The following is a 66,558-nucleotide window of genomic DNA, read 5'->3' as shown; positions in this document are numbered from 1 at the left end:
TATATCAAATAATTGTAATTGAAAAAATGTTTTCTTACTGCTTACTTGTTGTATTTTTGATAAAAACAAGACAACAACATTTTTTATTTTTTTTAAGTTCAACATTTTAAATGTTAATCCAATATCTTGATGACACTGATATACTTCCATAAACTTAACTTAACATGTGGGTGTTCAGGGCAAGACGGTGGTTCAGGCAGAAATCGACGCGGCTGCCGAGCTCATCGACTTTTTCAGGTTCAACGCCAAACACGCCGTGGAGCTTCAGAACCAGCAGCCGCTGGACGCTGAGGGCAGCACCAACACTGCCATCTATCGAGGACTGGAGGTACTGCGAGTGCTGGACTCTGGTCAATGTGGTTGCGTAACACCGTCTCCTCGCTGCAGGGCTTTGTCGCCGCCGTGTCGCCATTCAACTTCACCGCCATCGGTGGGAACCTGGCCGGGACCCCGGCTGTCATGGTCTGTACCCGCCGGCTGTCCTCAGCCCGGTCGTCGCCGTGGTAACAGTTGTCGTGGCGTGCAGGGCAACGTGGTTCTGTGGAAGCCGAGCGACACCGCGATGTCGGCGAGCTACGCCGTCTACAGGGTCCTGCGGGATTGCGGTCTGCCCCCCAACATCATCCAGTTCCTGCCGGCCGACGGACCCATGTTCGGAGACGCCGTCACGTCCTCGGAGCACCTGGCGGGCGTCAACTTCACCGGGAGCGTCCCGTAAGGAAGCAGGACTTTCTTCTGGGCTTTAGGCAGCCGTGGCTTCACTTTGTCGTCTGCAGGACCTTCAAGCGTCTCTGGAAACAAGTGGCCCAGAACCTGGACACCTACAGGACCTTCCCGCGCCTGGCAGGAGGTGAGTGGGTCAGCTGACCCTTGTAGACCTGAGTGACCATCCGGGTCCGATCCTCTCCAGAATGCGGCGGGAAGAACTTCCACTTCGTCCACAAGTCGGCCGACGTGGAGAGCGTGGTGTCCGGGACCATCCGCTCCGCCTTCGAGTACGGGGGCCAGAAGTGTTCCGCCTGCTCCCGGGTGTACGTCCCCGCCAGTCTGTGGCCCCGGATCCGCGAGGGTCTGGTGTCCATCGTGAAGGAGATGCGTGTGGGAGACGTGAGTGGCACTCGACAGGTCACAGGGGTCAAAGTTCATCATCCGAGTCTTGGGGAAGTCATTGAGGTCTCGTGGTTTTCTTTTGTCTCTTCAGCCGGTGAAGGACTTCGGAACGTTTTTCTCGGCAGTGATCGATGACAAGGTAAAGACACCAGTCGACCTACAGAAGTTTATCAGTGACACCCGTTGAAATTAACATTTACATTTTTTTAATTGAGATAATGTTGTTTTTAAGCGTAGAATTACTTCTTTTTTTTTTAGTAATTTCCCTCAATAATTTCTATATTAAAAAAAGTTGAATTTGGTTTTGTTGGGGGAATAAATTGATAAAAAAATGGATTACTTTTTAAAAAAAATAAATCGATTTTTTTTACACTAAGGTTGATATTTTAATTCCAAATATTTTTAGTTGCAAATAGCAGAAATGTTATCGTTGTTTGGAATCCGCACCTGTGCTTCTACGACATCACGTGATCATCTGAGCATCGCGTGATTGGCTGAAAGTTTGATCTTGTCGCTAAGTACTCTGTTGGTATTGTATGTATTTTTGAATTATACAAATTAGAATATTGAACCTTTTATCCTGTTTACTTGGATGACTGTAAAAATGAACAACTATAAAGATGTGTCATTACATATGTACATAAATTAACACAAATGTATCATATCGAACGTCCGCTAGCACGATGCTAACCTCAATGTCGAATTGCATTGCGATGCTAACGGTTAGCATTCGGCGAAGTTATGTGTAAAAATTATAAAATAATAAGAATACGTTATTAATAAATATTACATTTGATAATAGTCTAAATTAAAACTAATGAACAAAAAATGAAACATTTCAACATTAAATTATTGAAAAAAATTGTAAAGTATAAATTGAAAACATTTCCATTAAAAATACATTTTAAAAATCTGAAACGTTAAATTCATTAAAAACGCTGATGGAGATAAAATACTCCGTTGCAGTCTTTCGCCCGCAACCAGTCGTGGCTCCAGCGCGCCAAGTCGTCCGCCAACCTGACGGTGCTGACCGGCGGCGGCTGCTCCGACAAGGTCGGCTACTTCGTGGAGCCGACCATCGTGGAGACCAAAGATCCGAGAGACGCCATCATGAACGAGGTGAGATGCGACGAGACGTTCCCACGCCAGCGCGGCGCTGACCGACCCGTTGCAGGAGATCTTCGGGCCGATTCTGTCCATCTACGTGTATCCGGACGACGACTACAAGCAGGTCCTGCAGCTGATCGACAGCACGTCGCCGTACGCTCTGACGGGCGCCGTGTTCGCTCAGGACAAGTGAGTCGCTGGAATATGGAAGTAAATCAATGTCATCAGATGTTGAATGAATTCAACGTTTCAAATGTTGAAACATTTTTTTGAAAGAGCTTGAATGTCTTAGCAGTCGAGTAATGTATAGAAGTATCTCAGTGTCAAAGTATTTTTAAGCATTTCATTAAAAATAATAATGTTATCCACGTATTTCTATGTTGAAAGATTGAATTTAAATCTATTTATATTTGAAATATTTTTTATATTGAATTGTAATGGCCAGGAATAAAAAATAAATTGAATTTAGAAAATGTATTTTTGCATTATTTTAAGTAGAAAATCAAACTCGATGTGTATTCATTCATTCATTTTGAAAATATTTTTCTATTTCTAAAGTCTTATTTTTTTATATATATTTTTAATTTCAATTATCAATTAAGAAATGCAACCTTTAAATATCGAAATAATTAAGTTAAATTATTAAAACGAAATTTTTAAAAAAGCGTAAAATATCAAATCAAAGTTCAGAATATGGAATGTTTGAATTTAACAATTTAAATATTCACTTTTTTATTGAAACGACAGTAAGATCACCTTCTTTCCATTTTTTAAATAAGGGAATAAAACAATGTCAATTTTCAGAGGTTCAATTTGATTTGATTTTAATTATAAAAATCTGATTTCTGACACAGAGTTTGATTAAATAAATTCAATTCTAGATTTAAAAATGTGTATCCATGTAAATATTGAATAAAACATATATTCTTGAATTAATTGCATTAGAATATCAAACTATATGTGTAAAAAAAAAAATTTGATTAAAATAAATAAATTGTATAAGAAATGTTGAATAATAAAATGTAAAATGTAACATTCATGGCACTGATCCACTTCCATACTCTCTGGTGGTTCAGGACCGTGGTGAAGGAGGCTCACGAGGTCCTTAGAAACGCCGCCGGGAATTTCTACATCAACGACAAGTCGACGGGTTCCATCGTCGCCCAGCAGCCCTTCGGGGGCGCCAGAGCTTCAGGTAACTCTTGACGGGTCTGAGTCGTCTGCCCTGCACCCCGACTAGCTGCCCTTCTCCCCTCAGGCACCAACGACAAACCCGGAGGTCCTCACTACGTCCTCAGATGGACGTCCCCTCAGGTCGTCAAGGAGACCAGCGTCCCTCTGCGGGGCTGGAAGTACCCGTACATGGGCTGAGCCGCTCGGATCTCCCGTCCAATCAGACTCTCCGTCCAATCGGTGTCCAATCAGGTGTCGCACACTGTCGTCCTGACAACCGTTTGATCCTGGATGATTGACATGTGATTCTAGTTTTGAAGAAACTAATGATGTAGAGACTTTTATTCAGAAACACACGTGTGTGACGACAACACGGCGTCGCTTTTATCAAGGTTTTATACAGAGACACGTGTTTGTGTACTGATGTTTTACCAAGAAAATAAAGTAGAAATGTCTAATACTTTGAACACTGTGTGTGTGTGTGTGTGTGTGTGTGTGTGTGTGTATGTTTGTAAGAGTGTGTTTGTGCATCTAAGTGTTTGCTTTTATGTTTGTGTAAGTGTTTGTGTATATCTGTATGTGTATATATAGTATTTGTGTTTTTTAGGTGCTTTTTGTATATGTGTTTGAGAATGTATGTGTAGGTGTGTGTAAGAGTGCGTCTGCGCATGTTGGAGTGTGTGTGTGTGCATCTGTACGTTTGTGTGTATATGTGTGCATGTAAGTGGTTATTTTCATATATGTGTGTCTTCTTGTAAGAGTTTGTGTATATATATATGTGTGCATGTATAAATGTGTGTATATTTGTGTGTGTCTGTTTGTATGCGTCTGTGTGGGTGTGTTTGTGTGGTAATGTGTCTGTGTGTGTGTAAGGGTTTGTGTATATATGTGTGCGGTTAAATGTGTCTATATTGGTGTGTCTGTGTGCGTGTTTGTATGTACAGTATGTGTGTGTGATAATGTGGGTGTATGTGTTTGTGTGTAACTTTGTGTATATGTGGGTGTGCAGGACTCAGCACTGCAAACTAAAACACTCATTTAGTTGTTTGATGTCACACCTGGAGGGGGCGGAGCCTCTGAGGCAGGTGGAGATTCGGAGACTTAAGACGAGCAACTCAAACAAGAGGCTCTCACACACACACACACACACACACACACACACTTCTGCATCATCGTCCAGTTGTCGACCCGAGTGTGTCCTCCCAGAGAAGATGACACACTGAGCTGGTCGGTCACATGATGTCCTTCCCGCCGTCCTTCATCGCCGCGAGTCACTTTTACTTTCAAGCCGGTGGTCTCGGGCGCTTCTCTGCGGCTCCACCTGGTGGCCGTCAGTGGAACAGAAGTCATCCTCAGTCCAGAACCTTGTTCTGGCACCAGGAGTGTCTAGGCGTGTCCGCGGAGCCTCTGCTCTACCAGTGTGAGTTCGAACCCGCGTTCATCCAGAGGCGTAACCAGCGCGAGCGCCAGCGGGTTCGCTGCGTCAACCAGGGCTACGCGAAGCTCCGGGACCACCTCCCGGGTCACAGCGCCTCCTGCAGGCTGAGCAAGGTGCAGACGCTTCGAGCAGCCATCAGCTACATCAGGTACCTTCAGGGTCTGGTGCAGGAGGGGCCGAAGCCAGAGTCCTCCGAGTGTCTGAGCAGAGAAGGTCCAAGTGAGGGACGAGTGGACTCCGATGTCGGTCTGGACCAGTCACAGAGAGGTGCTGCCCCCTGCAGGCCTGATGGTCTACAGTGATGTTATGGTGTTCTTCCTCAGGTATGTGAAGGTCATGAGAGGTCATGGACAACACTTGTGTCCTAATATTCTCAGAGTGTGTGAGAGCGTGTTTGTGTTACTATATATGTGTTTATGTGTTAGTTTATATGCATGTGTTTGTGTGTATATGTGTTTGTGTGTGTTTATGTGTTAGTATATACGTGTGTGTTGGTTTGTGTATATGTGTTAGTTTATATGCGTGTGTGTGTATATGTGTTAGTGTCTTTTTGTGTTTGTTTACGTTTTAGTATATATGCATGTGTTTTTGTGTGTATATGTGTTAGTATATATGCGTGTGTTTGTGTTTGTTTACTTTTTAGTATATATGCATGTGTTTGTGTGTGTTTATGTGTATGCGTGTGTTTTTGTGTGTACATGTGTTAGAGTGCGTGTGTTTGTGTTTGTTTACTTTTTAGTATATATGCGTGTGTTTGTGTGTGTATATGTGTATGCGTGTGTTTTTGTGTGTATATGTGTTAGCATATATGTGTGTGTGTGTGTGTGTGTATATGTGTGTGTTTGTGTGTGTATAGGTTTTAGTATATATGTGTGTGTTTGTGTGTTAGTATATATGTTTGTTTGTGTGTGTATATGTGTACATGAATGTGTTGATTTGTGTGTTATGTATGCATGAATATACATACATATTGTTTGTGTATGTTGGGTATATATGTGTGTGTTAGTGTGTGAGTTTGTGTTAGGTGTAAATGTGTGTGTTTGAGTATGTGTTAGGATGTATGTGTTGGTTTATGTTAGTGTGTGAGTATGTGTATTTGTATATGTGTGTGTTAGTGTTTAGAAGATACGTGTTTCTGTGTGTGGTTGTGATCGATCAAATGTCATCAATTACACCTAAACTATCCTGTTGTTTTTGAACTACATCAGACAGAGATGTTTGCACTGAAGTTAAGAAGCTGAAGCTTATATCTTATATTTATGCTCATAGTTCAAACATGTCAAACTAATGATTTGTAAAGGCAGAAAATAGTCATATATAATAAACAAACGGTACCTTCACATATTTCTTCACAATATTGTGGCTCCCGTTACTTGTTTTATTCTGAAATCTAATCGGAAAACGAGAACGTGTTTCCGGTCTGGCACGTTACACCGGAAGAGCCTCTAGTCTAGGTTGAGGTTCGGACCTGAAATCTGTCCGGATCAGTTGACCAGCTTCTGTCTGGCGAACTAACACGACACTAGTAGAACCCAGACGAAGAGTCCAGGTCCACGACAGAACCGGACCATGATGGAGTCGTAGAGCAGGTGAGTCGGTTCACTTTCCTCGCCCGTGACCCGGTCCCGTGTGATGGTGCGGGCGCAGGACCCGGGATGGGTTCGGGCGACATGGTGCACACGCATCGAGCACCGGATTGGGATCTGGCGGTTCTGTTTGGGTTCATTGCAGTCAAAACGGATGAAAGATGGAGATTTGTTGTTAAGAGGGGGAGGGGGTGGAAGAGGGGGGTCGTAATGGTACCTCGGGGTGATGGTCGTAATGGTACCGAGACCAGCTCCTGGAGTTCTGATGGGATTTATCTGACTTTGTTTTTGTGGTCCCCCGACGACCCCCCTCTTGTTTCCCTGTGGGGCGACAGTGCCCACGTGACCCAGTGTGGGTGACCCAAATGGACGTCAGAACCTTTGACCCCGTGTGTTGTTTTTAAGGCAGTGACGTCACTGACCAGCGGCTCCAGCTATTGTCCACTTCCTTCCTGCAGGTGTGTCCGTGCAGAGAAGTGTGTGTCCGTGCAGAGAAGTGTGTGTCCGCGCAGAGAAGTGTGTGTCCGTGCAGAGACTTGTGTGTCCGCGCAGAGAAGTGTGTGTCCGCGCAGAGAAGTGTGTGTCCGCGCAGAGAAGTGTGTGTCCGCGCAGAGAAGTGTGTGTCCGTGCAGAGAAGTGTGTGTCCGTGCAGAGAAGTGTGTGTCCGCGCAGAGAAGTGTGTGTCCGCGCAGAGAAGTGTGTGTCCGTGCAGAGAAGTGTGTGTCCGTGCAGAGAAGTGTGTGTCCGTGCAGAGAAGTGTGTGTCCGTGCAGAGACTTGTGTGTCCGTGCAGAGAAGTGTGTGTCCGCGCAGAGAAGTGTGTGTCCGTGCAGAGACTTGTGTGTCCGTGCAGAGACTTGTGTGTCCGTGCAGAGAAGTGTGTGTCCGCGCAGAGAAGGATGTTCTTGTGTCAACTTCTTTAATACCTCTGCCAATGAGCGAGGAGGTTGTGTTGTTGTGTTGTGTTGTTGGCACTGGTTTTGATTGTTTGTCAACAGAAAATCTGAGAAGTCGTAAACAAACTTCACGCTCAGGAGTGACATGTTGTGTAGTTGTTATGTTGGCTGAGGACCAGCAGATACACTGAAGTAGGTCATGTGACGTATGTTTGAAAGTATTTTAGTGGCATCAGAATATTGAAGGATTGAATTTAAAACTTTTCTTTTATTGATTTTTCTTTTTTAAATAAAACTATTCAAACACTTTGGAAGCGAATGAATAGTTTTTACACATTCAGTTTTATATTCTAGTTCCATTAATTACAAAATACATTTTCTAAATTCAATTTTTATTTAAATTCATAGCTTTTTAAACTAAAAATAAATGTTAATAATATAATAGTCACACTATCATTGGCTCAACGTGGCACTATTATGCTAACAATATAAATTGTATTAAAAGAAATGTTGAGATTAGAAAATGTATTTTTGAATCATTTTTTTAAAAATGTAATTGTGTTAAAAATAACAATTCAACCTTTAAATATACAAATCATTGAATTAAATTAAAGTGGTCATGAGTCCTGTTCAATGATTGGACGAATTCTTTTTTAAAGTCATGTGACATGAGCTCCTTGGTTAAGGTATGTTCTGTGTTAGTGCTTTAATAGTTTTGTACACAAACACACACAAACAGATGATTGACAGTTGTTGATGATAGGGTCAGTGACCCTCAGTGCAGGAAGTCTCTGAACCTTTATTCGCCCATAAAAGAATTCTCTAACTATAGTAGCAGGGATGTGACATCATCACTAGGCGACGCCTTTACACCCTCTACCTGATTCGTTTCCCCTCCAGGTCGCCTGCTCTCGGGATCATGTCGGCGGCGCAGACGCAGCAGGAGGGGGGCGAGGCCTGCTGGGGGGCTCTGGAGGGTCTGGGCCTCAGTCAGAAGGAGCTGGTCCTGGCGGAGGCGCTGCAGATGGAGTACGACGCCCTCTCCAGGCTGAAGCAGGACAGCGCCGGACCCGCCGGGCGGCCACCACGCACAGAACCCAACCCTCCGCCCCGACCCGACCCCTCTCAGAACCGGCCCAGTGGGTCCCAGCAGGACCCCCCACTGGAGCCCATCTACATCCTGAACACGTCTGACCTCGGCAAGTCGGGGGATCCCCCTGAGTCTGCGGTCCTCCCCCCCGAACTCACCCCTCCCGCCATCCCCCCCAGGAACCCTCTGACCAAGACCCCTCTCCTTCCCCCGCGTGGCCCCGCCCTGCCGCGGGACGTCAACCTCTTCTCGCCCGAGGAAGACCCCCCGAAGGTCAGCACGGACGTCATCACCAACTCGCTGAAAAACACGGAGCGGAAGCCGGTGGCTCGGAGTCAGACCCTGCCCCCCCAGATCCCGCCCCGGACCTACCTGTCCGTCAACAACAGAAACCAGCGCCGAGCCTCCATCGACCCGGTGAGACCAGAACCGCCCAACTCAGGTGAGCCGTGTCTGACTGGACCGTCTGCTTGTGGTCACAGGTGGCGCACAGAGTCCAAGGATTCAGTTACCAGCTTTTCCAAGTGTCTGAGGAACGAGACGAAGAAGTGGCCGCATTCTGTCACATGCTGGACATGTAAGACGCACACATGCACACGCACACAAATACACGCACACATGCACGACGGACGGACTGACACACACCTGACACACACAGACACACACCTGACGCACACCTGACGCACACCTGACACACACCTGACACACACCTGGCACACACCTGACACACACCTGGCGCACACCTGACGCACACCTGACGCACACCTGACGCACACCTGACGCACACCTGACGCACAAAGACACACACCTGACACACACCTGACACACAAAGACACACACCTGGCACACACTTGGCACACACAGACGCACACCTGACGCACACCTGACGCACACCTGGCACACACAGACACACACCTGACACACACCTGACGCACACCTGACGCACACCTGACGCACACCTGACGCACACCTGACACACACAAAGACACACACCTGACACACACCTGACGCACAATGACACACACCTGACACACCTGACACACAAAGACACACAAAGACACACACCTGGCACACACTGACGCACACCTGACGCACACCTGACGCACACCTGACGCACACCTGACGCACACCTGACGCACACCTGACGCACACCTGGCGCACACCTGACGCACACCTGATACACACAAAGACACACACCTGACACACACCTGACACACACCTGACACACACCTGACGCACAAAGACACACACCTGACACACACCTGACACACACAGACGCACACCTGACACACACCTGACACACACCTGACACACACCTGACACACACCTGACACACACCTGACACACAGACACACACAGACATGCAGAAACACTCTGGTCATCAGTGGACGTTTGTCTTCAGTCTTCGCTCGGCGTTCCCTCACAACGATGCGTCCAGCAACTCCGGTCTGGTCTGGGCGTCCGGTGTGGACGAGGGTCAGCAGGGGGCGCACTCCCCCGTGAGGGTGTCGGTGGTCAGCGAGCACTTCAGAGAGCCGTTGACCTTCACGTGTGATGGCTCGTCCACGGTGGACCTGCTCATCTACCAGACGCTGTGCTACGCTCAGGACGACCTGGACCACGTGGACGTCCACCAGTACTTGCTGAAGGTGTGCGGACAACACAAGTTCCTGCACAAGTAAGACCCAATAGTCCTCTTGAGTCCTGACCGGTCGTCCCTTGTTTTGTCTTCTGTGTTGTCCATGTGTCTCTCGTGTTTCTCTTTAGTGTCTTTCCACTGTCTCTCTAGTGTCTAGTGACTATCAAGTGTCTCACCAGTGTCTCTCTATTGTCTCTCTAGTATCTCTCCAGTGTCTCTCTAGTGTCTCTCCAGTGTCTCACCATTATCTATTCAGTGTCTCTCCATGTCTCTCTAGTGTCTCTCCAGTGCCTTTCTAGTGTCTCTCCAGTGTCTCTCCAGTGTCTCTCTAGTGTCTCTCTAGTGTCTCTCCAGTGTCCCTCTAGTGTCCCTCTAGTGTCCCTCTAGTGTCCCTCTAGTGTCTCTCCAGTGCCTTTCTAGTGTCTCTCCAGTGTCTCTCCAGTGTCTCTCTAGTGTCTCTCTAGTGTCTCTCTAGTGTCTCTCTAGTGTCTCTCCAGTGTCCCTCCAGTGTCTCTCCAGTGTCTCTCCAGTGTCCCTCTAGTGTATCTCTAGTGTCTCTCTAGTGTCTCTCCAGTGTCCCTCTAGTGTATCTCTAGTGTCTCTCTAGTGTCTCTCCAGTTTCCCTCTAGTGTCTCTCCAGTGTCCCTCTAGTGACTCTCACATGTCTCTTGCATGTCTCTTACCCCTCGCTCCCATGTGTCTCTGCCTTGTCTCTAGTGTGTTTCTCACATGTGTCTAGCCTGTCTCTCATGTGTCTCCCTTGTCTCAGCTCTCAGACTCTGGGGTCACTGGAGTTGGTCCAGCAGTGTTTAAAGTTTGACTGCGACGTTCAACTATTTTTGACCAAGAGATCATCAGTCATCAGGGAGCTCTCGCGCACGGTCAGAACACACACACACACACACACACACACACACTCACACACACTTTGAGACAAACGTAAATGTGTGTGTTCACAGGAGGACGATGATACAACAGCGTCCACAATGAACCACAACATCCTGCTTCAGGAGCGACCAATCAGACAGACTGTGACCAGGTGAGGAGACACTGTTCTAATGACAGGAACAACTTTGACCTTTGTTTTTCTGCAGGGAGGCTTTGACTCTGTTGCTGGACACGTTCTACACTGAGGCAGAATCTTTTCTATTGTCTGAGGTAAGACGCACACAAACACACACACGCACACAAACACACACACACACACAGTCACACACGCACACAGTCACACACGCACACAGTCAAACGCACACACAGTCTCGTACACACACACAGTCTCAGACACACACAGTCTCAGACACACACAGTCTCAGACACACACAGTCTCAGACACACACACACACAAACAGTCTCACACACTCACTGACTCACTCATGTTCTTGAAGGCGGAGCTTCCTCTGCATGTGGAGCGTCTGGTTCAGTCGGTCAAGGCTCTCTGCAGTTCACTTGCTGCCGTGGAAACTCCTGAGGTGACCTCTGCCCTCAGCCAGCTGCCCGCCTGCCCCTGTCGCGTCCAGCCCAGAGTTCTCAAGGTGAGTGTGTGTTTGTGTGTGTGAGTGTGTGTGTGTGTGCGTCCACTGACCTGTGTGTGTGTTGCAGGATGCGTCGTTGCTGCTTCTGCGTGAGAACCGAGGTGAGTCAGCGCCGTCTCCTCCGTCAGCTCCGGGTGATTGACAGGTGTCAATCGTGTCGCAGAGAAAGTGGTGGAGAAGCTGACGGCGGCCATCTTGGACCTGGTGGAGTTGTACTGCAACACTTTCAACGCCAACTTCCACACGAGCGTGCAGAGCGCGGGCGGCAGCACGCCGGTCCAGGAGGCGGGGCTTGTCACCAGCCTGCTGTCCTTCAACGTGTACGCCGCCCACCGGGTCCCGGTCACCTGGGCCGCCAGGTATCTCAACCCCCCCTCCCCCCTCTATAACACCAGCTCGCTTTGATCTCAATGACATCACTTCCTCTCCTGCCAGCTACGAGGGCTACTTCCTGTCGTGCTCGCTGACTCACGGAGGGGCGGAGCTTTGTGCGCCTCAGCACACCAGCAAGCAGCTGGTCAGCAAGTACCTGTTTCACCTGGTGGTGTGGGACCAGAGGTGAGACCCTCGCCTCCAGACCCCCATGATAACCCCCCTTCATTGAAGCACCCCCTCACCTGTCCACCCCGAGGTAGACTCCTCCCCTCTCCTCGTGGCCGACTCCATCAGCAACCGTGGTCTCGCTGTGCCCCTGCAGGGTGACGTTCCCCGTCCAGATCGACCAGCTCCCCCGAGAGACTCAACTGACGGTGACACTGTACGCCAACTCGCTGCTGCCCCCTGCTGGACCGGAAGATAAAAGCAAGCCGAAACGCAGCATAGAAGCTCTGGGCTGGGTGACCCTCCCTCTCTTCAACTTCAGACAGTGAGACTCGCACACAAATAAACACACACATGGAAAAAGACAGATACACACATACACACACGTGTAAACAGACACATGGAAACACAATAATACACCGACTGAAACACATGAGAAGTTTCAGTCTGGCTTCCGTAAACATCACTCTACAGAGACGGCTTTACTGAAGGTGTCCAGTGACATCATGATGTCGGCTGACTCGGGTAAATCCACTGTTCTGGTTCTCTTGGATCTGTCCTCAGCCTTTGACACAGTTGATCACCAGATCCTGCTGAAAAGACTGAGGGATGAAGTGGGACTGTCTGGGTCTGTGTTAGAATGGTTCTCGTCATACCTTTCTGGGCGCAGTTTTAGTGTATCTGCCAATCAAATGAGGTCTGAATCGGCAGATCTGTTGTGTGGAGTCCCTCAAGGTTCTGTTCTGGGTCCTTAATTGTTTTTGCTGTACTTGATTCCCCTCGGTAAAATCATTCAGAGATTTCCAGCTTAGTCAATTGTTTGCTAGAAATCAAAAAATGAGTGAAAACACTTTACAGCTAAATGTGGACAAAACTGAAACTCGGGTGATTGCTCTTGATGATAAGGTTCCAGGGTTGAGTCAGTACTTGGGTGTCTTAGGTCAGTCTGTCAAACTGACCCTGAGAAACCTGGGTGTTGTATTTGATAAAGACATGTCTCTTGTTCAACACTGCAGAAAACTGACCAGAAATTGTTTCCTTCAACTGAGAAAAATCTCTAAACTTAGGAAAATGTTGTCGGAACATGATCTGGAGCTTGTAATCCATGCGTTTGTTTCTTCTCGTCTGGACTATTGTAACAGTTTGTTTTCATGTCTTAACAAGAAGGATCTGTCTCGCCTGTAGCGAGAATTCTGACCTGCTCTAGTAGAAGAACTCACATTTCTTCGACCCTTAAAACTCTTCACTGGCTTCCAGTTTCTTTCAGGATCAACTTTAAAATTCTGGTTCTTACTTTCAGATCTATTCATGGTCAGGCTCCTCCTTCCATCACTGATCTGATCCAGACTTACACCCCAGCTCGGGCTCTGAGGTCTGTGGATCAGAATCTACTTATGGTTCCTGAACACGGCTCAGGACCAGAGGAGAGAAATCCTTCCAGACTGTTGCTCCTAAGCTTTGGAACGATCTTCCTCTCTTTGCGCTTGATGATCTACTGACTCCTTTAAGAAACATCTTAAGACGTTTCTATTTGTTCAGGCTTTTCCTTGATTTTCTGGAACTCCTGTTGTGTTATCAGTTTTATCTTGATCTTTAAAATATATACTTTATTGATTATTGTTTTGATTGTTTAAGCGCTTTGTGACTCTGGTCTGGAAAAGCGCTATATAAATAAATATGACTTACTTACATTCATACACACATGGAAACACAATAATACACCCACTGAAAAACACATTCATACACACATGGAAAAACATTCATACACACACAGAAACGCACAAACAGCTAAACAAACATTACACGTATACAGCTAAACTTCTGAAACGACGCATTTTTGGTTCTAGCTTTAAAGTTGCGACTGTTCTGGGCCGTGAGTGATGCTGTCACTCGTGGGTCAGGTGTTCTGGTCACTCATAAACAAGAATAAACCTGCAGGTTCAGTCGTGGTCAGGCTGCTGCTCTTGTGTCTTCCAGCGTGCTGACCTGTGGCAGGAGACTTCTGGGTCTATGGCCGTCCAGCACTGGGCCTGGGAACGCCCGGTCCAGTTCACCCAACTTCAGCCAGCCGGACAGTGTCATTCTACAGGTGTGTGTGTCTGTGTGTGTGTGTAACTGCCTGTTCATGACTTTGTTACTGTGTGTGTTCATGTTGAGTGACCAAACGTTGTGTGTAACTGGTCCTTCATCTGTGTTTCAGGTGGACTTCCCCACCTCGACCTTCCAGGTGGTCTTCAGCTCCCCCCCCGCAGCAGACTTCTGTCCTCAGTACGACTTCAGCAGACTGGACTCACTCACCCAGTCCCACCTGGAGAAGATTCTGAACCACAAGTCCTTGTTCTGGTAGATCCATCACACACACACACGCATGCACAGACACACACATGCACAGACACGCTCACACATGCACAGAGACGCACATGCACAGACACGCACACACATGCACAGACACACACATGCACAGACACGCACATAGATGCACAGACACGCACATGCACACACACATTAACTTACTCATGCAAAGATGCACACACATACACAGAAACACATTTGCACAGACACACACATGCATATTCACACATGCTATGAACGCACAAACGTGCAAATATACACAAAAACAGCAATACATATGCACAGACACACACACACATGCAGAAACACAGATACACATGCAAAGACACACACACACACATGCACAGACACGCGCACACATATGCACAGTTACACACAAGCATGCACAGACACACACAGAGACGAGCACACAAAATAACACAAGTGCGTGTGTGTGTGTGTGTGTGTGTGTGTGTTGTGTGTGTGCATATGTGTGTGTGTGTGTGTGTGTGTGTGTGTGTGTGTGTGTGTGTGTGTGTGTGTGTGTGTGTGTGTGTGTGTGTGTGTGTGTGTGTGTGCAGGTTGACAGTGGAAGAAAGGCGTCTCTTGTGGGAGAAGAGGTGGTTCTGTCGGTGCCACAGTTCTGCACTGCCGATGGTTCTGTCCAGCGCCCCCTGCTGGCAGTGGACCTGCCTCCCTGACATCTACGCACTACTGAAGCAGTGGAGCTGCCTGAGTCACCTGGACGCCCTGGAACTCCTGCACGCCACGTATGTCCTCAATCCTCCTGTCTAATGTGTTTGTGTGTGTGTGTGTTTGTGTGTGTGTGTGTGTGTGTGTGTGTGTGTGTGTGTGTGTGTGTGTGTGTGTGTGTGTGTTAATGTGTATGTGTGTGTTCAGTTTTCCAGACCAGGAGTTAAGGAGGACTGCGGTCCAGTGGATGGACTCGATCTCAGATGTGGACTTGCTGGATTTCCTCCCTCAGCTGGTCCAGGTGAGTCCTCAGTGTGGTGGTCTGTGTCTGGCGGTCTTGAGTGGTCAGTGAGTTCTGCTCCGTCTCAGGCGCTCAAGTACGAGTGTTACCTGGACAGTTCTCTGGTTCGATTCCTGCTGCGTCGTGCCATGTCCAACGTACGGGTCGCTCACTTCCTCTTCTGGTAAGTTCCGTGTCTTCACCGTCTCCATTGTCTTCATGTGTCCTTGTATGTCTTCATGCGTTCTTACTGTCCTTTTATGTCTTTACGGTCTCCATTGTCTTCATGTGTCCTTGTATGTCTTCATGTGTTCTTACTGTCCTTTTATGTCTTTACGGTCTCCATTGTCTTCATGTGTCCTTGTATGTCTTCATGTGTTCTTACTGTCCTTTTATGTCTTTAATGTCTCCATTGTCTCCATGTGTCCTTGTATGTCTTCATGCGTTCTTACTGTCCTTGTGTGTCTTTAATGTCTCCATTGTCTTCATGTGTCCTTGTATGTCCTCACATCATTATTCTCATGGGTTTTTACTGTCCTTACATGCCTTCACTGTCCTAATGTGTCTACACATTTCCTTATATGTACTCAAATTATCCTGTGTCCTCCCCTGTCTTCATGTGTCCTTGTATGTCCTAACGAATCCTCATTGTCCCCACATGCCTTCACTAATGTGTCTTCGCTGTCATCACATTTCCTCATATGTACTCAAATTCTCCACTGTCCTCGCGTGTCTTTACTGCCTGCACTGTCTTCATGTGTCCTCGTATGTCCTCATGAATCCTCATTGTCCTCCCATGTCTTCACTGTCCTTATGGTCCCCATGTGTCTTCACTGCCTTCATTGTCTTCATGTTTCCTCTAATGTACTCGCATGTCTTAACTGTCCTCACATGTCTCCACTGTCCTCCCGGGTCTAATTGTCTTAACGTTTCCTCATATGTCCCCACGGGTCTTCATTCACTTTACTGGTCTTTATTTCTTCACATGTCCATGTGTGTCCTTATGTGTCCCTATTGTCCTCACATATCATTGCCGCCTTCATTTTCCTCGCCTTTCCTTGTATGTCCTCATGTGTTTTTTTTACTGTCCTCCTATGTCCTCACTTCAGGCTGCTGAAGGACAACCTGCAGGACAGTCAGTTTAGCGCTCGCTATCAACACCTGCTGGCCGCGCTGCTGTGCTGCGCCGGCCGTCAACTCCGTGACGAGTTTGACCGTCAGAGCTGGCTCGTGTCCGTCCTCGCTAAGGTGTCGCAGAAGGTCCGTGAGGCGGCGCCGTCCAGCAGACAGGTGAAGACCACGCCGACAGAACCCGCTGTGGAAAAGACTTTCTCTTACATGTGTGTGTCCGTCTCAGAATGTCCTCAGGGAGGGACTTGAGGAGGTGAAGGACTTCTTCTCCGTCAATGAAACCTGCAGACTGCCGCTGAACCCCACGCTGCAGGTTCGAGGGGTCAATGTCCAGGTATCTATTTCACACACACACACACACTGGCGCACACGCACACACGCACAGGTGTCAACACAAGTGCATCCGACAGTCCTGTTCCTTCTTCAACTCCAACGCTGTCCCGCTGAGACTGTCCTTCCTGAACGTGGACCCTCTGGGGGACAACGTTAGTGTCATCTTCAAGGTCAGAGGTCACAGGTTGAAGGTTCAGAGGTCGTGAGTAGAGACATGACGATGGATTCGTGTCAAGTCAGGAGACGACCTGCGTCAGGACATGCTGACCCTGCAGATGATCCGGGTGATGAACAAGATCTGGATCCAGGAGGGTCTGGATATGAGGATGGTCCTCTTCAGCTGCTGCTCCACAGGGAGAGGACGAGGTGAGACACGGACCTTCACAGCTTCGAGTGGACACTTGACCACATCTGACTCCACAGGGATGGTGGAGATGATCCCTCACTCCGACACGCTGAGGAAGATCCAGGTGGGACATGGAGTCACAGGATCCTTTAAAGACCGTCCACTGGCCGACTGGCTGCAGAAACACAACTCCTCTGAGGAGCAGTACGAGAAGGTACACACACACACACACGAACGCACACACACACACGCACACAGACTCGTGGACGACCTGTGAGTGACTCGTGGACGACCTGTGAGTGACTCGTGGACGACCTGTCAGTGACTCGTGGACGACCTGTCAGTGACTCATGGACGACCTGTCAGTGACTCGTGGGCGACCTGTGAGTGACTCGTGGACGACCTGTCAGTGACTCGTGGACGACCTGTGAGTGACTCGTGGACGACCTGTCAGTGACTCTTGGACAACCTGTCAGTGACTCTTGGATGACCTGTCAGTGACTCGTGGACGACCTGTCAGTGACTCATGGACGACCAGTCAGTGACTCGTGGACAACCTGTGAGTGACTCGTGGACGACTTGTCAGTGACTCGTGGACGACCTGTCAGTGACTCATGGACGACCTGTCAGTGACTCGTGGACAACCTGTCAGTGACTCGTGGACGACCTGTGAGTGACTCGTGGACGACCTGTCAGTGACTCGTGGACGACCTGTCAGTGACTCATGGACGACCTGTCAGTGACTCATGGACGACCTGTCAGTGACTCGTGGACAACCTGTCAGTGACTCGTGGACGACCTGTGAGTGACTCGTGGACTCGTGGACAACCTGTCAGTGACTCTTGGACGACCTGTGAGTGACTCGTGGACGACCTGTTAGTGACTCTTGGACGACCTGTGAGTGACTCGTGGACGACCAGTCAGTGACTCGTGGACGACCAGTCAGTGACTCGTGGACGACCAGTCAGTGACTCGTGGACGACCTGTCAGTGACTCGTGGACGACCTGTCAGTGACTCTTGGACGACCTGTGAGTGACTCGTGGACGACCAGTCAGTGACTCGTGGACGACCAGTCAGTGACTCGTGGACGACCTGTCAGTGACTCTTGGACGACCTTTCAGTGACTCGTGGACGACCAGTCAGTGACTCGTGGACAACCTGTCAGTGACTCGTGGACGACGTGTGAGTGACTCGTGGACTCGTGGACAACCTGTCAGTGACTCTTGGACGACCTGTGAGTGACTCGTGGACGACCTGTGAGTGACTCGTGGACGACCTGTCAGTGACTCATGGACGACCTGTGAGTGACTCGTGGACGACCTGTCAGTGACTCGTGGACGACCTGTCAGTGACTCGTGGACGACCTGTCAGTGACTCGTGGACGACCTGTCAGTGACTCATGGACGACCTGTGAGTGACTCGTGGACTCGTGGACAACCTGTCAGTGACTCTTGGACGACCTGTGAGTGACTCGTGGACGACCTGTGAGTGACTCGTGGACGACCTGTCAGTGCCTCTTGGACGACCTGTGAGTGACTCGTGGACGACCTGTGAGTGACTCGTGGACGACCTGTCAGTGACTCATGGACGACCAGTCAGTGACTCGTGGACGACCTGTGAGTGACTCGTGGACGACCTGTGAGTGACTCGTGGACGACTTGTGAGTGACTCGTGGACGACCTGTGAGTGACTTGTGGACGACCTGTCAGTGACTCGTGGACGACCTGTGAGTGACTCGTGGACGACCTGTGAGTGACTCGTGGACGACCTGTCAGTGACTCGTGGACGACCTGTCAGTGACTCGTGGACGACCTGTGAGTGACTCGTGGACGACCTTTCAGTGACTCGTGGACGACCTGTCAGTGACTCGTGGACGACCTGTGAGTGACTCGTGGACAACCTTTCAGTGACTCGTGGACGACCTGTGAGTGACTCGTGGACGACCTGTCAGTGACTCGTGGACGACCTTTCAGTGACTCGTGGACGACCAGTCAGTGACTCGTGGACGACCTTTCAGTGACTCGTGGACGACCTGTGAGTGACTCGTGGACGACCTGTGAGTGACTTGTGGACGACCTGTCAGTGACTTGTGGACGACCTGTCAGTGACTTGTGGACGACCTGTCAGTGACTCGTGGACGACCTGTCAGTGACTCGTGGACGACCTGTCAGTGACTCGTGGACGACCTGTCAGTGACTCGTGGACGACCTGTCAGTGACTCGTGGACGACCTGTCAGTGACTCGTGGACGACCTGTCAGTGACTCGTGGACGACCTGTCAGTGACTCGTGGACGACCTGTCAGTGACTCGTGGACGACCTTTCAGTGACTCGTGGACGACCTGTGAGTGACTCATGGACGACCTGTGAGTGACTCGTGGGTGACCTGTGAGTGACTCGTGGACGACCTGTGAGTGACTCGTGGACGACCTGTCAGTGACTCGTGTGCGACCTGTCAGTGACTCGTGGGCGACCTGTCAGTGACTCGTGGGCGACCTGTGAGTGACTCGTGGACGACCTGTCAGTGACTCGTGGACGACCTGTCAGTGACTCGTGGGCGACCTGTCAGTGACTCGTGGGCGACCTGTGAGTGACTCGTGGACGACCTGTCAGTGACTCGTGGGCGACCTGTGAGTGACTCGTGGACGACCTGTCAGTGACTCGTGGGCGACCTGTGAGTGACTCGTGGACGACCTGTCAGTGACTCGTGGGCGACCTGTGAGTGACTCGTGGACGACCTGTCAGTGACTCGTGGACGACCTGTGAGTGACTCGTGGACGACCTGTCAGTGACTCGTGGGCGACCTGTCAGTGACTCGTGGGCGACCTGTCAGTGACTCGTGGACGACCTGTCAGTGACTCGTGGACGACCTGTGAGTGACTCGTGGACGACCTGTCAGTGACTCGTGGGCGACCTGTCAGTGACTCGTGGGCGACCTGTCAGTGACTCGTGGACGACCTTTCAGTGACTCGTGGGCGACCTGTCAGTGACTCGTGGGCGACCTGTGAGTGACTCGTGGACGACCTGTCAGTGACTCGTGGGCGACCTGTGAGTGACTCGTGGACGACCTGTCAGTGACTCGTGGACGACCTGTGAGTGACTCGTGGACGACCTGTCAGTGACTCGTGGGCGACCTGTCAGTGACTCGTGGGCGACCTGTCAGTGACTCGTGGGCGACCTGTCAGTGACTCGTGGACGACCTTTCAGTGACTCGTGGGCGACCTGTCAGTGACTCGTGGGCGACCTGTCAGTGACTCGTGGGCGACCTGTCAGTGACTCGTGGACGACCTGTGAGTGACTCGTGGACGACCTGTCAGTGACTCGTGGACGACCTGTGAGTGACTCGTGGACGACCTGTGAGTGACTCGTGGACGACCTGTCAGTGACTCGTATGCGACCTGTCAGTGACTCGTGGGCGACCTGTCAGTGACTCGTGGACGACCTGTGAGTGACTCGTGGATGACCTGTCAGTGACTCGTGTGCGACCTGTCAGTGACTCGTGGGCGACCTGTCAGTGACTCGTGTGCGACCTGTCAGTGACTCGTGTGCGACCTGTCAGTGACTCGTGGGCGACCTGTGAGTGACTCGTGGACGACCTGTCAGTGACTCGTGTGCGACCTGTCAGTGACTCGTGGACGACCTGTGAGTGACTCGTGTGCGACCTGTCAGTGACTCGTGTGCGACCTGTCAGTGACTCGTGGACGACCTGTGAGTGACTCGTGGACGACCTGTCAGTGACTCGTGGACGACCTGTCAGTGACTCGTGGACGACCTGTGAGTGACTCGTAGACGACCTGTCAGTGACTCGTGGACGACCTGTCAGTGACTCGTGGACGACCTGTGAGTGACTCTTGGACGACCTGTGAGTGACTCGTGGACGACCTTTCAGTGACTCGTGGACGACCTGTGAGTGACTCGTGGACGACCTGTTAGTGACTCGTGGACGACCTGTGAGTGACTCGTGGACGACCTGTCAGTGACTCGTGGACGACCTGTGAGTGACTCGTAGACGACCTGTGAGTGACTCGTAGACGACCAGTCAGTGACTTGTGGACGACCTGTGAGTGACTCGTGGACGACCTGTTAGTGACTCGTGGACGACCTGTGAGTGACTCGTGGACGACCTGTCAGTGACTCGTGGACAACCTGTGAGTGACTCGTGGACGACCTGTGAGTGACTCGTGGACGACCTGTGAGTGACTCGTGGACGACCTGTCAGTGACTCGTGGACGACCTGTGAGTGACTCGTGGACGACCTGTCAGTGACTCGTGGACGACCTGTCAGTGACTCGTGGACGACCTGTCAGTGACTCGTGGACGACCTGTCAGTGACTCGTGGACGACCTGTCAGTGACTCGTGGACGACCTGTCAGTGACTCGTGGACGACCTGTCAGTGACTCGTGGACGACCTGTCAGTGACTCGTGGACGACCTTTGAGTGACTCGTGGACGACCTGTCAGTGACTCGTGGATGACCTGTCAGTGACTCGTGGATGACCTGTCAGTGACTCGTGGACGACCTGTCAGTGACTCGTGGACGACCTGTGAGTGACTCGTGGACGACCTGTCAGTGACTCGTGGACGACCTGTCAGTGACTCGTGGACGACCTGTGAGTGACTCGTGGACGACCTGTCAGTGACTCGTGGATGACCTGTCAGTGACTCGTGGACGACCTGTGAGTGACTCGTGGACGACCTGTCAGTGACTCGTGGACGACCTGTCAGTGACTCTTGGACGACCTGTGAGTGACTTGTGGACGACCTGTCAGTGACTTGTGGACGACCTGTCAGTGACTCGTGGACGACCTGTCAGTGACTCTTGGACGACCTGTGAGTGACTTGTGGACGACCTGTCAGTGACTTGTGGACGACCTGTCAGTGACTCGTGGACGACCTGTCAGTGACTCTTGGACGACCTGTCAGTGACTTGTGGACGACCTGTCAGTGACTCGTGGACGACCTGTGAGTGACTCGTGGACGACCTGTCAGTGACTCGTGGGCGACCTGTCAGTGACTCGTGGACGACCTGTCAGTGACTCGTGGACGACCTGTCAGTGACTCTTGGACGACCTTTGAGTGACTCATGGACGACAAGTCAGTGACTCGTGGACGACCTGTGAGTGACTCTTGGACGACCTGTGAGTGACTCGTGGACGACCTGTCAGTGACTCTTGGACGACCTGTGAGTGACTCGTGGACGACCTGTCAGTGACTCTTGGACGACCTGTCAGTGACTCGTGGACGACCTTTCAGTGACTCGTGGACGACCTATTAGTGACTCGTGTACGACCTGTGAGTGACTCGTGTACGACCTGTGAGTGACTCGTGTACGACCTGTGAGTGACTCGTGGACGACCTGTGAGTGACTCGTGGACGACCTGTGAGTGACTCGTGGACGACCTGTGAGTGACACGTGGACGACCTGTCAGTGACTCGTGGACGACCTGTCAGTGACTCGTGGACGACCTGTCAGTGACTCGTGGACGACCTGTCAGTGACTTGTGGACGACCTGTCAGTGACTTGTGGACGACCTGTCAGTGACTCGTGTGCGACCTGTCAGTGACTCGTGGACGACCTGTCAGTGACTCGTGGACGACCTGTCAGTGACTCGTGGACGACCTGTCAGTGACTCGTGGACGACCTGTCAGTGACACGTGGACGACCTTTCAGTGACTTGTGGACGACCTGTCAGTGACTTGTGGACGACCTGTGAGTGACTCTTGGACGACCTGTGAGTGACACGTGGACGACCTTTCAGTGACTTGTGGACGACCTGTCAGTGACTTGTGGACGACCTTTCAGTGACTTGTGGACGACCTTTCAGTGACTTGTGGACGACCTGTCAGTGACACGTGGAGGACCTGTCAGTGACTTGTGGACGACCTGTCAGTGACACGTGGACGACCTTTCAGTGACTTGTGGACGACCTGTCAGTGACACGTGGACGACCTTTCAGTGACTTGTGGACGACCTGTCAGTGACACGTGGACGACCTTTCAGTGACTTGTGGACGACCTGTCAGTGACACGTGGACGACCTTTCAGTGACTTGTGGACGACCTTTCAGTGACTTGTGGACGACCTGTCAGTGACTTGTGGACGACCTGTCAGTGACACGTGGACGACCTTTCAGTGACTTGTGGACGACCTGTCAGTGACACTTGGACGACCTTTCAGTGACTTGTGGATGATGGATAAGTGACCCGGAGAGAGATTCTTGGAGTGATGACCTGAGAGTGACTTGTGTCCAGGCGGTGGAGAACTTCATCTACTCGTGCGCCGGCTGCTGCGTGGCCACCTACATCCTGGGAATCTGCGACCGGCACAACGACAACATCATGCTGAAGACCAGCGGTCACATGTTTCACATCGACTTCGGGAAGTTCCTGGGTCACGCCCAGATGTTCGGGAACTTCAAGAGGTGAGCGGGTCATGTGACGCGGCGTGTCACGGAGGGTCTAACACACACACACACACGCGTGTCGCTGCAGAGACCGCGCCCCCTTCGTCTTCACCTCCGACATGGCGTACGTCATCAACGGAGGAGACAAACCCTCGAGTCGCTTCCACGACTTCGTCGACCTCTGCTGTGCTGCGTACAACCTGATCCGCAAACACACACGCCTGTTCCTCAACCTGCTGGGCCTGGTAACACACACTTAAACACACACCTAATATACACTTAAACACAAGATACACACACTTAAACACACGCCTAATAAACACTTAAACACAAGATACACACACTTAAACACACGCCTAATATACACTTAAACACAAGATACACACACTTAAACACACGCCTAATAAACACTTAAACACAAGATACACACACTTAAACACACACCTAATATACACTTAAACACAAGATACACACACTTAAACACACGCCTAATATACACTTAAACACAAGATACACACACTTAAACACACGCCTAATATACACTTAAACACAAGATACACACACTTAAACACACGCCTAATAAACACTTAAACACAAGATACACACACTTAAACACACACTTTATTTACACTTTTACACAAAATTCACACACTTAAACACACGCCTAATAAACAATTAAACACAAGATACACACACTTAAACACACACTTTATTTACACTTTAACACAAAATGCACACACTTAAACACACGCCTAATAAACAATTAAACACAAGATACACACACTTAAACACACGCCTAATAAACAATTAAACACAAGATACACACACTTAAACACACGCCTAATAAACACAAGATAGACACACTTAAACACACACTTAACACACACTTTATATACACCTAAACACAAGATACAAACACTTCAACACACACTTAATATAAACCTAAACAAACACTTTATATACACTTAAACACACACTTTATAAACACTTAAACACAAGATACACACACTTTATATACATTTAAACACAAGATACACACACTTTATATACATTTAAACACAACATACACGCACTTAAAAACACGTCGATATACACTTCAACACAAGATCAACACACACTTTTATATCCAACACTCTCACCGATGACAGAAACTTGTGTTAATGTTTGTGTGTGTGTGTTTTTGCAGATGTTATCTTGTGGAATCCCTGAACTTTGTAGCCTCGACGACCTCAAGTATGTTCATGATGCTCTGAGACCCCAAGAGTCTGAAGCTGACGCCACCATGTACTTCACCAGGTACACACACATCTACACTCATGTGTACACCCACATACATTCACAGAGACACACGCGCATACAACAAAGGAACACACACAGAGACACGTACACACACAAACACCGTACACTGAAAGACACAATAACAAAAAGGGACACACACGAATGCAAAAAACATGGACACACAGGCACACATACACAATTATGCACACACAGAGACGCACAAGCAAATGGAGATGCACAGAAAGACAGACAAACGCACAAAGACAAACAAACGCAAAAAGACAAGCAGACGCACATATACACACAAACGCACAGACACACACAAACACACAAAGACACACAAAAGCACAGAGACACACACAAACGCACAAAGACACACACTAACGCACAGATTCGCACAAGCACACAAAGACACACAAACGCACAGATAGAGACACACAAATGCACAGAGACAAACACAAACGCACAGGTACACACAAACAAAGACGCAGACTCACACAAGCGCACAAAGACACACAAACGCACAGAGAGACACACAAATGCACAGAGACGAACACAAACGCACAGGCACACACAGACACACACACACACACAGAGAAACACACAGACTCACACAAACATACAGACACACACGCACAGAGACAAACACACAAACGCACAGATACTCACACAAACATACAGAGACAAACGCTCAGAGACACAGACTCACACAAACATACAGACACACACGCACAGAGACAAACACACAAACGCACAGATACTCACACAAACATACAGACACACACGCACAGAGACACACACTCGCACAAACATACAGACACACACGCACAGAGACACACAGACTCACACACACACACAGACTCACACACACACACACACTCACACAAACATACAGACTCGCACAAACATACAGACACACACGCACAGAGACACACACACACAGACTCACACACACACACAGTCTCACACAAACATACAGACTCACACAAAAATACAGACTCACACAAACATACAGATTCACACAAACATACAGACTCACACAAACATACAGACACACACGCACAGAGACACACAGACTCACACAAACATACAGACACACACGCTCAGAGACACACAGACTCACACAGACACACACACACAGACTCACACAAACATACAGACACACACGCACAGAGACACACAGACTCACACAGACACACACACACAGACTCACACAAACATACACACACACACGCACAGAGACACACAGACTCAAACAAACATACAGACTCAAACAAACATAGAGACTCACACAAACATACAGACACACACGCACAGAGACACACAGACTCACACAAACATACAGACACACACGCACAGAGACACACAGACTCACACAAACATACAGACACACACGCACAGAGACACACAGACTCGCACAAACATACACACACACACGCACAGAGACACACAGACTCACACAGACACACAGACAGTCTAAAGTGTAGTTGTGTGTCTCAGGTTGATCGAGTCCAGCCTCGGCAGTGTTGCCACCAAACTCAACTTCTTCATCCACAATCTGGCTCAGATGAAGTTCTCGTCGTCAGAGGATCGTCCGGCCTTGAGCTTCACGACCAAAGTCCACACGCTGAAGAGCGACGGCGCCATCAGGAGTCTGTACGTGTGTCGACACGTCCCCTCGTCCAGTCACAGTCGAGGACACGTGAGTCCACGTCTGCACGTGTGTGTAGAACCGACACCTGAGTGTGTGTGTGTGTGTGTGTGCAGGTGTTCCTGGTGAAGGTGGAGCGCGACGGCCAGCAGGAGGCGCAGCTCGTTCACAGAACCTTTGAGGAGTTCCAGGAGCTTCACAGCAAATTAAGACTCATGTTCCCGACCGGCAGACTTCCCAGGTACACACACACATGCACACACACGCACACACACACACACACACACCTGCTGTTAACATCAGCTCCCACAGTTTCCCCAGCAGGTTCGTGATTGGCCGCTCGAGGGGGGAGGCCTCGGCTGATAGGAGGAGAGACGAGCTGAACGGCTACGTGTGGCACCTGATCCACTCGCCTCCTGAGGTGGCAAAGGTCAGCGACACCGGATCAGAACCAGTCTGCTGAATCCACAGTCCAGGTTTAGAAACTGCAGCGCTCAGTCTGAAGTGTGTGTGTGTGTTTGTGTGTTTGTGTTGCAGAGCGACCTGGTCTACACATTCTTTCACCCGCTAGCCCGAGACCAGAAGCCGGGACCTCCAACGATAAAACACACTGGTACAACACACACACCTGACCCCCTCCCTATGTGTGTGTGTGTGTGTGTGTGTATGTGTGTGCGTGTGCGTGTGTGTGCGTGTGTGTGCGCTTATCAGTGTCATCAGAATATTGAATGTTTGAATTTAACATTTATAATGTTGAAACTTGTTTTTTTCTGATTGAATCATTTTTTTAAACAATTAAATTCCATAGTTTTTCATTTAAAAAAGTTCAATTTGTTTTAGCTATTTAATTAAAATAATTTTTCTAAAGTTGAAAAAATGAATGTTTTATTATTAAACGTAGCGTTTAATCTCCTAATTACAATTATTCAAAAATAAACATAATAAATTCAATTTTTTTTTTATTTGTAGTCTTTTAAATTCAATCTTCAAACGTTGGTATAAACATTTTAACTATTATATCAAACTCGGTGTTAAAGTAAATTATTTATTTAAAAAATAGTGGATTTCGTTATCCAATAATATTCCAAAAATATATAAATATTTTTTTAATTAAATTATTCCAAAATTATTTAATGCTTAAAAAAAGTGTGTGTGTGCAGAGAGCACGTGGTCGGCGGCTGCAGAGAAGGAACTCGGTGAAGTCAAACTCTCCATCTCCTACAAGAACGACAAACTCTTCATCATGGTCATGCACATCCGAGGACTGGTGAGTCCGGGGTCACGGGTCGGACCGTCAGGGTCGATGACTGTGTGTGTGTGTGTAGCAGCCCCTCCAGGATGGTTCTGATCCAGACCCGTATGTGAAGCTCTACCTGCTGCCGGACCCTCAGAAGACCAGCAAGAGGAAGACCAAGGCGGCCCGGCGGACCTGCAACCCGACCTACAACGAAATGGTGACGTTTTTCTCTGATCCTCTAAGAAAGACCATCAGTGTCGTCAGAATATTGAAGGTTTAAACGATTGTTTTACTGAAAGTTTTCAAGTAAATTAAATTACTTCTATATTGAAAGGTTACATTTGTTTCTACCATTTAATTTTTGGAATATTTTACAAATACATTAATTTTATTTTACACATAGATTTTGATATTCTCATATTCTTCCTTTTTTTAAAAAAAAAAAATTCATAGCCACTTAAATTCAATATAAAAACATATTCTATGACATTTTAAATTGAATTAAAAAAAACTGTGCGTTTGTGTGTATCATCAAAATATTGAATGTTTAAATTTAACATTTAAAATGTTGAAACCTGTTTTTTTCTAATTTAATAAATGTTTTAAATAATTTAATTCCATAGTTTTTCATTTTAGAAAGTTCAATTTGTTCAAGCAATTTAATTCAAGAATTTTTAAAAGTTGAAAAAATGTACATTTTATTTTTACTCATAGCGTTTGATCTCCTAATTACAATTATTAAAAAATAAACAAAATAACGTCAATATTTTTTTTCTTTGTAGCTTTTTAAATTCAATGTAAAAAAATATTGAATAAAAAAGGGTGTATTTGGGAATTTATTTTATTATTATTGGAAAAAGAATATCAATTAAACAAAATTTAAAAAAACATTAAACCAACATATTATATTGAATTTAAAAGGCTACAAATTAAAAAAATATTGGATTAGTTTTTAATTTAGTTTAATTTTTGAATTATCTGAATTAGAATATCAAACTATATGTGTAAAGAAAATTCAACTATTCAATTTATATATTATTTCCTAAATATTATTTTTTTACTCAGTTTGATATTCTTTTTCCAATAATTCAAAAATATTATATATATATATATATATATATATATATATATATATATATATATATATATATATATATAATTATTATTTTTTATTGTTTCTATATTCTGATGGCACTGAAATACTTCCATAACCCTCAGTGTGGTGATTAACCTAGTGACGGTTCTGGTTCTGTTGACCCGGCAGCTGGTGTACGACCGGATCCCTCAGGGGGATCTGAACCAGCGGGTGATCCACCTGCGGGTTCTGGGCGACGGGGCGTTCTGGGAGAGCACGCTGCTGGGCGAGGCCTTCATCGCGCTCAAGAAGCTGGTCCCGGGTCAGCACTGGGTCGACTGGCACCGGCTCGGCACCGCCCGCTCCGAACCCGCCCACTGACTGATGGACCTTTGACCTTTGCAGAGAAAAAAAGAAACACTAAAATGAATGTCGGACCAGACTCACAACTCTAACACACACTTGAAGAATGTGAACATTTGTATTTGATTTAGATTTGCAGTGGGTCAGTGTTAGCACATGCTAACGCGCTAGCGACACTTTTGTTTTGCACTAAAATAAACCTCTGATGTTGTTCGTGCGTGGGAGTTCTGGCAGCAGTTCTGGTTCTGACCGTGTGAACGCGCATCTGGACACTCGATCCATCTCTGCGGTTCTGGGAACTGTCAGGTCACGTTGGTTACGTAACGTGCGTGATGACGTCGCTTCACGACTTCCTGGTTGTCTGATGAAATCTCTCGAGCCGAAAAGAACCTCCGAACCTTTCGCTTTTGAAACTGGACCGGTAAAAAACGTCTGAAATACCAACAGTTCGAGTGTTTTTAAGGAAAGGCGAATTGATATTTTGTCGCTACGCTCCAAAACTACTTATTTCCGGACGGACCCAACTGGACCGCGGCGGTACCGAACACCATGGCGAGTACTTCTGAGCGTATGGTTCTCTATTACAGCGACCGAGTGAGGTGGCAGCTGCTGCCCGGTTACGGAACCGAAGATCATATTCGTCCCACGTCCGGAGCCCGCGCCAATGGTTCCGGTACTGACGGTATTTTTAACTAAGTCACGACAGTCGTGGATCGAGGCCTAACTTGAAACTCTGTTTCATTTCTATATATTTTAATTTGTTTTGGATCGGATATGATCAGAAACTCGAGCGACAGTAACTGTCTGTCTGACAGGCAGGGCTCGGCGTTTTTCGCTGCCGGCCCCGGTGGCTCCTCTCGCGGGTATCTGGCTCAGGAAAGTCCGTGGATTGGTCTTCTGTCCTCCGTGACCAGGCCCGCGATTTCGGTCCTGCAGAAGTTATTCCCAGAACATTCCCGGAACCTCAATGGAACAGAGGGTTTCGGTGGAGTGTTGGAGAACAGTGAGATGAGGACTCAGCAGAACCAGGTACCGGACTGGATCTCGACTGGTGGCCTGCGAGATCTGGGCATCGAGTGTGTGTCAGGGGTGAACTTGGGTCACCAGGGTCAGTCTGGACTCTCACCATCACAGAGGACTGTCGTGAGTTTCGTCTCCACTCGGGACGCCCGGTCTGAGTTACTGGCTGAGGTGGAGAAGACGAGCCAGAACTGGTTTTGGGGTGCAGGTGCACAGAGGGGCCCCAACCCCGACTTATCATTGGCCAAAAAGCATTTGCTCCTGACGCCTCTGTGGCCAGAACACCCTGATATTGGGCTCAGCGGTGGAGCGTCCCTCCTTTTAAAGACAGAGCTGGACAACATCGCTGCCTCCGGCCAGGAGAGGCTGTTGAGCCCGGATCAGGAACACGGCTACTCTAGTCTGGAGGATGTGCCGATCCAGAGGTCCGTCGTGGACCAACTACCCTCAGAGGAGGCTCCGAGATCCAGCTGTCGAAACAAAGACATCGCCTTCATCATGGGGCTCCCCACCAGCGACGATGAAGAAGAAGGTGATGATGATGATGATGATGAAGACGATGATGATGATGATGACGATGATGGCTTCGACAGCCAAGGCTCGTCCGGGTTCTCCTCCGATGAAGACGGCGAAGACTCGGACGGTACTTCCGAGCGTCTCTGGACGTCGTTCCTCTCCACGGAGGACCCGTACAATCCTCGGAACTTCACCGCCCTCCAGCACACCGCGCACCTACCTCTGACCTCTGCCCCGCCTGAGTCACCTCCCACCAGCACCCCCCTTCCCACCGCACCCACACTTCCCGCGGCGTCTCCCCCCCTCACCTCGTCGTCGCCACCGTGTGGTCAGGATATCTGGGACGATTCGGCGAGCGAGGACGAGGAGTCGGCGAGCGCTCAACTGCTGAGCCTCTTCGGCTCCTCGGACCCCTACAACCCCTTCAACTTCCAGGCCCCCGTGAGGACCCCGCGGCCGGCGGAGGGAAGAACCACGTCTGGATCTGGAACCTCCGCCTGTGCTGCGGCTGCACGGGAACAAGAGAGATCCAAGTCCACCAGAACCGTAAAGAAGGTGAGTCACGTCTATTAGGGCAGTAAAAAGATATGAATGAATAAATAGTGTGATACTTTTTTTTTCTAGATACAGTATCAATATTAACCAGCACTGTATTAATTAATATTATTTTAATTAATTTAAAATGTTGGTTTTTAAATCATAATGTATTTTTATCATATTTATTTCATCATTTCATTTTCCATAAAGCTTGTTGAGTCAAATCAACTCTTTTTTATTTGCAATGAACATGCCAAATATTTTCACATTTTTTCATTTTTGTGACGCAATTAAACTTCCGGCCACTAGATGGCAGCAGTCCCCCACAGCAGAAGCTGATAATAATATCATAATTATGATGACTGAGAACGAGAGGATACATCCCACTCCGGCAACTTTGAAAAATGTTGTTTGGACATATTTTGGTTTCAAATGAAAGTAGTCACGACTTCGTCAAGAGTCATGTGGTCTGTAAATCCAGAGACAAGTACTGGACAATACTAAGTTCATAAATATTATTTTTTTTCTATTTCTTACACCACACAATACCTAAAGAGTAATTGGCGAGTTTTACTTCCAGCCTATATTTGTGGCACTATTATACCAACGTTTTTTATATTCAATTTAAAAGGCTACATATTGAAAAATAATGAATTTAGAAAATGTCAATCATTCCAATTAGAATATTAAACTATATGTGCAACCTTTTAATTATCTGATGACACTGATAAACCTCCATATTCTTGTCTGTGTTTGCTCGCCTGATGCCATCTTTTGATCCCAGGTACGCTTCTGTGAAGAGGTGCAGGAGTTCTACGCCGGCAGCGTGGAGGAGGATCGAAGGGGGCCGTGGGAGGAGTTTGCCCGGGACCGCCACCGTTTCCTGCGGCGCTGCCAAGAGGTGGAGCTGAACATCTCCTACTGTCTTCAGCCGCAGCACCGGAGCCTGGTGTACTTTGGCATCGTCTCCAAATGTGACCACCTGAGGGTCACCTAAGGGCCCCGTGAGCCGGCCCTCCCCTCCCCCGACCCCCTGGACTCAGTGTTGCCAATGACCCCGACACAGGACGTGCTGCTGGAAGCCAAAGATGTTTAATCCAGATCCAGCTCCTGGGACAAGAGTGCTTTGATCGAACTGAAAGGATCTTTGAGATCCATAAAGAACTCCAGAGGTTTGCGACTCTGATTCTTTAGATCTGTCAGTGTTTTACAGAGTTTGATGTGTTTTGAAGTGGAATAAAGTTATTGATCCACTCGTCACCTCAACGCTGCTGTTGCTGTTATTCAATCACATCTGACGCACACATCCACGTCCTGCTGCAGGCCCTCAAACCAGACATTGACACATCTCTCTAACTTGTGGTCTCCACCCTCTGGTCCGTGGACCTGTATCAGTCTGTGTTTCCGGGCTGCACAGAAAGAAAACATATTTATTGACTTATTTATTAAAGATTTTCTTTGAAGTAATATTTTGACTCTTGACACATCAAGACACTCATGTCAGTCAAGTTTTCTCAAAATATAAACCTTTTAACTAGTGACAAATTGTGAAACACAAACTGTATGGTTTTGTTTTACTGTTTCCTGAAGGTCCATGACCTCACTAATGAGGACCTTATGCGAAGTGTCGGGGACCCCTTATCTAAACTTCTGCTCTGGGGGGTCCAGATGGTTGTTGGCTCTGGAAAGACTCCCTGACTTGATCACCTGGACACAATCAATAATTATTTGATCATTTAATCCAATAAGAATAGACTTATTGACCTGAAGGAGAAAATAATATTGAAAATTGACAAAATTACTTAAAAATCTTCAAAATGTTTCTCTTCTACTTTAATTAAACTGATCCTTAAAAAGGATTTTCTAGTAAAAAAGTTAGTAAGGATATATCTGTATTGTCGAGTACTTGACTCTGGTGTCGCAAAATTTACAGACCACATGACTCTTGAAGTCGTAACTTTATTTAATATGTCCAAACATCAGCTTTCATAGCTGTTGGTCGACTGTATCCTCTCGTCCTCAGTCGTCGTTGGGATCTCACTGGATCTCTTTGTTTCTTTAGCTACAGCGGATCTAATGACTACTGCCACCTAGTGGCCGAAAGTTTATCTTCAGCACAAAAATGAACAAATGCTTAATTGTTTTTTTTATTTAATTTTTTAATTTGAAACATTTTATTGAAGTACAAACCATAAAACCACTATGATAAAAATCAAATAAAACTAGAAATGAATATATTTGCAAATATCTCACTGTAGTTGCTGGCACTGTTATTGGTCTGGAAGGAAGATCTAGATTAAATATGGTGTCAGTTAGTGAAATGTAAACATAGACAAATGATCCCTTTAGGCGTCAATATTGAAGCAACATCAGCATGATGTCCTGGCGAGGATCAAACTCTTGATCCGGGCTCTCTGACAGGTGAGAAGTGACCTTGGCTCAGGTCAGGAGGTTGCTGAGTTGGCTCCCTGGAACCCTATTTTCACCGGCCGCTCCACAGTTCAGCTGGAAGGAAAGAACCACAAAGAGGTTCTGGACCTAGATCGGTCTTCAATGATCCAGGATAGTGGGTTCAGGTGTTTATTAGGACCGAACAAGAGAAAACACCAGGATTGTTTGAACTCTTGTTTGGTTGAAACAAAATATGAAGATTAATTGTTTGTTTATTTTTCAATATGCTTCGATTAAAAAAAAATCGTGAGAGCAGTTGACAAATGTATCCTGTGGGGGGTGCTCTGAGAATATAGGGTATCAGATCCCCTGTTAAGGGCAGTTTGTTGTCTATACGAACAAAATCAGAGCTTCGTTTACATGGCCCGATTTCTATGCGTTATCGGATTGGTTGGGTTGGGATTGGGTCACTGCTTTTTGCGGGTAAATATCGCATAGAATGAATGTATATAAAAGTATAAATATAAATATTAGTTGAAAAATAATACGTTCAAAATAGTGCAATATAGTATAAAAAGAATAAATAAATAATGTATTTAATATTGCATGGCTCAAAGTTATATTTCATTCAGCAGTCTGATGGCCAAGTGGAAGAAGCTGTTGCTGAATCTTTCTGTTCTGCAGCAGATACTGCGGAACCTTCTGCCAGACGCCAGGAGAGAGAACAGTCCATAGAGGGGGTAGGTGTGGTCGGACAGAATTCTGTGGGCTCTGTTCAGGCAGCGTGATTTTGCAACATCCTGGATGGAGGGAAGTGGTGTCCCGATGATCTTCTCCGCAGTCCTCGCCACTCTCTGCAGAGACTTCCAGTCGGAGGCCTTGCAGTTCCCCGACCAGATGGAGATGCTGCTGGTCAGTGGACTCTCAATGGTCCCTCTGTAGAAGGTTGAGAGGATGGGAAGGGGAACTTGGTTCCGCTGACGACCTCCACCGTTGTTCCGTAGATGAGGAGTGGTGCGTTGCTGGGTCGGGATCTTCTGAAGTCGATGATGATTTCTTTAGTCTTGTCGACGTTCAGAAGCAGGTTGTTCACCTCACACCAGTCCATCAAATGTTGCACCCCCTCTCTGTAGGCCAGTTCGTTGTCGTCCTGAATGAGGCCCTGTTGTGTCATCAGCATATTTCAGGATTTGGTTGGTATTGTACCTGAGACGACAGTCGTGGGTCATCAGGGTGAACAGCAGAAGGCTAAAGACACAGCCCTGTGGGGAGCCGGTGCTCACAGAGATGACTCTTGAGGTGTTGTTGCCCACAGGGACAGACTGGGTTCTGTTGGTAAGGAAGTCCAGCAGCCAGTTGCACAAGTGGGTGTTGAGGCCCAAAGGGCCCAGTTTGCATACCAGGTCCTGGGGTATAATGGTGTTGAATGCTGAGATGAAGTCCAGGAACAGCATTCGCACATGGATGTTCTTGTCATCCAGGTGCTCCAGACTCTGGTGGAGAGCAGTGTTGATGGCATCCTCAGTTGAGCGGTTAAGCTGGGGTTAGAGGTTAGGTTTGGGCAGTACAGAGAGGATGTGGACCTTAACCACCCGCTCGAAGCACTTCATGATGGTCGTTGTTAGTGCAATCGGACGAAAGTCATTAAGGCATGTGATGGTTGGTGTCTTGGGCACTGGGGCGATCGAGGCAGACCTAAAGCACGTGGGGACAGAAGCCTGGATCAGTGACGTGTTGTAGATGTCAGTGAGGCCAGTTGGTCTGCGCATTCCTTGATCAGTCGTCCTGGGATGTTATCAGGGCCTGAAGCTTTTTGTGCATTTGTTGGTCATAGCTTTAAACCTTCCAAAAAAAACGTTGAGTTCATTAAGGAAGCTGATCTCATCTTGGGTGCGGTTGTGGCTTTGTAATCAGTGACGGTGATGATTAGTTTCACCTTGTAAATATAATTGCTGGGATTAACCAACCTTTTCAAGTTTAACCTGTATATGAGTGTGTACCTTTTTTAAAATTAAATATTAAAATATATATTCGTTATTTATTCAGTATTTATTATGTGAACTGGTCGGGGTAAGCTCGAGGTTTCTGCATATCAAACATGGTTCTGATCCAAGAGCCGGTCCTTGATGTGACGCTTCTTGAGAAACTCTCAGAGATCTTTCATGTTCAAGTAAAACAAACAGCCGTGGGCATCACCAACCCATATAAAAACATAAATCACCCGAGTGTGAGCAGTAGAGCTCATCTGAACCATGAAGTCTTACCTGATCGCCGGTGAGTCCCTGATCCTTTAGAGACCAAGGACTCATGTTCACGACGTGTCTTGTCTTCCAGCTCTGGTGGGCGCCTTCCTGCTGGTCCATCTCACAGGTGAGAAACCTTCTGTGTGTCAGTGCTGGAGTGAAGTTACGTGTTGTTGACGGTACGAGCGTTCAGTTACTGAGGCGGGTCACCCTACAGAACCTCTGAGGCAGGTCACCCTTCAGAACCTCTGAGGCAGGTCACCCTACAGAACCTCTGAGGCAGGTCACCCTTCAGAACCTCTGAGGCAGATCACCCTACAGAACCTCTGAGGCAGGTCACCCCTTCAGAACCTCTGAGGCAGGTCACCCTTCAGAACCTCTGAGGCAGGTCACCCTACAGAACCTCTGAGGCAGGTCACCCTACAGAACCTCTGAGGCAGGTCACCCTTCAGAACCTCTGAGGCAGGTCACCCTTCAGAACCTCCCGTTTCTCCATCAAACCCGCGAGCAGTTGACAAATGTATCCTGTGGGGGGTGCATAGCCGGTATTTCTACATGTGACCAGGGTGTTGAGGGGGTCCGGTTTGGTGGGGTTGGGATTGGGTCACTGCCCATTAGACCGTGACCTTCAGGCAGTCCCAGGACAAGTTGGAGAGACTTTGTCTCCCAGCTAGTCTGGGAACGCCTTGGAGTCCTCTTGGAAGAGCTGGACGATGTAGCTGGTGGAGGAAAGTCTGGACCTCCCTGCTGAAGCTGCTGCCCCCGCGACCTAGATAAGCGAAGGAAAACGAGACGAGACGAGACATTAGAAAATCATTTCAAGCCCCGCCCACTGAAAACACTTGGTTTTCTAGAGATTTGTCAACTGTAACCACACCAACTCTGCTTTGATTAGTCAAACATGGAGGTTTGTCACCGCATGTCATCTAAGTAAGTAAGTAAGTAAGTAATATTTATTTATATAGCGCTTTTCGAGACCAGGGTCACAAAGCGCTTTAACAAACAAAACAATACTCAAAACAGTACATACTTCAAAGATCAAGACAACACGGAGAACAACACAGGAGTTCGAGAAATTCAAGGAAAAGCCTGAACAAATAGAAACGTCTTAAGATGTTTCTTAAAGGAGTCAGTAGATCCATCAAGCGCAAAGAGAGAGGAAGATCGTTCCAAAGCTTAGGAGCAACAGCCTGAAAAGATTTCTCTCCTCTGGTCCTGAGCCGTGTGCGTGGAACCATAAGTAGATTCTGATCCACAGACCTCAGAGCCCGAGCTGGGGTGTAAGGCTTGATCAGATCAGTGATGTAAGGAGGAGCCTGACCATGAATAGCTCTGAAAGTAAGAACCAGAATTTTAAAGTTGATCCTGAAAGAAACTGGAAGCCAGTGAAGAGTTTTAAGGATCGGAGAAATGTGAGTTCTCCTACTTGAGCGGGTCAGAATTCTCGCTGCAGAGTTCTGAATCAACTGCAGGCGAGACAGCTCCTTCTTGTTAAGACATGAAAACAAACTGTTACAATAGTCCAGACGAGAAGAAACAAACGCATGGATTACAAGCTCCAGATCATGTTGTGACAACATTTTCCTAAGTTTAGAGATTTTTCTCAGTTGAAGGAAACAGTTTCTGGTCAGTTTTCTGCAGTGTTGAACAAGAGACATGTCTTTATCAAATACAACACCCAGGTTTCTCAGGCTCAGTTTGACAGACTGACCTAAGTCACCCAAGTACTGACTCAACCCTGGAATCTTATCATCAGGAGCAATCACCAGAGTTTCAGTTTTGTCCACATTAAGCTGTAAAGTGTTTTCACTCAGCCATTGTTTGATTTCTAGCAAACAATTGACTAAGCTGTTCAGCCTTTGGGGCTCAGTTGGGTCAAAAGAGCAGTAGAGCTGGATGTCATCAGCAGAAATGTGATAAGAAACATCTGGAAATCTCTGAATGATTTTACCAAGGGGAATCAAGTACAGGAAAAACAATAAAGGACCCAGAACAGAACCTTGAGGGACTCCACACAACAGATCTGCCGATTCAGACCTCATTTGATTGGCAGATCCACTAAAACTGCGCCCAGAAAGGTAAGATGAGAACCATTCTAACACAGACCCAGACAGTCCCACTTCATCCCTTAGTCTTCTCAGCAGGATCTGGTGATCAACTGTGTCAAAGGCTGACGACAGATCCAAGAGAACCAGAACAGTGAATTTACCAGAGTCAGCCGACATCATGATGTCACTGGACACTTTCAATAAAGCTGTCTCCGTAGAGTGATGTTTACGGAAGCCAGACTGAAACTTCTCATGGATGTCGCTCTGATCCAGGAACAAAGACAGCTGCTCGGACACCACCTTCTCCAAGATCTTGGACAAGAAAGGGAGCTTAGAAATAGGCCTGAAATTACTGAGGTCAGTTGGGTCTAAGCCTGGTTTTTTGAGCAGAGGCTCCACAATGGCATGTTTAAATGCATTGGGAAAAACCCCTGTGGAAAGGGAGAGGTTCACCATATTGGTAACCCAGGGGCCAATTACATCAAATACTTTGATAAAAAGCCTACAAGGAAGGACGTCATCTGAGCAAGAGGAGGGTTTCATCTTGTTCACTAGTGCTGAAATATCACCCAAAGATACAGCAGTGAAGGATGACCAAGAGGAGGAGATGGGCTCAGAGACAGTAGGGGTTCCCAACAAAGGGGGAGAGATTTTCTCTTTGATCAATTTAATTTTGTCAATGAAAAATCTCAACAATGCATTGCTGTCAGCTTCACAGAAGACCGGCGTGATTTGAGGAGCAGGAGACACGAGAGAATTAATCGTGTCAAACAAAACTTTGGGGTTTTTCCTATTTGCTGCTACCAGTTTTCTAATGTAATCAGATCTAGCAGTTTCTACCATCTCATTGCAAGAAGTCAACAGATCCCTGAGGTGAAGTCTGTGCACCTCAAGTTTAGTAGACTTCCAGAGACGCTCAGTCTTTCAACAAAGTCTCTTCAGACTCAGGAGATCTTCATTTGTCCAAGGGCACCGTTTTTTCTGAATTTTCAAGTTCGATTTAACAGGTGCCACTTGATCCAGTATTTCAACACAATGATCAGTGTAACAGTGAATCAAACTGTCCACGTCTGGACAGTCATCAAAGGAAAGACGGTCAAACATAGCAGAAAAACTGTCTGCAGTATCGGCTGAGATGACACGCCTCTGAGACCTAACTTTCAAAGGCTTAGGTTCAGGGATGAAGTCCAGGTTGAACAAGACAAGAGAATGATCACTCAGATGGACATCATGTACAGATACATTAGAAATGTCCAGGCCAAGAGTAAAAACTAAGTCTAAAATGTGGCCTTTTTGATAAGTGGGTTCAGAAACATGTTGCTCAAAATTAAAGGCTTCAGTTAAAGTTAAAAGTTCTTTAGCAGAACAAGATGTGACGTCATCAACATGAAGATTAAAGTCTCCAAGAATAAGAACAGATTCCATCTGAATAATGGAAGATAAGAAGTCACTAAAGTCTTTCAAGAACACCGCCGCAGGACCAGGCGGACGGTAGATTGACACACAATAGAAAGGTCTTGTAGAACCAACCAAGATCATCTGAGACTCAAAAGAAGTGAATTCCTGTGTCTGAATCACTTTGCAAGAACAACTCTCCCTAAAAACAGTAGCAAGACCTCCCCCACGACCAGAGAGGCGAGGCTTCCCCAGGACAGCGCTCCCTACTGGACAGAGTTCGTTCAGATGAATAAACTCTTCCTCTCTCTGCCAAGTCTCAGAAAGACATAATAAATCCAAATTAACTCTTGTGAAAAGATCATTAAGAATAAAGGATTTATTAGTAATGGAGCGAACATTAAGAAGTCCCACATTCAGCACCGATGACGTCACTGACGATGCCGCGTCACTGACAGGCGCGCAGAGCGGGATCTTTTGAAGCGAACAGCGGTCACGTGGGTACCAGCTGTCACTGACGTTCAACTCGGTTGTAAAAGTCGAATTAAAGAGAGGAAATGAAAAAATCTTACCACCTTTCGTTGAGGTCTGGACAGACGCTGATGTGTCGTCACTCACAGTGAGAGGAATGTCGATCAAACATCGATGACGTTCGATGACGTCAGAGTTGTTCCGAGCGATCGCGACTGCGCGTCTCATCCTGACCTGAACTCCAGCCCGACTCGATCCCTTGTGGAAATCGCCCGGTACTCGAGAGATCAGAAGATATTCCACAGAGTCCGAGTCGATGAGAAGCGGAGCCGGAAACACGTTCACCGGACGTTGGTAACTGTCGCGAGTGAAGTCCTCCATCGACTCTCTGATGTTGAGAAGAGCATCACGATCATAGATCCGAGATGCTTGAGACATATCTTTAGTGATAAGAGCATAATATCCGGACAAGTAGTCGTTAAAACGACTGTTTTTGGCAATTATTGCAGGAGCTTACGTTCAAGCAGCCGATCAAAGGCTCACCGGAAGCGGAAGTCTCCACCTCAAAGAGACACGTTGTATAAACAAAGTGGGGAGTGATTACAGCTGTCCAAAGGAGAGAAGCCATTATTACGTCATAATGGACTCCACTCTCGTAACCTCTCGTTCGCCCAGATTTCAGAGCAACTTTATAAAGTAATAACATTAAAACATGGTGACGAGGAACCGCAAATGCTGCCAAATTCCTATAATTCTATAAAGTGTTGTAAAGAGTAACTAAGTGCGGCTCTTGTGTGTTTCAGATGGAGCCACGATTTATAGTGCGGAAGAGTAAGAACTGCACTTTTATTTATTATAATATTTACATTATTTCACATGCATACATATAAGTTGTATCAGAAATAACATTTAATTTATCATTTCAAATGAGTTGAAACTTGATTTTTTTTCTTGTTTTTTTTTAGCTTTGAATGATTTATTGAATCAAATCGTTTCTATATTGAAAGGTTGAATTTGTTTAAAAAAATAATTCAATTGAAAGTTATTTTTAAAAAATTAAATAATTAACAGCTTTTATTTTTGTAGCCATTTAAGTTAGTTATGAAAGGCCAAGAACACATAAAATGTGAATTATTGGAATTAGAATATACAACTGTATGTGTAAAAAAATACGACTCGTTCATGTTCGCACTATTATACCAACATTTGTATCTTGATTTTTTAAATGTATTTACATTAAAAATAAACAAAACAAATTCAAAATTTCAGTATAAAATGTATGGGATTCAATTGTTTGATCAAATTAAAACTTTCAGAATAGAATTTTCTTCTATTAACTGTTAAAAATGTAATATTTAATAAAAAAGAAATTAAAAATTAAAATTCATTCACAGTTTAACAAGATCTCTCTGGTTTCAGTTTGTCCTCAACGCTCTTCCCAGACAGTGAACCGACCGAGATTCCTTGGGAACTTCACTACCTACCAGAAAGTGAACCGACCGAGATTCCTTGGGAACTTCACTACCTACCAGAAAGTGAACCGACCGATATTCTTTGGGAACTTCACCACCTACCAGAAAGTGAACCGACCGATATTCTTTGGGAAGTTGACCACCTACCAGAAAGTGAACCGACCAATATTCTTTGGGAAGTTGACCACCTACCAGAAAGTGAACCGACCGATATTCCTTGGGAAGTTGACTACCTACCAGAAAGTGAACCGACCGATATTCTTTGGGAAGTTGACCACCTACCAGAAAGTGAACCGACCGAGATTCCTTGGGAAGTTGACCACCTACCAGAAAGTGAACCGACCGATATTCTTTGGGAAGTTGACCACCTACCAGAAAGTGAACCGACCGAGATTCCTTGGGAACTTCACCACCTACCAGAAAGTGAACCGACCGATATTCCTTGGGAAGTTGACTACCTACCAGAAAGTGAACCGACCGATATTCTTTGGGAAGTTGACCACCTACCAGAAAGTGAACCGACCGAGATTCCTTGGGAAGTTGACCACCTACCAGAAAGTGAACCGACCGATATTCTTTGGGAAGTTGACCACCTACCAGAAAGTGAACCGACCGAGATTCCTTGGGAACTTCACTACCTACCAGAAAGTGAACCGTCCGATATTCTTTGGGAACTTCACTACCTACCAGAAAGTGAACCGACCGATATTCCTTGGGAACTTCACTACCTACCAAAAAGTGAACCGACCGATATTCCTTGGGAAGTTGACTACCTACCAGAAAGTGAACCGACCGATATTCTTTGGGAAGTTGACCACCTACCAGAAAGTGAACCGACCGAGATTACTTGGGAAGTTGACCACCTACCAGAAAGTGAACCGACCGATATTCTTTGGGAAGTTGACCACCTACCAGAAAGTGAACCGACCGAGATTCCTTGGGAACTTCACTACCTACCAGAAAGTGAACCGTCCGATATTCTTTGGGAACTTCACTACCTACCAGAAAGTGAACCGACCGATATTCCTTGGGAACTTCACTACCTACCAAAAAGTGAACCGACCGATATTCCTTGGGAACTTCACTACCTACCAGAAAGTGAACCGACCGAGATTACTCCGTTCACTGACAACCCTTAAAACTATTACGATGAGGTAATGCTCAGAACCTTTTGTATTATTTTATTTATCATATAATTTATATTATTTCACGTGTACTTTCTTTTCATATATATCAGTTTTAACAGAATATTAGATTTAAGAAAATAGAAATAGTGACAAACTCCAACTCTTTGTGTAAAAAAAACTACTCGTTAATGTTTGTTTAATTATTCAAAATAAACAAAACAAATTCAAATGTTTAATAAAAAACGTATGGGATTCAATTATTTAATCAAATTAAACCTTTTACAATAGAATTTTCTTTTATTAAATATTTGAAAAATAATAATTTCAATGTTTAAAAAGGGGATTTCATTTCAATTAAAATTAACTAAACTTTCGAAATTTGAAATGTGAACTTCAATCATTCAATTTTGTGTTAATTTGTTCAAAATTATATTATTTATAATTGATTACTAATAATAATTACATACTAAGATCCGTGTGCCTTAAATGAATATTTTATACTTTGAGGAGACAAATAACGTTTTAGCTTATTTTAAGATGCACATCTGAAGCAAAGTTTAACAAGATCCCTGTGGTCTTCAGCTGGAGCAGCCGCCTGCGACGTAGCCTCCAGGAGGCCCAGTTCCTCCGGAGTTCTTTAAAATGACGACGACTGCTGATGGTAGTGGATCGACTCCTCTGCGGCTCCTCTTTGATCATTAAACTTTCTAGCATCAACTCTGACTCTTCACTTCCAGAACCACTGGACCCGCTTCTGACCCACTTCGACCAAAATTAGTCGAGAGTGAATTCACACACAAACACACACATACACAAACACACACGTACATATGTGAAAAGATGCAAACAAAAAACAACCATATATAAGTAACAGACAAGTATACAGACATACTGTACACAATCACACAGACACACACACAAATATATATATATATATATATATATATATATATATATATATATATATATACATACACATACACTCATACATACTGTATATAAAACATGCCCACAAACACAAACACAAACATACACATATATACACACACACACACACTTACACACACATATACAGGCGAAACTCAAAAAGGTTGGTTTATTCCAGCGATTATATTTACAAGGTGAAACTAATGTATGACATAGTTTCATAACATGCAACTTAAGATATTTCAAGCCTTCATTGGATATAATTGTGATGATTATTAATCACAACTTCTTAAAAACCTCAAATTGAAAATCTCCAAAAATGAGAATTTCACAAACAATTAACAGAAAGTAGACCGACCGACTGATCGACCGACTGACCGACGACTCACCGACCGACTGACCGACCGACTGACCGACCGACCGACCGACCGACCGACCGACCGACGACTCACCGACCGACTGACCGACCGACTGACCAACCGACCGACCGACCGACCGACCGACCGACCGACCGACCGACCGACCGACTGACCGACCGACTGACCGACCGACTGAACGAGGGTCCAGACTCTGGGACCTGATGAGATGCAAGATTTGCTGTCATCAGAAAAGAGGACTACTTGTACAACTGTAACCAGGTTGTGATTAATAATCATCACATTTATATACATTGAACCCTAAACATTCAAGGAAACGATTCTAATGTTATATATACCCGTTATGTTGTTTCAATGAAATAATGAAGCTTGTTCAACAAATACACATGAACTTGTAGAACATACAGAAGAAGAACAAAAAAGAAAACATGGTGAACCTCCAGAAAAGGTGTGACCCCCATCAGTGAGTCGTGGGTGAGACCTAAAAGTGACCTCTGCCATCTTATAAAGATCTGGTTGAGTTTCAAAAGGGAGACAAATGGCGGGAGTTGAGAGCCAGTATAGGGGGGCGGGCCCTGCCCCCCAGTTGGGGCGGAGAGTAGATTACATTTATTCAGGTGCAGAGGCGGAATAAACCAATAGCGAAGCGCGTTAGTGGGCTTCGCATGTACTAATAGAACTGGAGTTACATCCAGGGAACTAATATTTCTCTGTGAAGAAGCTTCTGAGGAAAATCCATCACAGAGTTCCCTTCTTCTCCTTCTGTCACCCCAAATATTCAAATGTTATGTTTGATTAAAATATAATATATACGTATACGCCATACTTAAATTAATGCTAAAGGATAATCAAAATATAAAGTATAAATGACTCGCTTGATCTAAGAGCGGGAACGTTTGACTACACATTCACAATCAACTTTCTTGTTTCTTAAAGGAGTCTACTGACTCCTTTAAGAAACATCTTAAGACGTTTCTATTTGTTCAGGCTTTTCCTTGAATTTCTCAAACTCCTGTTGTGTTCTCAGTATTATCTTGATCTTTAAAGTATGTACTTTTTTGAGTATTGTTTTGATTGTTTAAGCGCTTTGTGACCCTAGTCTCGAAAAGCGCTATATAAATAAATATTACTTACTTACTTACTTACTTACTTTCCACTCAGACTGATTCACACTGGTTCGAGGCAGGCTTGGATCAGAATTAGAGATATGACACCGGTAATTTGAAACATCTGTTTATCTGCAAATCGCACCTTAAGTTGTAGATCAAACAACGAAGCAAGACACACCCGGGAAAGGGGGGCTAAAAGACGGAAGAGAACATAACCCCCACCCGAGAAACATTTGAATGATTAGATTACAAGAAAACAAATCAGGATGTCTCTCTGCGGGTGAACTTGAAAGGACCATTTGGCCGGAAAAAGATGACCTCCCGGACGGGAAATTTGCCTTAAATATAGTGATGTTTCTACAGCTCTGGACCTTTTCTCACCTTTTTATTATTCGTTTTTAATGTACAAAACGGGAGTTTTAGGGGCGAGTTTGAAATTTACGTGAGTCCTTCATAGCAACTCGTGTTTTTACCAATCAGAGCAGAGTGGGCGTGGTTGCTATGTAAATATTTTGATATTAATATATTTATATTAAATGAGAGTTTTGTGCAATAAGAAACATACTGATGAGTATAATAGAGGTTCTGGAACAGTTTAAGAGACACTTAAGCACATTAGGTGCCCTTTAAGTTCCTCTTCATGGTATCAAGGCATTCATTGACCTGTTTCAAGTCATCCTTAAGATCCTTTATCGTCCCCGTAATGTCTCCGTTCGGGTCGTCTTTATCTGGACAGGTTGCGCCATCAGTGGAGCTCTTAGCTTGGCTAGCTTAGTCGTTAGCCTTTTGTCGTTGTGGAACTTTTATCTTGCGGTTTCGGCATCTTTTCACCTTTATGGTAACAAGTTATTATTCCCTCTTCGTTGCTGTAATGATGATTTTAATCGAGTTTTCGAGCGTGTTTTGAGGGAGTTAAGCGTAAACTTGGGAGCAGACTCGACGTGCGACTGACTGCTCCATGAGCGCCTTTTTTTAAATAAATATTAAAATATATATTCTTTATTTATTCAGAGTTTAGTATCGGAACTGGTTTAGGTTGAGCTTGAGGTTTCTGCATATCAAACATGGTTCTGATCCAAGAGCCAGTCCTTGATGTGACGCTTCTTAAGAAACTCTCAGAGATCTTTCATGTTCAAGTAGAACAAACAGCCGTGGGCATCACCAACCCATATAAAAACATACATCACCCGAGTGTGAGCAGTACAGCTCATCTGAACCATGAAGTCTTACCTGATCGCCGGTGAGTCCCTGATCCTTTAGAGACCCAGGACTCATGTTCACGACGTGTCTTGTCTTCCAGCTCTGGTGGGCGCCTTCCTGCTGGTCCATCTCACAGGTGAGAAACCTTCTGTGTGTCAGTGCTGGAGTGAAGTTACGTGTTGTTGACGGTACGAGCGTTCAGTTACTGAGGCGGGTCACCCTACAGAACCTCTGAGGCAGGTCACCCTACAGAACCTCTGACGCAGGTCACCCTTCAGAACCTCTGAGGCAGGTCACCCTACAGAACCTCTGAGGCAGGTCACCCTTCAGAACCTCTGAGGCAGGTCGCCCTTCAGAACCTCTGAGGCAGGTCACCCTTCAGAACCTCTGAGGCAGGTCACCCTTCAGAACCTCTGAGGCAGGTCGCCCTTCAGAACCTCTGAGGCAGGTCACCCCTTCAGAACCTCTGAGGCAGGTCACCCCTTCAGAACCTCTCAGGCAGGTCACCCTTCAGAACCTCTGAGGCAGGTCACCCCTTCAGAACCTCTGAGGCAGGTCACCTTTCAGAACCTCTCAGGCAGGTCACCCTTCAGAACCTCTGAGGCAGGTCACCCTTCAGAACCTCTCAGGCAGGTCACCCTTCAGAACCTCTGAGGCAGGTCACCCTTCAGAACCTCTGAGGCAGGTCACTCTTCAGAACCTCTGAGGCAGGTCATCCTACAGAACCTCTGAGGCAGGTCACCCTTCAGAACCTCTGAGGCAGGTCACTCTTCAGAACCTCTGAGGCAGGTCACCCCTTCAGAACCTCTGAGGCAGGTCACCCTTCAGAACCTCCCGTTTCTCCATCAAACCCGCGAGCAGTTGACAAATGTATCCTGTGGGGGGTGCCCCGAGAATATGGGGTATCAGATACCATGTTTAGGGCTGTCTGTTCTCTGTACGAACCGGGTCAGAGCTCGGACCACATAGCCGGTATTTCAACATGTGACCAGGGTGTTCAGGGGGTCCGGTTTGGTGGGGTTGGGATTGGGTCACTGCTTTTTGCGGATGGACGTGGTCCTGTTGGACTCCTTAGAACGTGACCTTCAGGCAGTGCCAGGACAAGTTGGAGAGACTTTGTCTCTCGGCTGGTCTGGGAACGCCTTGGAGTCCTCTTGGAAGAGCTGGACGATGTAGCTGGTGGAGGAAAGTCTGGACCTCCCTGCTGAAGCTGCTGCCCCCGCGACCTTGATAAGCGAAGGAAAACGAGACATTAGAAAATCATCTGAAGCCCCGCCCACTGAAAACACTTGTTTTTCTGGAGATCTGTCAACTGTAACCACATTAAATTCTATAAAGTGTCGAAAAGGGTCACTAAGTGCGGCTTCGGTGTGTGTTTCAGACGGAACCACCTTCATTCCTGGAATGGAAGAGTAAGAACTGCACTGGTTCTGTTTGTCTTGAGTGGAGGTTCTGACGGAACTTTTCTCGTTTCAGCCAGTACAGTTACAACGTGAGTGAGAATGTTCTCCCGGGGCTTGTTGGTCTCACTGACGTGTCGACGCCAGCTGGTGCACTTCAGGTCAGTGGACGTGGTCGAGAAGGACTTGGACAGGTTTTGGAAGGACGAGGTTCTGGGCCCGATGATGACCCGACTGAAGACAGTCCTGATGATGCAAGGGTACGTGTCGGTGTTGGAGGCTGTCGCCGTGACGATGCCGACGATGTGTCTTCTCTCGTTGCAGGACCAGCAACTATGACATAGAGACGCTGGACAATATGGTGAGGAAACGTCGGGACACTGTGTTGTCGACGTCACTAATGTGGTTGTGTTGCTGCAGCTGTGGAGAGTCAAGTCTAGAGGAGTCCTGTTCTTCCTGGACACCATGAAAGACCTGTACCACGAACTGGATCGGTGAGTGACCCTGTTTGACCTTCACCAAGTACTAACAGCTCTTAGAACAATTATGATGGTAATGCTTTCGTATTATTTTATTTGTTATAAGATTTATATTATTTCACATGTACTTTATTTTCGTATATATCAGTGTTATCTGAATATTACATTTAATTTATCATTTCAAATGTTGAAATTTTGTTATTTTAAGCTTTGAATGATTTATTGAATCAAATCGTTTCTATATTGAAAGGTTGGATTTGTTTAAAAAAAACAATTTAATTAAGTAATTTAATATTTTTTAAATAATTAACATTAACATATTTTTGATTCAATCTAATATTATTGACACATAGAGTTTAATATTATGATTTTAAATTTACTTTGTAGCCATTTAAATTCAAAACATGTTGGTATAAAACGTTTTCATGTTGAATTTAAAAGGCTAAGAATTAGAAAATAGTGACAAACTCCAACTCTATGTGTAAAATAAATACTCGTTCATGTTGGTACTATTATAGTTACATTTTTAATTATTTAATTATTGAAAATAAACCGAACAAATTCAAATGTTCAATATAAAACTTATTAAATTGCTTAATCAAAGTAAACCTTATACAATAGAATTTTATTTTATTAAATATTTGAAAAATAATAATTCAATGTTTAAAAAGAAAGTTTAATTTCAAGTATAATTAATTAAACTTTCAAAACTTGAAATGTGAACTTCAATCATTAACATTATATTATTTATTATTGATTACAAAAGTACTTTTTAAGATTCTCTCTCTGGTCTTCAGTTTGGAGCAGCCGCCTGTGACGTACCCTGCAGGAGGCTCAGTTCCTCCGGAGTTCTTTAACAACGAAGGCTGGTTTTACTAGTGGATCGACTCCTCTGCTCCTCCTTCACTACTTTGATCATTAAAGTCTCCAGCATCAACTCTGACTCTTCACTTCCAGAACCACTGGACCCGCTTCTGACCCGCCTCGACACACACTCAGAACACCAGCTGAAGAGTTGCTGGTTCAACTCCTCCAGCACAGATATATGTTACTCACACCAACGTATATACACATGTTTATAAGTGTGTATGTATATGTATATATACTGTATATATATATATCAAATCTAGATCAAGATCAGCTGTATTCCCCAGTTCATATACATGGAATATTTTGTGGCTGTGGACATTCCGGATTTGGTTTAAACCAAAATAAAGGAGGAAAATATAAATAGATACATATAAGCAATATATACAAAACGTGTTGGGGATTAACTGTTCGAGAGTGACGCGGCAGAGGGTAAGAAAGTGTTCTTGTGGCGGTGTTGGTTCTTGTCCGCAGGAAGTACATCCTCTGCTGGGCCTTCATCAGGATCCCGGAGATGTCAGCCTGCCCACTTCAGAGGTGCAGTGGCTGGTGTCTGGAGGGTGAAGAGCAGTGGAGACGGGACGCATCCCTGGGGGGCTCCGGTGCTGATTGTCAGAAGTGGTGGAGGAGACCTCTCCCAGTCTCACCTGCTGGCTAGTGATCCACTGACAGATGGAGTCGGTCGTGTTCAGCCGGGAGAGTTTGTGAGAGAGGATGCCGGGTGTGATGGTGTTGAACGCCCAGCTTAAGTCCACAAACAGGATCCTGGCGTGGTTCCCTGGGCTGTCTAGGTGCTGCATAAATATATATATATACATGTGTGTGTGTGTGTATATACTGTATATGTGTGTTGTGTGTGTGTATACAGTGCATATGTCTGTATATTTGTGTGTTTTGTCTGTGTGTTTTTAACATATGTATGTGTGTGTTTGTGTGTGAATTCACTCTCAGCTAACTTTGATCTGACGCTTTAATGGTCACTGATGCTGACGGGCCTTCAGAACCACGTGTGTGGCTGTCAGGTCTCATCAGTCTAATCCCATCAGTGACTTAAGTCTGAAGAGCAGGAAGTCATGAGCTCGACTGCTGCTCTCACCTGCAACTGAACCAGGAGCAGAACCAGACCCAGAGGGTCTCCACAGAGGGTCTCCACAGAGGGTCTCCACGGAGGGTCTCCACAGAGGAGGGATGGGAGCGTCGTACGGGAAGGTCAGTTCACGTGGTTCGTCTGTAGGCGTCACTGTAGTTTGACAGGTGTCAATCACTCTGGTGCGTTGAAGATGTCATCGGTGATTGTCATCAAATGCGAGCGAACGACCTGTGGCGTCTTTTTGCTTCATCAGAAGTTTTCTTTTTTATCCTCCAGAGGGCGCCAGCGAGGAAAGAAAGGCGCAAACGTGAGTGTTTCTGCTCATTTGGAGAGAACAGAGAAATATAAAGTTGTGACTGTGACGTCATGATTAGATTAGATGTATTTTTTTTAAGCATGCCGAGTAGTTCACTTTCAAATAGCAGCAAAAAGAACGAAAGAACAAACGTCAAAATGTATTTATTTATATATTGCAACAATGGACGTTAAAATAAGCTCAGGATGAATCACGTGACTCCATCGTTAGTAACAAACTACTTCCTGTTATTTTTTATTTAAGTGATAAATATATTTAACTCACTGATCTACAAAACAAACACAGTGAAGTAAACAATAATAATAAACAAGATGCTTCGATCAAATGAATATTTTCAACTAAAAAAAAGCATGTTTGTTTTTCATTTTTAAGTATTATTTATTTTTTATTATGTATTATTTTTTAAGTACTATTTTTGAGTTTGGGTCATATTAAGGGGAAAGACATGTGTCTTAATCGTTCATCATTAAAGTTTTAAACTATTATGAAGTGTTTATTTAATTGTTTTATTGAAGCAGCTTTTTTGTTGAATAATAAAGAAACTAAAATATAATTATTCATGTTTGGTTCTGTAAAGGGCCTGAAGGGTCCACCATAGGGAATAGGACCACTATGAACCCCTAACCTGGAGGGCCCAGGATACAGAACCATAACTCAGTCAGGCTGCTTAGTTGCATGTATTGTGTGTATTTCCTTGAGAGTAGTTGTGCGTTTAAGTGTGTGTAGTTAACACACAAATGGTTCTGACCTTGTTGTTCGGGTCTCAGGCGCCCCTAAGGAGGGTGAAGGCCACCAGAGGAAGACCTGTCCAGAGTCCGCCCCGCCTCCAGTCCAGGGTAACGATGAGGAACTCATCAAACCCAAACGACTTCTGAACCCCATCAAGAACTCTAGAACCCACCAGCAGGTCCACCAGGAACTCAAGTGCACTCGCCCACGGTAACAAGTCCAGTCCTCAGACCACACGGAACCTTAAACATGTGTGTGTGTTTGTTTGTGTGTGTGTGTGTCAGGGAAGACAAAACCGAACTCCAGAAGGTTCTCGAATCCAGGAGACGAGACCAGATGATCCGGCAAAGAAAACAAGAAGATGAAGCTCGACAAAAATTGACTCCTTTAGAAACTGAGCTGAAGAAGAGGCGCGAGCGACTGGAGGAGGTGAACACACACGCACACACGCACACGCACACGCACACACACACGCCAATCTAAGGATGAGATTTTCGTGAATCTCCTTTGTGTTTCACAGCAAGAGAAGATCCAGCAGGAGGCGCTAACGGCTCCAGAGTTTCTGAAGGTCAGAGAAAACCTTCGACGGACATCAATGCAGAGGGAGGATCCCAACTCGTAAAGAGCCGAAACAACCTGCTCAGACTCGGGACTCGTTCAGATCTGAAAGGCTGGTACAGAGTCAGGACACAGAGAGGACTCGTTTAGACCTGGAGGACGGGTTCAGATCTGAGGACAAGTTCAGACCTGGGTGTCATTGAAGGTCCTTGGGCATTCTGGATCAAGACCTGTTAAGCAGGTCCAGCTGAGATAATAAAGATACGAGGCACGATGTACCTGAAACGACCCAGAGGTTCTGCCCGTCCTGGTGTCAGGGCAAACCAGGTGAGGGATGCAGAGAGGGGACTTTGGTGTTCCTCCACAGGTCTGAACTGTCCACTCACAGTAGCAGCCTCTGGTCTGAGACCCCTCATTGAGGGGTAAGAACCCATCAGACCAATCCCAAGAGTCTTGGACCTTAAATCACATCTGTTGACCCACTTGAACCACTAAAAGAACCAACAGTTTTTTTTGCATGAAAGTGAAACAAGTTCAGACGCAGTAGAGTCCAAGATCCAGATTTAATACACAGCTGATCAGCCAGAACCGTCAACACCCTCTCCAGGAAGTCCGGTCCAGTCGGCACGCTCCGGGCTCGGGTCCGGTTGGCTCGGGCCGGACATCTGCATGAAGAGCTCCTGCAGTTCTGTGATTTCGCTCTCTTGGTCCTGCAGGCCTGAGGACGGGTTTGTGTCCCGCTCATGGATGAAGTCCCACAGACTGACCCGGTTCATGAACTGAAAGACAAGACTCTGGTGAGGGCCCGGAAAAAAACATGAGTACGTCAGTGAGGACTCACCCGAACATTCCCCTCTGAGCTCAGCTGCTTCCTGGGTCGGTCTGGTTCTGCCAAAGTCCCGTCTGGAAACGCATGGCGGTACAGACACTTGGCTTCGAAAGGGCATGACCCCCGACCCTGGTCGAAGAACCGGCAGGACTTCTTCCTGTGGGGGGCGGAGTCAGAAATGAAGCGGTTCTGGATCGGTGTCAAAAAATAAATCAGAACAACTCAACTCACCCGACTTCTGTCTTGAAGAGTTCTATCAGCTGGTTCTTTTCGTTCTGATCCTCGACCCAGTACACCGACGGGATGACGAACTCCGAGATGATCCGACACTCCGGACAGGACCTGCTCGACAGAAGCCACATGAGGACAGAACCAAGACTTAGAGGACTCGCGACTCGTACTTCACGATCTGGTTCTGGAAGGTCCGCGTGCAGCGCCACTGACGGATGCAGCCCAGACAGAAGGTGTGACAGCAGGACGACAAGATCCCGAACCTCCGCTCCGAGGGTCTGATCTTCTGGACCACCACCTCCATGCAGATGGAGCAAACCTGTACCAGAACCAGAACGTCAAGTCCTCCCAAACACAACCAGAACCAATTTAACAGTTAGAGGCTCAGGGCTCGACTGGATGAGTCTGGTACGATTAGAATATCAAACTCTATGTGTAATAAAAATATTCACTTTGAACATATTTGTTCACTCAATTATTCAAAAATAATTAAATAAATGTAACTTTCCAATGTGGAAATTATCGGATTGAATTATTATTCAGGTTCCTTAATAATTAAAAAATTAAAAAAATTAAAAAATAAAACGTTTTCTAAAATGGGTTTTTGTTTTTACATAGTTTTATATACTGAAAAGTACATTTTTTAAATTAGCAGCCTTTTAACTTGTATATAAAAATGTTGATATAATAGTGTCACCATTAATTTAGAATGACCTTTAAAATATACACATTATTTTACCCAATTATTCAACAAAATAAGTCAATGCTTAAAACAACATTTCAATACAATCATTAAACACTTAATGTTATATTCAACAGAACCAGAACCGACCTTGTCTTCGCTCAGCTGTGCAGCAAACGCCTTTTCCATGTCGACCTCGAAGTCGTGGAGACACTTCTACACACACATACACACAAACACACACACAAACACACACACACACATGTGAGAGATGTGCACACACACACAAAGAGAATCCAACACACAAGTACCATCACACACACCTTCCTATGTTCTCTGTTCTGGGCCGGGTCGTGAGGATGCAGCACCATCAGTCCGCACACGTCACACGGGTTACCGTGGAGATAAGGACAGGTGTCGCCGTGGTAACACTGCCCGGCGGCGGCGAAGGGACACAGGAGCTGTGGGGGGGCGCCGCACTCGGCGCCGGGCGCCCCGAGGTTCCACCCGGTGTCCTGCTCCGGATCCAGCCCCGACTTGGTGGCCTGTAGGTAGGACTGAGGGGTCGGCGGCGCCGGATCTTGGCTCCAAGGCACGGGACCACCAGCGGGTCCACCTGAGACAGAGATGGACGCGTCACATGACCCCGCGGTGAGATCCTGAAGCTTCTGGACTTTACCCATCTCTCTCTTCATCCCTTCTTTCCTGACCGGAGCAGAAGTGGCGCCTCGGACCGGCCGCTCTCTCGGGTCCATGCCTCCCCCTTCTCCCCCTCCTCTCCCCGGAAGCTTGACGTGGTCATACCTGGGGGACAGGTAAAGGGTCAGAGACGGATAAGGGGTACGGACACCTTCAGGTGTTTTTTTTTTTTTTACCTGCAGCGGTCCCCGTAGCTGCAGATCCCTCTCTGGTAGAACTTGCAGATGGCGGAGGGGCGGCTGTTGGCGAGGTCGTGGGAGAAAAGGCAGCTGCTCCCCTCGCGACACACGCCGTGGAGGAAGTACCTGTGCGCGCACACGTGACGTCACCGTCAAAAGCATGTTCCCGTCGAGCGACACCTTTGAACAATCGCGCCGACGAACAAACGCGGGAACATCGCACGCGCTCGAGCAACGAGCGCGCGGGGACTCACCTGCACGTCACGTGTCTGGTGCTCATGTCTCGGCGCGGTTCTGTCCGCGGCGGATGGTTCGGTGAGGACCGTGCGCGGGCTCACAAAAGGTTCTGGTTCGCCGTTGACTCTTTCACTCGGACAACGCCGCCATGACGCTTTAACCGGAAGTGCTCCGACTAGCTTGGGCTGATGTCGTCACTCGATGACTTCCTCGACAATCTAAAATACTGGATCCGACGCGGGTTCGGTTCTGGACCGCGGTGTGAGATTTAATTCGTCAACCGTCGAGGGAATCTCCTCTTTTCCTGACGTTTATTTGAAAGTCACGTGGTGCGAGGTCAGCCCACAACTTCCGGTGTGATCCGCCTGTGTCGTCATGGAGCTCCGGGACCTGGTTCGGTTCCGACACTGCGGGCGAACCGTGTTCGTGTTGGCGGACTCTCCCGTGCGCTGTCCGCACTGTGGTCAGGAGGTTCGGTTCGGACTGAGCGACGCTCCGGTTCGGGTCCAGAGTCCAGTGGAAGATGGACACGGTACCAGATGCTGCTTCCTCGTGACGTCACGGCTCGGACTTGCTGGACTCAGGTGAGATTTAAATGTTTTTTACCTTCCAAGTCATTAGAAGACTGTCATGGCCGCCCGTCTCCATGGTGACGGTCGAAAAGAGTTTTCCGTGACGTCAGAGGTGTGTATATTGAGCACCTTTATAGACATAATATAATAAATGAGAGAATAAACTTTACAGAAACACATTTTGTAACAATATAAAATATACACCCAAATATAAGTACTTTTGTGATAAAATATAGAATGTCCAAATAATACATTTTAGAAAATTACAAATTAATAATAATAATAATTTAAAAAGTAATTCCAAATTGTTATTTATTTTTATATTTATATATTGATAACATTCATCCCATTAATATATCGGGATTTATTGAAAATTAACACTTTTATGTAAATTATGTCAAATTGGACGTGAAAGTATTAAACACATACTTTTTTTTTGACTGCCTTACAACAAAATAAATACTAGGAGGGTTTTTTTTAATTAAGATAAATATTATGTTGCTTTCAATTTTAAATCCAAATCTTTATAGAAGAACTTTAACTTTCTGCACTTTGACCTTTGCTCACTTTCTTTTTTTCTTCTCAGGGATGAAAAGGAGGAGGAGCTTCATGTGGGCGTGTCCAACTCTGCAGGTGCGTCTCTCTTTGTCACGTTGGCTTTCTAAATTCGAAGGCCTAAAGGTCAGATGTCGCCCACAGGTGTGGTCTACAGTTATACAGGGTCTGGGGTCCAGAGACAGCAGCAGGGCTGGACACACTGTCTGGTGGTTCCTTCGGTCTCTCTGAGTCTCCGTCAGTCGGGGGTCCAGTGGGACAGAGAGCTGGAGAAGTACGCCGCCCAGGACTGCTGGACCCCCGAGAGGTCAGTGTGTGACACCTGGACCATCAGTGGACCGTCTTCTCCTCACATTGTCTGTCCCAGGTTCGAGGAGCAGAGGTGGTCCGGCTCATGTTGCTATGGTTTCGCCCTCGGCTTCATCAACCAGGTGATGATGTCGGAGGGTAAGCGGCCAATCGGCAGCCAGGATTTCACGGCCCGGTGGGTGCTGCCGAAGACGGAGAGCATGCAGAAGTTCATGACCTTGTTTGAGCTGGTTTGTCGTCATGGTTACTGGAGCATTTCTCCAAACTCCAGAAGCACAGAGCCCCGTCACTCTACTGCCCCCTGCTGACTGGAGGGAGTCCAGCACGCCTCTAGAGTCTGACCTGCGGTGCCGTGGTGACACTTTCACATTAAACATGCAGAAATAAACCTGATAGGTCCGTCCAGCTGTGATGTGATCAGCAGCAACTGTCGCCTAGCAACCAAAGATACACAGACAGAAGTCAGGCGAGAGATGGAGCGTTGTGTGCTCCGCTTCTCTCACTGCCACTGCAATGTCTTCTGCTTTCAACTTCCTGCCGAGTGTCCGAGCTGTGGAGGAGAAGTGGGAGGTCAGCACCTGCAGGAGGCGCCGGTCAGTCTCCCCCCGCCTCTCACCGATGGACACAAAAGCTCCTGCTCTCTCTTGATCACATCCACAGACAGGTACATGATATGGAAGTATATCAGTGGCGTCAGAATATTGAACGGTAAAATATAATATTTTAAATGTTGAAACTTTTTTTTTTCTATTTTACATAACTTGTTTTTTAAGCACTTATTTAATTTCAAACTTAACAACATAGAAATAATAGAATTTTCAATTAAATAAAACTAAAAAAAAGCTTCAATAAATTCAACCATTCAATATTCTGATGTCACTGATATACTTCAATACACGTACAAATAAACAAATGTATAAATAAAGAACGGATGGAGATGATTCGTGTGTGTTTATGTGTGTGTCAGAGACTTCAACGATTCCTCAGAGCTTCATACCGGAATCTCAGACACCTCAGGTAAATAATGACAGTAATTACCACCAGGGGGCGCTCTACGAGTGACGCTAACTGTCTGTAGGTGTTGTGTACAACTACACTCGTGAAGGAGTTCTCAAGGACACCATTGGGTGGGAGCAGTCCGTCAGCATCCCTCTGGTCCGGCCTGACAAGTTCTCGCTCCTGGCCCAGTGGGACCAGTACCTGAAGACCTTCTCCTCCAGTCCAAGCTGGGATCCCACCTGGCACAGGTGTCACACCTCATGATCCCACGATAGACGACCCGGAACACTGATGGTTCTTGTGTTTTCAGTTTCCACCCGGACAACCACAACTGCTTCAGCTTCTGTCTTCAGTTCATCAACAGCATCCTGCAGGTGGAGGGTCGTCGACCTTTGACCCCAGATGTCTTCATTCAGACCTTCGTCCTTCGCAGGATGACGAGGGTGTCCAAGTTCCTGCGTCTGTACGCTCACCTTCACGCACACCAGTACTACATGGAGGACCGGCGAGAGGATGGAGAGAGACTGGAGCTCTGAAGGACCAGAGCTTTGTATGATTGACTGTTTGATCATGTGACCCCATGACCTCACAGCGTACTCTCAAGAACACAAATGTGAACTCGCTGAAGAAGCTGTAAAATAAAAGCTTTAAATTCTTCATGTTTGATCCTCAATATCTTATGCAACGATGGCATTTAATTTATCAGGTGATTCGGGTTCAAGCATTTTTTTAATGTTTTTTTTTATTCGTCCCAAGTACACAACGTTGCATCTTACATTGTTATTTAAAAAAGAAAATAAGATAAATTGACACTTATCCTTAAGCGAAAAAAATTTAACAGAAGAAGCCAATTAACTTTATAGAGAAGTAAGACAAATATATAAGAGAGTGAGAACCTATTTTATTAAACAATAACGTTTTAGATTATTATTTTATTGCGTTCATTTTAAAGGTGAATAGTTATAACAAAACTCCAATATGAACAAAAATGTTTAGTTTTGAACTAGATGTCTTAAGTGTGTATACTGTATATGTTTAACATTTTTTGTGAACTGCTGTCAAATTCTCCCTGTGTGGACAGAATAAAGCTCAATATCAATCAATTTCCCAAGAATGATGGACAAGTTGTCAATCAATTTGTTCTATTTTTCACAATACACAATACAGGACATTCTCCTTCTTCTCCAGATCATCGACAGTCGTGAAAATCATCCAAACCATTTACAAATGTAAATTCATGTGTTGTTGTAATAAAATGTATTTGGAATTACACTATTTACTTCTTTGGGCGGGAAAGTAAATTTTCTTGCATTTGACGACACCACGCAGAACCTGCCGGCAGGGGGCGCAGGTGAAAATGACAGCATACGCGAAGAAGACATTAAAGGCAGCGAGGAAAACGTTGAACTACAGCAACATGCAGGCGGAGTTCAAAGCTCCGCGGCGCCGCGCCCGAGTCCGCGAGGACTTCATCGCTGCGCTGCCGGTGACCTCGGAACAGGGACACGGCGAGCCTGTCCGGGCGGAGCTGGTCCACAATCACGTGCTGGTTTCTGGACAAGACCACATCCAGAGGATCTATGGGCAGGTATTGATCCAGAAAGAAAGTTACTAGTCGTTCCATGTTTTAGTCCCAACCATGCAGTGAGACGCACACATTAACCACGTTAACCAATCAGATGCCTGTATTCAGGCCCTGGTCAATCACATTTGTGTTTGGTTGGAGCTAAAACCTGGATCCACTTTTCTGGACCAGTTGAAAAAGAGCAAAGAAGAAGATCACGTTCTTCTTCTTCTTCTTCATCTCTGGAGGTCTCAGTTTGGAAGTATATCATTGGATTAGAATATTGAAATGTTAATTCTTGTTTTTAATTTTATAATTATTTAGTAATTCAATTTTAAAACACATAGTTTGACATTCTAATTCCAATAATAAAAATATATCTTAACGTAATGTTTAAAATTCGTAACCTTTTTTTTAATTCAATATAAAAGTGTTGGTATAATAGTGCAACCATCATCGACTGAGAATTCACTACTCCTGGTATTGTCATGAGATAACATCACATTTGTAATTACAACTTTTTTGAAGCATTAAATGGTTAATCTTTGAGAAATTGAATTTAATATTTTTTTATTGAACGTTTTATTTTAGTTTTTATTCAATAATTCGTATATTTTTTATTGAATTATATCATCTGAACTTTTAAAAAAAATGATATTTACGTTTTTATATGAACTTCACAAGGGGGCTAGTTCATTCATTTAGAAAAAAAATTCAATTGTTTTATTTAGAAAACAATAAATCACCATTTAATTAACAAATTATTGAATTAATCTATTTTTAAAAATAATGAACTGCTTTTAAACGTTTATATTCTAGTTCGTATTCTTGTTTCTTCAGGGCTTCTTTGGTAAGGGGATCTTGTCTCGGTCCAGACCAGAGTTCAGCTTCTTTGACCAGTGGAAGGGTGAGTTCTGAGCACTGTCAGTCAAGCTGGTGGACAGCTGACCTTTGGTCTGTTTCAGAGTACGAAGGTCGACGTCTACCTGTCCTGTCGGCCTCCAGGTGGGTGTCTCGCTGTGTCCCCTTCCTGACCACGTCACTCTAGAACTGTCACTTCCAGGTACCAGCAGCTGCTTTCGTGGGCGGAGCTGGCGCTCTCGGCTCAAGGATTGGATGCACCAACTGTCAATCAAATTCTGTACGAGCTGTCCAAGCCAGTGGAGGCGGAGGATGCAAGAGAAGAGGCGGGACCAATAAATGGCACCGACAGAAGCACAAAACGTCGGCGACTGAGTGACAGGTAGATTCTGGAACACTTGTGTGACAACTACTTCCTGTTCTGGTTCAACTCGCTTCCTGTTTTCAGTTTGGAACCCAAGATCCTCAGTCCGGATCGGACCTCCGAGCAAGACCAGGATACGGGACCTGGCGGTGTGAACCCTGGATCTGCTCCACGTGCCACACAGGTCCTGGTGTCTTCAGACACTGAGGTGTGTGTTCGTTTGTGTCAGAAGTTGTGTTTGTGTGTTAACATGTGTGTTGTTGTTTGCAGGTGAGTGTGCGTCGCTGCCTTGTCATCCTGCTGGACCACCTGCAGCTCAGCCCGGAGGAGGTGACTAGACCCGCCTCTGCTGCTCAGTCCTGAGACTCATCAGTGTGTGTGTGTCGCCCGCAGGCCTTCTTCCTGGTCTACAGTCTGGGCTGTCTGTCTGTCTCACTGCACCAGGTACGTGTCTGTCTGTCTGTCTGTGTCACTGCACCAGGTACGTGTCTGTCTGTCTGTCTGTGTCACTGCACCAGGTACGTGTCTGTCTGTCTGTCTGTCTCACTGCACCAGGTACGTGTCTGTCTCACTGCACCAGGTACGTGTCTGTCTGTCTGTCTGTCTCACTGCACCAGGTACGTGTCTGTCTGTCTCACTGCACCAGGTACGTGTCTGTCTGTCTGTCTGTCTCACTGCACCAGGTACGTGTCTGTCTCACTGCACCAGGTACGTGTCTGTCTGTCTGTCTGTCTCACTGCACCAGGTACGTGTCTGTCTCACTGCACCAGGTACGTGTCTGTCTGTCTGTCTGTCTCACTGCACCAGGTACGTGTCTGTCTCACTGCACCAGGTACGTGTCTGTCTGTCTGTCTGTCTCACTGCACCAGGTACGTGTCTGTCTGTGTCACTGCACCAGGTACGTCTCTGTCTGCCTGGGCCAGGTGTGGACTTTATGTCTTTCCTCTGATTGGCCAGGAGCCTCTCTCGGTGCTCCAGCTGTGGCGAAGGTTCCGGTCGTCAAGCGAACACTTCGTCTGCACGTACGCAGCGTATCATCACTTCCGCAGTAAAGGTTGGGTGGCCAAGGTTGGGGGCGGAGCCAAGTACGGCGTTGATCTCAGTAAGTCTTACTCGCACGTATGGAAGTTTAACAGTGTCATCACAATATTAAATCATTGAATTTACAAATGTTGACACCTTGAATATTTTTATTAAATGGTTAATTAATTTGTTTAGCTTTGAACTATTTTATTGAACAATTTAATTATTATTATTGAATCCTTTGTATATTTTAAGGTTGTATTTGTTGTTTAATTAAATAAAAAGAAATATTTTCAAAATGTTTTTTTACACACAGTTTCATATTCTTATTCCAATAGATAACGAAATAAATCAAAATTCACCATATTTTATTGTAGTCTTTTTAAATTAAATATTTTGCAATACAAATTCAATTAAAATAAGCACAATTCAACAGTTGAATTTAAAAGGCTACGTATTAAATAAGTTCTTGTTATTGGAATTAAAGTATCAAACATGTTTATGTAAAAAACATTTTTTATCTAAGAATTATTTTAGACATAAAAAAAATCTTTAAATGTAAAAATTATTGAATATTATTATTTGAAACAAGCACATTTTGAATAAGAGGTTTAATAGTGCCACCATTTAATTCCATTCATACAAACACCTTCAGCTCTGTCATCTTGTTCTTTCTCTTTATTTCTCTTTGTTCTTGTTCTTATTTTATTTTGATTATTTTTTTTATGAAAAATTGCTGTATTTGCTGTGGATAATTTGGGAAAAAAACTTTAATTAAAAATTTAAATAAAGTTCTACCTAACCTAACCTAATTGTCACTTTCGTTTTGTTGCAGTGTTGTACAGAAAAGGACCACCGTTCTACCATGCCAGGTAAAGTACACACAAACTCCTACTTACGCACTTACACTGATGCACTGTCACACTCTCACACACTTGTGTTTTCCCTGAAGCTACTCTGTGGTGGTGGAAAAAGCAGACGATGCGTTCACTGGCTCGGTGCGTCGTCCCTTCTCGTGGAGAACTCTGGCAGCTCTCAGCAGAATCACGGCCAACGTTTCAAAGGTGTGTGTGTGTCGTGTGTGTGTGGATGATGACCCTCTATGTGCAGAAAGAGTATGTTCAGATCTGTCGTGTTCTTCAGGAGCTGCTGTTGTGTTACGTCATCTTCCCGGAGGACGTGTCGGAGGAAGACCTGGACTCACCCGTGTGCTTGAGTAGACTGAAAGTTCAGGTGACGCTCGATCACATGACCCTCTGACCCCTCCAGGTGGACCTGAGATTAACGATGATGTCATCCTCAGGAAGTGGTGGTGAGCAGGTGGGTGTCCTCCAGGGAGCGAGCCGACCAGGAGGGGGCAGAAGAGATTTGACTGATGGCATCACTTGACCATGTGAAGGACGCCGAGGACGCTTGTGGACGACTGTTGTCGGCCCTGGTTTGCTCACAGATGAATAAATGAAACACAGACACACACACACACACACACACACACAAGTGTGCCACACAACGCCTCCTGATGTTGTGTACTTGAAGTTGTTGTGAGACGGAAGTGTGTTTGACAGACATGAGCGGAGCTCCTGACATCTTCTGAAGACCCTCAACAATCTACCTTCAATATTTAATTTTAAAAATGTTTGTTTTGTTGTATATTAAAAAATCCAATGCAACTTTTAATTTTTCTTTTTTTTATATATTTATTTTATTTTAAGTGCTGCTGCTGATGTTTTCACCGGTAAAAAGTTTGGGGTCACCACAAAAGTTCCGAGGTCAAGTCACAATAAAACATTTTTTTTTTTAAATTATATTAGATTGTATGTCCACTTAAATGCTATGTTGCTTATTTTTTGCATTTGATCTTATGCATGTTTTATATTCTATACAGTCTTTACCACAATTTCTGTGTTGAGTTGACAAGTATTTCCATTTTGAGTCTCTCGGATTACCGAGCACATTATCTGAAAGAAATAGTCCAGACATCCTGTAAAGAATAATGTTTTTGGCTTCGTTCTTGTTCTTCCTTCAAGAAAGAGTTGTCTTCTGGCTCAGCTCTGTCTTCACCTCTACAGATACACGCTGCATGGATCTGTCCGTCTGTCTTCATCCTCCATTCATCCTTCATTCATCCTTCATTCATCCTCCATTCATCCTTCATTCATCCTCCATTCATCCTCCATTCATCCTCCATTCATCCTTCACTGCTGAACAAGACTAAACAAGACGTTTGAAATCCGTCCACCAGGGGAGGATCTCATGACGCACCCGGGATAAATATAACAGCGCTTACTAAAAATAGAATTTAAAAATATGTATCGTAAAAATATTTGAATTCATCTCCTCGATCAGAATTAAAGAATCTCTTACATTTATTTTCGGGTCCAAAATGACCCAGATAAAAAAAAAAAAGTAAACTAGCGTCACCAGCGCGAGATTATCGCGAGAACACAGTAACTTCGCGGACCAAAGCCCTGATCCGGGCCTACAATCGTCAGACCCAAGACACATCTTTTCTTCAACGTTGAGCGAGGAATACGTGTGAGGTGAGAGCAAAATGCACTTCTCAGTGTGGATCCGGACTCTTGGAGTATCTTCCTCCATATGTGGCTTCCGTAGCGGCGGTTAGCATGGAAGCTAGTAGCCCGCGTCGGTATTAGCAGTTAGCTTAGCATGTCTCAGAGACTTCACTTCCAGAAGCTTCTACTAAATAAACCGCAACTTTGGAATCGAAAATTCGTATTTTTAAGATTAATTCTAATAATCCCCAACCTGGTGATGTTTACTTTTCTGTGGTGTATAAGTTTTGTTGGGATGAGGTCAAAGGTCCAGTGTTGAGGATTAATAATAATAATAAAAACTTTCATATTTTCTTTAGTATATATTGAGTTTATTGAACACATCTGTAGGCTCGTGAATGTGACTTGAACAGAGATGGAAACCCTGCCATGCGTGCTCATGTTCTCTGGACGTGTGTTGCAGGAGCATCATGTCAGACGACCTGGACATCGAGGAGATGTTGGAGGCTCCGTTCAGAAAGGTGAGCTCCAGTCCTCCGTGCGTGTGTGTGTGCGCGTGCTCGTCAGTCAGACTCTGCTGCTGCTCCCACTGCCACTGGTGATGTCTTTTAAAACACCTCCATCCTGTGCCTCATGACCAGAGAAGATAGATCTACATGTGTGTGACGGTCCTTTCGCTTCTCATTGTTTTTACCTCGTTCTGTTGTCCAGTCAGAGAAGAAGAAGTTCAGTTTCGTATCTGGGTCACTTGTTGTTACTTCTGTATCGCTCAGGGAGGGACTGAACCAGAATCACACTTCCTTTTGAGAACAACCGAACCTGGGTTTATGCGACGCAAAGACGAGCTGCTCGGATCTTCACAACATCCGTGTCTACAGTTGTTCTATCATTTTCAGAGCGAAAGATCCTTAAACTCCTAAAGGGTTTGTTCTCTGAAAATTCACAAATTTTCATCTCACCCTCGTGTTGACTAAGGGTTGGGAGTATTCTCTGAGTCACCTGTTCCTTTTTAGAATTAGACAGTAGACTGGATGTTACAGACGAGCAGGATTGGATGTTTTTAGATGTTTTTAAGTCTCTTTTTTTGGATGAAGACAACTGAGCTCCAGTCGCTACATTAAAATAAACAAATCTTTTTGTCTATAACTCTTAAAAAGAACCGATTACTCTGAAAAAAATCCCATCCTTTAGTCGTCATGAGGGCAAGTAGAAAATCAGTGAATTTGGGGTGAACCATCACTTTTAAAGTAAACTTTTGGTGAAGACATTTGCTGTGTCTCAAATCGCATACTTCTCTAAGTATACTAGAAGTTAGTATGCATCAGGATAGTGTGCATACTAACTAGTACGCAAATTCTCAACAGATGGTACGTCTCAAATCAAACACTGCTGCTACACACTAACCGGAGATCACATGACAGCTTCTTCTTCTACTTCTATTTAACGATGTTTCAACCAGCTGTTTGAACACTATCGCCGACAGTTTGGAAAAATAAATAAAGAAAAAATATGAGAATCTAAATATTGGCGAGATATTTAAGCTGGTATCAGCACCGAAAACGTATCATACTCCTGCTGCTGAAAATGCACCTGTAAGTATATGTATGTGTATGTATATATATGACGTAAATTCCGTTTAAAACGTCATTGATGGCGGCCGTTTAGCACTAAAAATACTAACTTTGAGTACGCTAGTATGCGATTTGAGACACAACAATTGTCTCTCTCGAATCTTTAGTTCAAAAGCTGTTGACTAGTGGTGTAAGAAAATATCCATACACTTAAAGGGCACCTAATGTGAAAACCCAACTCTCCTGACTTATTATCACGAGTTGTAAATGTTCAAGTCGTCCTCTTCAACATGCAGTTGGTCATTCATCACAATGTTGTTTTGAAGTTATTACTTAATAAAGTTCTCGTCTGAAATCTCTCAGAATGGGAATATGATCGGCGAGCCTCTTCTGATGTCAGAATAGGGGATAATCCGCCTCCAAAAAGCTGTGTTATGGTTGTGCCGCCTCGGCTGCTAACAGTTAGCCGCTAACACAAGAGGCTGGTCAGACTCTCATGCAGGATGGATGACGAAGCCTGTGTTCTGTGTTGCAAGAATGCTGGGCTGTGTCTCAAATCGCATACTTCTCTTATACTAGAAGTTAGTATGCATCAGTTTAGTGTACATACTAACTAGTACGCAAATTCTCCACAGATAGTATGTCTCAAATCAAACTCTGCTGCTACACACTAACCGGAATTGAGGTGTTAGCTTCTTGTTCTTCTTCTACTACTATTTAAGGATGTTGCAACCAGCTGTTTGAACACTATCGCCACCTGCTGGCAGCACGTTTTGCAAGTTTGGAAAAGGAAATAAAGAAAAAATATGAGAATCAAAATATTCACAAGATATTTAAGCTGGTATCAGCAGCGAAGACGTGTGCACCTGTAAGTATATGCATATATATGCATTTATATATGATGTAACTTCCGTTTAAAACGTCATTAAGATGGAGCCGTTTAGGGTGGTTAGTGTCCATCGAACCATACTCAGTTTTGTGGGCGTTTTAGTGACAATTTAGTGTGCATGGCGCACTAAATTTCGCATACTAAGAATTGAGACGCACTTACGCACTAAAAATACTAACTTTGAGTACGCTAGTATGCGATTTGAGACACAGCACCGGTCTCGGCTCAGGCTCAACCAAGGAAGATGGATGAATGCATCAATGGGATGATTGTTGTTTTCAAACGATACTTTGAGGACTTGTGTTTCAAGACTGGATTCACCACCGCATGTGAAACGACGTCTTTTCCGAGTCTCTGCACGAACCCTATGAGAAAACGTAACACGGTAAGTAAGTGCAATGTAGTCATGTCGGCAAAGTTTGGTGTAGAATTCATATATACTAACGACAACAATATTTACTAGGCGGTAAACACAACCTGCATGTTCAGCGCAACACAAATCCTATTTATTTAAACATGGTGAGACTCGGCTCTTCTTTTGTTTTTGTAATGTGTACATGAAGCAGTAAACCTTATTTTAATTATTCTAGTCACTACCACCACTTGACCCCTGACCAATGAGAGCAGAGTGGGCGTGGTTGAATGGACGAGATCTCGTCTCAGTCAAAACGGACCTTTTCAAGTGGGCGGAGCTTTGGCACATTTTCTAATGTAAATATCTTTATTAAATGAGAGTTTTGTGCAAAAGAAAATGTACTGATGATTCAATAAAGGTCCAAGATCAATCGAAGAGACACTTAAATCAACACATTAGGTGCCCTTTAAGTATTGCGATTTTTTTTTCTTTTTTCTATTTTATTTCCCATGATACTGTGTAGATATTCAACACAATCACGTCTTTTATCATAACTGTTTTATGGTTTGAATCTTAACGTGCGTTTTAAGTTAAAAAAAAAAATTAAATTTACATTCACACAAT

The 66,558-nt window shown here is 45.7% G+C and overlaps 11 protein-coding genes across 20 annotated transcripts in view; 10 read left to right on the top strand and 1 right to left on the bottom strand.

Annotated features, from left to right (window-relative positions):
* Nucleotides 1-3,857, top strand: part of aldh4a1 (aldehyde dehydrogenase 4 family, member A1) — a gene marked incomplete in the record, with an annotated part of 5,638 nt that extends 1,781 nt beyond the window's left edge. The window contains 10 exon segments of the mRNA XM_087801403.1: nt 179-328; nt 388-462; nt 527-714; nt 777-850; nt 911-1,107; nt 1,202-1,249; nt 2,077-2,229; nt 2,285-2,406; nt 3,294-3,412; nt 3,476-3,857. Of these exon segments, the coding sequence (XP_087657529.1) occupies nt 179-328; nt 388-462; nt 527-714; nt 777-850; nt 911-1,107; nt 1,202-1,249; nt 2,077-2,229; nt 2,285-2,406; nt 3,294-3,412; nt 3,476-3,588 (1,239 nt within the window).
* Nucleotides 3,858-6,276: 2,419 nt separating this feature from the next.
* On the top strand, nt 6,277-29,447 carry pik3c2b (phosphatidylinositol-4-phosphate 3-kinase, catalytic subunit type 2 beta). 2 transcript variants are annotated; one of them, XM_087801280.1, is made up of 32 exons: nt 6,278-6,417; nt 8,210-8,816; nt 8,882-8,976; nt 9,802-10,077; nt 10,808-10,919; nt 10,998-11,077; nt 11,133-11,196; nt 11,424-11,570; nt 11,638-11,671; nt 11,734-11,929; nt 12,006-12,128; nt 12,268-12,435; nt 14,088-14,199; nt 14,311-14,453; nt 15,023-15,211; nt 15,342-15,435; nt 15,504-15,598; nt 16,524-16,704; nt 16,772-16,879; nt 16,956-17,048; nt 17,115-17,244; nt 17,302-17,438; nt 23,475-23,644; nt 23,715-23,871; nt 24,813-24,922; nt 26,405-26,606; nt 26,672-26,796; nt 26,868-26,985; nt 27,093-27,168; nt 27,716-27,822; nt 27,881-28,009; nt 29,057-29,447. In XM_087801280.1, exons 2-32 carry the CDS (start codon nt 8,229-8,231, stop codon nt 29,246-29,248), a joined length of 4,551 nt encoding a protein of 1,516 aa, XP_087657406.1. In that variant the 5' UTR covers nt 6,278-6,417; nt 8,210-8,228; the 3' UTR covers nt 29,249-29,447. The 2 variants fall into 2 exon arrangements, with proteins under 2 accessions (XP_087657405.1, XP_087657406.1); XM_087801279.1 differs by having other exon boundaries at nt 6,277-6,417; nt 17,115-17,438.
* Nucleotides 29,448-29,547: 100 nt separating this feature from the next.
* On the top strand, nt 29,548-32,552 carry ppp1r15b (protein phosphatase 1, regulatory subunit 15B). Its single transcript, XM_087801282.1, has 2 exons — nt 29,548-31,321; nt 32,088-32,552. Exons 1-2 carry the CDS (start codon nt 30,005-30,007, stop codon nt 32,298-32,300), a joined length of 1,530 nt encoding a protein of 509 aa, XP_087657408.1. The 5' UTR covers nt 29,548-30,004; the 3' UTR covers nt 32,301-32,552.
* Nucleotides 32,553-35,937: 3,385 nt separating this feature from the next.
* LOC148070053 (uncharacterized) lies at nt 35,938-43,167 on the top strand. The gene is made up of 5 exons (XM_087801533.1): nt 35,938-35,968; nt 36,029-36,064; nt 40,655-40,682; nt 41,271-42,477; nt 43,033-43,167. The coding sequence occupies exons 3-5, from the start codon at nt 40,655-40,657 to the stop codon at nt 43,094-43,096; spliced, it is 1,299 nt and encodes a 432-aa protein (XP_087657659.1). The 5' UTR covers nt 35,938-35,968; nt 36,029-36,064; the 3' UTR covers nt 43,097-43,167.
* A 2,885-nt stretch (nt 43,168-46,052) lies between these two features.
* On the top strand, nt 46,053-48,879 carry LOC148070052 (uncharacterized). Its single transcript, XM_087800503.1, has 8 exons — nt 46,053-46,103; nt 46,164-46,199; nt 47,445-47,475; nt 47,540-47,555; nt 47,611-47,723; nt 47,788-47,824; nt 47,884-47,957; nt 48,740-48,879. The coding sequence occupies exons 1-8, from the start codon at nt 46,082-46,084 to the stop codon at nt 48,819-48,821; spliced, it is 411 nt and encodes a 136-aa protein (XP_087656629.1). The 5' UTR covers nt 46,053-46,081; the 3' UTR covers nt 48,822-48,879.
* A 140-nt stretch (nt 48,880-49,019) lies between these two features.
* LOC148070051 (protein FAM107B-like) lies at nt 49,020-51,896 on the top strand. 3 transcript variants are annotated; one of them, XM_087800501.1, is made up of 6 exons: nt 49,020-49,241; nt 49,314-50,018; nt 50,090-50,206; nt 50,983-51,154; nt 51,229-51,373; nt 51,465-51,896. In XM_087800501.1, the coding sequence occupies exons 3-6, from the start codon at nt 50,113-50,115 to the stop codon at nt 51,564-51,566; spliced, it is 513 nt and encodes a 170-aa protein (XP_087656627.1). In that variant the 5' UTR covers nt 49,020-49,241; nt 49,314-50,018; nt 50,090-50,112; the 3' UTR covers nt 51,567-51,896. The 3 variants fall into 3 exon arrangements, with proteins under 3 accessions (XP_087656627.1, XP_087656628.1, XP_087656625.1); XM_087800502.1 differs by having other exon boundaries at nt 49,020-50,018; nt 50,176-50,206; XM_087800499.1 differs by having other exon boundaries at nt 49,020-50,018.
* Nucleotides 51,897-52,046: 150 nt separating this feature from the next.
* mkrn2 (makorin, ring finger protein, 2) lies at nt 52,047-54,673 on the bottom strand. The gene is made up of 9 exons (XM_087800495.1): nt 54,377-54,673; nt 54,120-54,248; nt 53,924-54,048; nt 53,568-53,860; nt 53,395-53,460; nt 52,733-52,881; nt 52,563-52,673; nt 52,344-52,488; nt 52,047-52,281 (listed from the first exon to the last, which is right to left on the bottom strand). The coding sequence occupies exons 1-9, from the start codon at nt 54,400-54,402 to the stop codon at nt 52,081-52,083; spliced, it is 1,245 nt and encodes a 414-aa protein (XP_087656621.1). The 5' UTR covers nt 54,403-54,673; the 3' UTR covers nt 52,047-52,080.
* Nucleotides 54,674-54,718: 45 nt separating this feature from the next.
* Nucleotides 54,719-56,103, top strand: mkrn2os.1 (MKRN2 opposite strand, tandem duplicate 1). The gene is made up of 4 exons (XM_087800496.1): nt 54,719-54,943; nt 55,518-55,564; nt 55,631-55,793; nt 55,854-56,103. The coding sequence occupies exons 1-4, from the start codon at nt 54,735-54,737 to the stop codon at nt 56,101-56,103; spliced, it is 669 nt and encodes a 222-aa protein (XP_087656622.1). The 5' UTR covers nt 54,719-54,734.
* A 165-nt stretch (nt 56,104-56,268) lies between these two features.
* LOC148070048 (MKRN2 opposite strand protein-like) lies at nt 56,269-57,382 on the top strand. 2 transcript variants are annotated; one of them, XM_087800498.1, is made up of 4 exons: nt 56,269-56,459; nt 56,763-56,812; nt 56,901-57,042; nt 57,105-57,382. In XM_087800498.1, exons 1-4 carry the CDS (start codon nt 56,269-56,271, stop codon nt 57,328-57,330), a joined length of 609 nt encoding a protein of 202 aa, XP_087656624.1. In that variant the 3' UTR covers nt 57,331-57,382. The 2 variants fall into 2 exon arrangements, with proteins under 2 accessions (XP_087656624.1, XP_087656623.1); XM_087800497.1 differs by having other exon boundaries at nt 56,874-57,042.
* A 798-nt stretch (nt 57,383-58,180) lies between these two features.
* On the top strand, nt 58,181-62,276 carry tsen2 (TSEN2 tRNA splicing endonuclease subunit). 2 transcript variants are annotated; one of them, XM_087800236.1, is made up of 12 exons: nt 58,181-58,382; nt 59,199-59,265; nt 59,324-59,363; nt 59,422-59,601; nt 59,668-59,791; nt 59,854-59,913; nt 59,977-60,027; nt 60,541-60,685; nt 61,442-61,478; nt 61,559-61,670; nt 61,750-61,839; nt 61,910-62,276. In XM_087800236.1, the coding sequence occupies exons 1-12, from the start codon at nt 58,212-58,214 to the stop codon at nt 61,976-61,978; spliced, it is 1,146 nt and encodes a 381-aa protein (XP_087656362.1). In that variant the 5' UTR covers nt 58,181-58,211; the 3' UTR covers nt 61,979-62,276. The 2 variants fall into 2 exon arrangements, 1 of the variants encoding a protein (XP_087656362.1); XR_015712899.1 differs by lacking the exons at nt 61,750-61,839; nt 61,910-62,276 and having other exon boundaries at nt 59,977-60,481; nt 61,559-61,658.
* Nucleotides 62,277-63,043: 767 nt separating this feature from the next.
* The window catches only part of LOC148070046 (RNA-binding protein 39-like), a 9,753-nt gene continuing 6,238 nt past the window's right edge, over nt 63,044-66,558 (top strand). The window contains exons 1-3 of one of the 5 annotated variants that reach the window (XM_087800234.1): nt 64,069-65,964; nt 66,043-66,098; nt 66,170-66,558. The exon at nt 66,170-66,558 is cut by the window's right edge and continues 740 nt beyond it. Coding sequence is in view for 1 of the 5 variants with exons in the window: in XM_087800231.1 (XP_087656357.1) it covers nt 63,590-63,640 (51 nt within the window). In the remaining 4 variants the exon portion in view is untranslated. Of the gene's footprint in view, nt 63,147-63,582; nt 63,641-64,068 lie in introns of those variants that run through there. The other 4 variants (XM_087800231.1, XM_087800233.1, XM_087800235.1 and 1 more) reach the window with 4 other exon arrangements.

The sequence above is a fragment of the Callionymus lyra genome, chromosome 10, assembly GCF_982586985.1.
Source record: "Callionymus lyra chromosome 10, fCalLyr1.hap1.1, whole genome shotgun sequence".
Lineage (NCBI taxonomy): Eukaryota > Metazoa > Chordata > Actinopteri > Syngnathiformes > Callionymidae > Callionymus > Callionymus lyra.
Note: the sequence above shows the minus strand (reverse complement) of the source record. Positions and strands in the feature narration are given on the sequence as shown.

What these genes read in the sequence shown, in the direction of transcription:
- pik3c2b (XM_087801279.1), top strand. Translation starts at nt 8,229, where the DNA reads ATGTCGGCGGCGCAGACGCAGCAGGAGGGGGGCGAGGCCTGCTGGGGG. An exon ending in ATCAGACAGACTGTGACCAG is followed by an intron (nt 11,078 to 11,132) that starts GTGAGGAGACAC and finishes GTTTTTCTGCAG; the next exon opens with GGAGGCTTTGACTCTGTTGC. An exon ending in CGCCTCCTGAGGTGGCAAAG is followed by an intron (nt 26,986 to 27,092) that starts GTCAGCGACACC and finishes TTTGTGTTGCAG; the next exon opens with AGCGACCTGGTCTACACATT.
- ppp1r15b (XM_087801282.1), top strand. Translation starts at nt 30,005, where the DNA reads ATGATCAGAAACTCGAGCGACAGTAACTGTCTGTCTGACAGGCAGGGC. An exon ending in CCACCAGAACCGTAAAGAAG is followed by an intron (nt 31,322 to 32,087) that starts GTGAGTCACGTC and finishes TTTTGATCCCAG; the next exon opens with GTACGCTTCTGTGAAGAGGT.
- LOC148070053 (XM_087801533.1), top strand. Translation starts at nt 40,655, where the DNA reads ATGGAGCCACGATTTATAGTGCGGAAGA. An exon ending in ACGATTTATAGTGCGGAAGA is followed by an intron (nt 40,683 to 41,270) that starts GTAAGAACTGCA and finishes CTCTGGTTTCAG; the next exon opens with TTTGTCCTCAACGCTCTTCC. An exon ending in CTTAAAACTATTACGATGAG is followed by an intron (nt 42,478 to 43,032) that starts GTAATGCTCAGA and finishes TGTGGTCTTCAG; the next exon opens with CTGGAGCAGCCGCCTGCGAC.
- LOC148070052 (XM_087800503.1), top strand. Translation starts at nt 46,082, where the DNA reads ATGAAGTCTTACCTGATCGCCG. An exon ending in GAAGTCTTACCTGATCGCCG is followed by an intron (nt 46,104 to 46,163) that starts GTGAGTCCCTGA and finishes CTTGTCTTCCAG; the next exon opens with CTCTGGTGGGCGCCTTCCTG. An exon ending in ACAGTCCTGATGATGCAAGG is followed by an intron (nt 47,724 to 47,787) that starts GTACGTGTCGGT and finishes CTCTCGTTGCAG; the next exon opens with GACCAGCAACTATGACATAG.
- LOC148070051 (XM_087800501.1), top strand. Translation starts at nt 50,113, where the DNA reads ATGCGAGCGAACGACCTGTGGCGTCTTTTTGCTTCATCAGAAGTTTTC. An exon ending in GAGGAAAGAAAGGCGCAAAC is followed by an intron (nt 50,207 to 50,982) that starts GTGAGTGTTTCT and finishes TTCGGGTCTCAG; the next exon opens with GCGCCCCTAAGGAGGGTGAA. An exon ending in GGCGCGAGCGACTGGAGGAG is followed by an intron (nt 51,374 to 51,464) that starts GTGAACACACAC and finishes TGTGTTTCACAG; the next exon opens with CAAGAGAAGATCCAGCAGGA.
- mkrn2 (XM_087800495.1), bottom strand. Translation starts at nt 54,402, where the DNA reads ATGAGCACCAGACACGTGACGTGCAG. An exon ending in AGCTACGGGGACCGCTGCAG is followed by an intron (nt 54,049 to 54,119) that starts GTAAAAAAAAAA and finishes CCTGTCCCCCAG; the next exon opens with GTATGACCACGTCAAGCTTC. An exon ending in CTCTTCAAGACAGAAGTCGG is followed by an intron (nt 52,489 to 52,562) that starts GTGAGTTGAGTT and finishes CGCCCCCCACAG; the next exon opens with GAAGAAGTCCTGCCGGTTCT.
- mkrn2os.1 (XM_087800496.1), top strand. Translation starts at nt 54,735, where the DNA reads ATGGAGCTCCGGGACCTGGTTCGGTTCCGACACTGCGGGCGAACCGTG. An exon ending in CTCGGACTTGCTGGACTCAG is followed by an intron (nt 54,944 to 55,517) that starts GTGAGATTTAAA and finishes TTTTCTTCTCAG; the next exon opens with GGATGAAAAGGAGGAGGAGC. An exon ending in GGGCGTGTCCAACTCTGCAG is followed by an intron (nt 55,565 to 55,630) that starts GTGCGTCTCTCT and finishes TGTCGCCCACAG; the next exon opens with GTGTGGTCTACAGTTATACA.
- LOC148070048 (XM_087800497.1), top strand. Translation starts at nt 56,269, where the DNA reads ATGGAGCGTTGTGTGCTCCGCTTCTCTCACTGCCACTGCAATGTCTTC. An exon ending in CGGAATCTCAGACACCTCAG is followed by an intron (nt 56,813 to 56,873) that starts GTAAATAATGAC and finishes AACTGTCTGTAG; the next exon opens with GTGTTGTGTACAACTACACT. An exon ending in TGGGATCCCACCTGGCACAG is followed by an intron (nt 57,043 to 57,104) that starts GTGTCACACCTC and finishes TTGTGTTTTCAG; the next exon opens with TTTCCACCCGGACAACCACA.
- tsen2 (XM_087800236.1), top strand. Translation starts at nt 58,212, where the DNA reads ATGCAGGCGGAGTTCAAAGCTCCGCGGCGCCGCGCCCGAGTCCGCGAG. An exon ending in TGTCTGTCTCACTGCACCAG is followed by an intron (nt 60,028 to 60,540) that starts GTACGTGTCTGT and finishes CTGATTGGCCAG; the next exon opens with GAGCCTCTCTCGGTGCTCCA. An exon ending in TCACGGCCAACGTTTCAAAG is followed by an intron (nt 61,671 to 61,749) that starts GTGTGTGTGTGT and finishes CGTGTTCTTCAG; the next exon opens with GAGCTGCTGTTGTGTTACGT.